Genomic DNA, 72,089 nt, shown 5'->3' with positions numbered 1-72,089 from the left:
GTACACGTTGAGCCACAAGGAGTCATTGCTTAATCTGTCAGCATTACTACTTGTCAGTAATCAGTTTCACCCGTTTGTACTGCGATGCGAGTATCCCTTGTGTGCTAGCTTCATTAAGCGTTAGGCTAAACCAGAACTGAGATAACGTCAACAGGAAGTATCGAGTGTCATGGCGACACCCAATAAGACTCGCAGGAAAGTTGTGAAACGGTGGTGTAACGTCATGATTGACACCTGTGATTGGCAGGTTCTCTGAGTGAAGTAGTCACTGAAGCACCAACAGACTTTTTTTCGGGATCTTCGGAGGACTAAGGAAATTGTATTTACTTTATTTCAACAAGCCTCTTGTCATACTGCAATCAACAAACATCAAAATTGGAGCAGAACGGAGGAACAGAGCAGACATAGGACGCTTAAAAAAAGTGCAGGGAGAGAGGACGGGAGTGAGGGCGGGGATTGATTTTGCGGCTTTACTTCCTGCTCACTACTGCGCAGGTCTGGTCCCGAGATTGCTATTGCGCAGACTGAAGTCCCAAGATGTCAGCGCCATATTCGGGACACTGGCGGCTTGGCGCCGTCCATCTTTTTTTACAGTCTATGGTATATACAATTACTTTTGTAAATTATAGTTGGCAACCAGTGTTAGGATTGTCTAGGCAACCAGTGGAGAAATTTAAGCTGAGCAAAAATCAACATTGATTCAATGTTTGTCTTTTCAACACTGAAAAACATTGAATTATCAACAATGATTTAATATTATTTTAACATTGAATTTTCAACATTGTTCCAATATTATTTTAGCATTGATTTTTCAACATTGATCCAATATTATTTAGCATCGAAATTCCTCAACCTCAACCAAAATGATGATTCTGATGGAATTTCAACATTTAATCAATGTCACCTTGCTATCTGGGACCCTATACAAATCCCACAGCTGAACAATTTTCACACCCTATACTAAATTTACCCTATACAATACTCATCTCGATTGAAGCAGCAAACATTCAGTGTAAGAGTTAAAAAATGACATAACATTATTTAATATTTGAATCACAGCTTGACATCAACAACCCAACTGCATTTTACCTCAAACTTGCGACTAGTTAACTTTCTAAAGAAGGTGCAATCGCTTCTCGGGTCGACATTAACACACTGACAAAATTGTATTCAGAATTTAAAATATTTTTTACACCACTTTTTAATGTGTGATTGTGTAAAGGTGTTCACGAGATACCAACCTTTTGCGAACTTGCTTTCAACGAACACTCGTTTTCATGGAGACGCGGTGTGCACGGAGCAGTGTTGCCAACTATTTTCAAAGAAAGTAGCTAACGCCTCCCCTAAAAGTCGCTAAATGTCGCTAGATGACGTCATACGTCAATTAGCATATTCATGATGTCATCGCGGCGTACTTGCGTTCTGCCTGCCTAATGTTTTTTCTCATTAAAATCATGCTCACATACTGTATTTTAATATAATATAATATTATAATATAATATAGCCGAATGTCCAATAAAGCTGTTCTCATTTACTATATTTTTTTGTCATACAATAGAACGAGTAGCTATTGAATGACTATTTTTTTATATGTGTAAAATTATCTGAATTGAGAGAGTTCGGGAACTGGGTGAACTAAAGCACTGTGATAGTGAGTATTACAAGTGATCAACACAAGAAAATAAAATAAAATGGTCAAACTAAATTCTTTAAATATAAAACAAAGTGATAAGTCCGTGGAAACAACACTGCTCATTCACGTCTGTCAGCTGCCGTGCTGCTGCTCCTCTCTCAGCCATTCATTGAACAGGGTATGCAGAGAGAGGTGTGTGACGGCAAGGAGAAAGCAAACCTCACGCTCGCAGGACTGTGCTGGCAACATTTGGAGGTTACTGAGGTTTGTCCAAAAAGTAGCTAGATTTGTCGCTAGTCGCTTTTTTGAAAAAAATGTCGCTAAAGGGGTCTGAAAAGTCACTAAAAATAGCGACAAAGGCGCTAAGTTGGCAACACTGGCACAGAGGGGAGGGGCTGTGTGTGTGTGTGTGTGTGTGTGTGTGCGCGTGTATGTGAGAGAGACGCTAACCCAGGTTAAGCCAACATTAAATAAATATTGATTTTCCCTCTGAATCGTCATGGTTGATATTGAAATTTCAATGCAAAATAAATGTTGAATCACGATTACCACATCGATGAAACCTGACGTTATTAATGTTGATGGCAACAACATTGGAACAACATTGATCTATAGTTATATTTATGATTGATTAAGCATTGATATTTGCAGGGTTCGCAAGTCTCACGCATTGGCCGTGAGACACATGCAATTCAACCAGTTCACACGCTCACACGCCACACTTTGTATTTCCCAAATAAAAAAGGCAATGCCAAACAAGTTGTCCTGCAAGCTTTATATATAACGTTGTATACGAGGCGCAGGCACACAAAGTGAAGTTTCCTGCCGGCAGCACGTATCTCGGCCAGATTGCGTTCGTTACTAGGCAACATAGATGCGCGAACACACGGAAGTTGACAGAACATTCTCGGCCACCGTACGTTCGTTACTAGGTAACCAACAACATTATGCGAACACACGTCGTGATGGAGAAGGTAAGTTGGAAGAAAGCTTGTCTAACATTTTTAGGCTAGAATATTTAATATAGCCCATCGTATAGATTATTATTGATGCAGTCAAAAACTCTACAACTACTTTGCAACCAGGCCAGAAGCTTTGGCTCAGTTTGGCTAGCTTACGTTATCTGAAACTAAGGGAAATGTTAGTGGGTATGGGAAGGAATGAAGATGTATTTCTTCATTTTATTTTAAATTATATATTATACTGTATTAATAGTCTTTCTAGTTACATTAAGGCTACATGTATTAAAGCAGAGTGCTCTGGGTAAAAGATCCATGCCAATGTTCTCTGTTGGCCCTCTTGTGGCCCCCTGCGCACCTGGGCCCCACCCATTCACCTGAGTATAAATGTTGTGGCCCCACTGTGTGATATGTTGACCAGTTTGATACAGTATCCCTGGGAAAGCATTGAAAAATGTCTAAAAAAACTGCATGGCCTCCAGTCCTCCCCAAACGAGACCAGGAACAGAGGGAGAAGCTTCGCCAGAGGTTGGAAAGAGACTTTGCGACCACGGTCTTGCGTGTCAGCAAGGCAGAAGTCTTAAAGACAAAGGTAAAGTTCTCCAGACCTCACTGGCCTCCATTAATTTCGTCAGAGGAAAAAGAGAGGAGGAGGCTGTTCCGGGAGAGCCTGGAGAAAAGGTCATCTCCTCCAGCCACCCCATCCACAAGCTAGCGGTGGCCCCCAGTAATGAAAACCGTGAAAGTGTCAGGTAAGATCTTTAAACTAAAAATCAAGTGGTACCAAGGGCCACAGCCTGGAGAAGGAAGAAGAGGGCAAGAGAAGATTTAAAGGCCTTAAAGCAGGGCAAAGCCACCGCTCGGAGAAGGGATCCAAGAGGGTATCCCTGCAGTCTGTGTGGGAAGCCCAAGCGACTGGAGTGTGGGCACAGCTTCTTTCGCGGAAAAGGCTTTTGTGCCACTTCTGCTGGCAAGACAGTCTCGCAATGGCTGTCTGAGCAGAAAAGAATTGCAGCTGCGGACGATGTGGCCGATGTGCCCAGGACAATGGCCTGGAGGAGGAAGAAAAAAGAAGAGGCCATTTCCCTAGGCCTGCCCCAGAAAAGGCCAAAAAAGTGCACGCCGATTACTAGCAGTCTGTGCCAGCAACCTAAAACGAAGGAGTTTGGGCACTCGAGGTATGGCGGAAAAGCCTTTTGTAGCTCCCACGAAGGTAAAAGTGTGGATCTTTGGCTGGCAGAGCAACGGGCATTTGCTCCTACTTAGTTAATGTCTTTAATTTATCTTTTATCATCTTTGCTTTGTTTTTGTTAACTATTTGTTCTGTTTAAGATTTATTTTAATATTTGTATTTGGTATTTTGTTTGCATTTATATAATTTTTATCCTTTACTTATCTATTTAATAAATATTTTATTACCTTTGTTAACTTTTTTGTACTCTTTCTACTGTTAATTTGTTTTGTTTTAATATTTGCATTTTGTTTACAGTTATATATATATTTTTATAGTTCTAGTGTGAACTATTTAATAAATAAAAAACAAACGAAAAAAACCAGACTGTGTTTGACTCTGAGATGTATTTAGGGAAACATGAGAATGCTAATGAATAAATTAAATAAATAAAAATCTTCACAAATAAAAGAAATGGGTAAGGCAATTAACATGACCTTAATGAAGGCAAAAAAAAAAATGTTCTAAAATAAAGAAAAGTCATTTAGGACTGTTAACATGGCCTTTGTGAAGGCAGATTAACATTCTAAAATAAAGAAGTCTTTTATGACTGTTTAATGACCATTATGAGAGCAAATAAGTGTTCTAAAATAAAGAAGGACTGTTTCATGGTTTTTATGAGGGCAAATAAATGTGCAAAAGTAAAAAACAATAATTTAGGGAAATTTACATGACTCATGAAGGCAGATAAACCTTAAATAAGGTTTTGATATATTAACATGGCCTTTATGAGGGCAAATAAATGTTCTCAAATAGAAGAACAGTCATTAAATGTTCTAAAATAAATAATAATTAAGGACAATTTATATGACCGTTATGTAGGCAGATAAACCTTTTGAAATAAAGAACAATCATATTGGATTAATTACATGTTTTTTATTAAATGCGAATAAATATTACTTAATTGAAATAAATAAAGGACATTTACAATATTTACAAATAAAGTTATTTACAACAAAGGATATTTACAAATAAATAGTTATTTACAACAAAGGATATTTACAAATAAATAGTTATTTACAACAAAGGATATTTACAAATAAATAGTTATTTACAATGAAGGATTTTCTTCATTTGTCTTCTCCTGCAGCCAATCTTCCACAGTCTTTCCCTCTGCTGTGGCACAAAAGAAGAAGCTGCCCACCCTGGTGTGCCCAAACTCTCTTTTTCTCGGCTGCCCACATCGACTGCATGTGTAATGTTTTCGTACATGTTGCTGTGGAGGGGGCAGCCCTTGCTTCTGAGCTAAAAACTCTTCTGCCTTCCTCTTCCTCCACAAAGTTGTTCTGCTCAAGGATGTTCCTGCCGGTGGAGGAGAGAAGGCAGATGATGATGAAGCAGAGAGGGATGCTGGCGGTGGAGCAGATAGTGATGCTAGCAGTGGAGCAGAGAGAGCGGGTGCTGATGCGGGGGGAGGATGGCGCTGCCCACGTCGTATGGCCTGACCTCACAGGTCAGGGTTTACGGTAAAGGGCAAAGGGCAAAGGTGGAAGTGCTGATTGAGGTGCAGCAGGCACTGACATCTTCTGCTTGGCTACAGGAAGCAGGGTGTGAGACACCATGCTGATCTGAGGTAAGAGCACACTCAGAGCCAGCACGTCTGCTTCCAGCTTCTTCCTGTAGTTGTTGTACCCGTTTAAAATGGCACAATTAACAGGATGAACAGAATATGATGATTGTAAAATTCCTTTTAGCTGGCTTTAAAAAGAAACTACTTACCAGACAGAAAGTGTCCGCTGATTGACCTCAAACAGCTGAATCCTTGCCCGTCCCCTCAGTGCTGGGCAGTTCCCCATCAGCCTCCGTATGGCCTGGTAGCCATGTAGAATGGCAGCCCAGCGGTTCAATGAAACGCCCCACTTCACCTTCCCCGCTGGATGAATGGAGCAAAGCTCCAGACATACTGCCTCTACAATTCGACTAATATTGGGCCATTGCGCAGGACCCGACCCCTGCCCCAGCACACACCTGTAAAATAAAATAGGGAATTATTAAAGCTTATATTCAATTATATTATTAAAGTTCTGTGTGCAAAATATTTAACTTACCGCTTCAGGCTCTCCTTTCCATGGCAGGTGGAGGTTTTGGAGTGGTTGGCCTTGAACCTGCCTTGTAAGAGTCTCTCCTTGTGTCTCAGCGGATAGGAAACACCCTTTTTGTCACTGTCCTGCAGTCTGTCCCACAGCCGAACAATGTCAGTGGCTTCCCTATCTGAGACACAAGGCTTTTCTCTGAGCTCGACAAGGTACCTGGCCAGGTCCACCACTCTATCAAAACCTGGTGTCCCGTCTGGTCCTCTTCCTTGGTGGACACTAAAGAAAGAGGGGAGATAGTGTGGTCCTGCTCATCCCCAAATCCCTCATCTTCTGCATCCCCCAAGTCATTCTGTCTGGGGCATCTGGGTCCCGCCCAAAGTTCTCCCTGAACTCCCAGGACTGCTGCTAGCACAGGTACTCCACCCCGCTGAGCTCGCCTGACAAAACAAAAGTAAATAGAAAACAAGGTTTCAAAACAGACACCTGTGCATTACAAAGAAAACAACAAAGCATGGCATTATAGACAGATACCTGTGTACTGTCCTGGCTTTGAATAGTCTTGTACAAGACTACAGCCAAGAAGACGCTGACTGAGCTCATTGAGGCTGTGCTGGAGCGAGGCACTGTAGCAGCGCAGCGACGACGGGGCCTCATCCATGACGGTAGCAGCAGCAGCACGGTCCTCGTTCCACCGCTCCAAACCCTCAAGCAGATAAGTCTGGAAATTTTCCAGGTTAGCGCTTGTTCCTGATTAAAAAATAATAATATTAACACTAATTTATAATTTCAAAAGAGATTAAACAGACCATCACAAAAAAAAACCACATTGAGGTGATTGTAATCTTACCGGGTATGAAGCGGTTGAGGTGGTTGTGGAAGGACTCTAGGGAAGTGGAACCCCAAGCGCAGCGGTAGACAGGAAGTATGAGCCCTGCCTTTGTCATACTTCCTATCTGGGTGTACAGCTGCACACCAGGGGGGTCCTGGATGCAGGGAAGATGGCGTCTTTGAGTGTGCCAGATGACGTCCATCCTCTCCTGGTCCACCAAGGGGATGCCCATGGTTTCCCTGGCGTCCTTGAAGGCCTCCAGCAACTCACCGATCAGCTGCTCTGTCTCCTCCATGCCACGTGTGCAGCGTCGACAACTGTCTGGAGGTTAGCTGGTCATCAGTGAAGCCTCTGATGCCCTGCTGTTGCTCCAGCTCCCTCATTTTCGCCTTTCTCAGCAGAGACACATCTCCCTTGTCCCAGACGAAAATGCAGGCGGAGAGCTTCGCCATGAACAGACCATAGAGCGGGTGGCTGTCAGTGTGCAGACCGAAGCGCCGCATGAAGTGCCACACATCGAGACGTACCACCACACCGCTCCAGACGCTGAACATGGCACCTGCCCTGGAGGTGCCCACAGAAGAGCAGCAGTCTCTGTCCACATAAAGGAGTGGGGGGGAGCGACTCCAGCCTCCTCGTACCTTTTCACCAGACCGGTGGTCATGGGCAGCAGTCCCTGACCCTCATGTGAGGTGAGCACAGACATGAGGACCTGTCCGTGCTCATTGCCCACATTGGTGACCCAGGCTGCGGTTCCAGCTGTAGCTCCCGCCAGTTTTTTGGCCACCTATTGTTGAAAACCAGAAAATTCAGTACAGATAATCTAAAAAATATTTATATACACCTGTACATACACATTTGGGTATATCTAATATTTGATTAATATGTTATCTTTTTTGTGGAGTCCATCTTCAGGATGGACCCAAAGACAGAGGTGACCCTGGCTTTGAGCTCACCATACCGGGACCAAATATATCCTCTGCGTGGACAGAGAGGAGCCACTTGGCGGTTGGTATAGGCGGTTTGGGTGGTGGAGGTGAGATGGGCTGTGTGGTGTTGCCCTGGATCCGGTCACACAGAGAGAGGTATTGCAGGGACCTCTCCATCCATTCCTCACTATGCTGTTCACATAGCTTGTGATATAGCATAGAGAGCTGTTGCAGAGAGAGCGCTCCCTCATCAACTTTGCCACATGTATATCACAAGAGGACCTGTTAAAACACACAGACAAAGGCAAAGTTTATTAAAGTTTCTTTAAAGTGTTATTTTTTCCAGAGCAGAGGAAAGGTGCGTTGTTTCCCATAGAAAAAGATAAAAAACTGTACAGACTTTGATAGTGTTTTAAGTGACATCTATCGAAGGTCAAGCAAGGCTCAATGGGAGGCCGTTAACACATCTTGAATAGAACCTCAGCTGTCAGGCTAGGTGTTGGAATGTTATTTATCTTATTGACACCTTTGAAAGGTCAAGCAAAGATCAATGGTAGTGAGTCGTTCACACATTCTGTATAGAACCTCAACTGGCAGACACAGTGTCTTATGAAAAAACGACAAAAGCAAGATAATGCTTGTTTTGTGTACAACTTACGTGTAATTAATTTTAAAAGTACTAACATAAATGTTATTTTTAAGTCACTTAATTTACATTATTACCATGACAGCATAGTTAACGGTGTAACATTTTAGTAGTTTATTGCAACTGCGATAAGAATAGTTTTTTCATGACTCACTGGTAAGTGAGGATGGCTGGGAACATCCTGCGGTGAGCCGGATCCAGCTGGTCCAGGATATCATAGGACCACGCGGCCAGCTTCTTGAGGCAGCACTGACACTCCAGGTATTCTGTTGCCAGAAAATACCAGCCGTGTAAATTCAGCACCCGCCTCACTGTCTTGTAAAGCCCACATGATGTCAGTCGGTGACCAGACCTTCTGCAGTCTGGCGAGCTGCAAATCAGCTTGTAGGACCACATCCTGTAAGGCATCCACAAACACATCGGCCAGGTGAAGAACACGTCCGGCGACGCTGGAGGCTGATGATACTGCAGACATGGCTGTGGAGGGTACCACCACATCTGCAGGTTCTCTGTCAGCGCTGCCCTTCCACCCTGGCGTCGGAAGAGGGAGCGGCCGATCCACTCGTGTTGTTCTTTTGGAAGGGAGTGCTTCCAGGCCTCAGGGAGAACAACCTATACACACACAAAAATATGTTATATATGAATAAAAACAAAATGAGTATAATACAAACTGTATGCATATATATATATATATATATATATATATATATATATATATATATATATATATATATATATATATATATATATGTATGTATGCATGTATTATTATTAATATATATATAATATAATGTATATTATATATATGTAAGCTTCTTGTGTGAAAACTGTACCTCAGAAGCCGCTGACACCAGCCCAGCCTTTGAGCGACTCTTTGCTCCAAGCGAGGTGAGCGGATCGGCATTGAAGGTGGTGGTGGTGGTAGTGGTGGAAGTACTGTGAAGAACACATCATTTTAATTTTGTAATTAGTACTAATGATTTAATAATTTGAATACATTTGTGGTTACATAACAATGCTATATGATGTTAGTAAATGTATTAGTGATCACATATGATCAGGTGAGTATAATTTTTTTTTACACAAAAAAGAAAACAAAACACTCACCCTGTGGCTCCACCTCCATGGCTGAAGCCAGCAGATCTTCATCTGTTGGCTCTGAGGGCAGAAAAATTGCATTGTTATTCATAATTCCATTAGAATGTGCATAGAATTACACCACTTATAGATCTAAAAACTCACCGTGTGCTGTGGCTGGCTGGGAATGGGAGCTTTGGGTGGGAGGAGGAGAAGCCAAACGTGAAGGATGCGGGACAGCAGGCTGGGATGCAGAAGATGACTTTTTTTACCTCTGCTGGTCCCTCAGCAAAATGTATTTTCTCAAGGCATCCATCTTGCTGCCTGTACTGGTGCCGGATGAACTCCACACAGCTCCTTGTAGGTGCTCTTCTTGTGGACCCCAAAGCCCACCAGACAGTCACCCTCACAGCCAGGTAACGTGCCCTCTCTCTGCCTGCGCACTTTGATGGCTTCTGCAAGGCATCCTTGTTAGCCATGAGGGCACTTCTGTCCAATCTGCCAGCCTCGCGCTCCCGCTGATGCCCAGACAGGACCATGAGGGAGTAGCCAAGGTCATTCACTAGCATCCATTTGAAGGGTTTCCCTCTGTATTGACCAAACTGGATGGCACTTTGACTTGCCACCAGCAGGTCATCAAAGGGATTCCCTCCACCTTAGATGACCCTGACTATGGCCTCCCCCAGCACAGCCTCAGGGTACTTTGGGACAAAGGGCACCCCTTTAGCCACTTGAGAAAGGTGAACTTTCTCCACAGTGGCTGCCCTCTTAGAAGGCCTAAGCACCAGCTCTCCAGCCTCCACACGCAGGTTGGGTGTGCTTTCCATTCTGCAACAGTAAAGCAATGATCTTATGACAAACAATTCACTGAAAACCCCATGCACAAAATAAATATTCATGGAAAAATTTACATTATCTACATCAATCGGTGGCATTAGTGCACATTTTTTTCTTTTTAGTTATATATTTTGTATAATTTTTAACGAATTTCGTTTTCTTTTTTCATAGTTGTTAATTATTCGGATCATAAAACTGACATAAAGTGAGTAAAGAGTCAAACAAACGCTCATCAGAAGAATTCTGCATGCATTATATTTTTTTTAAAAGAAGTGAATTTACTGGGTGTCGATAAAAATCATGAATGAAACTGTACATTTTATACCGAATTATAAGTTTTAGGCGGCCAAACGTCATCGCAAGTTTATGAACTGCATTTTTTTCCCTCCCGCCTCTTAAAAAAAGAAAAAGCGAAAAAAAGCAAAAAGGCAACAAAAAAAGACAGAAAAAAGGCAAAAAATAATCAGTGTACAGAAAATTGTGGTTTTTAAAAAAAAACGTTTGTTTAATGTTGTTAAATCGAGTAAAACAGCAAGGGAGCGTTATTTCGGGGTAATTCGTGATTCTGACAAGAGTGAATGACGTCCGAGGCGACGGCTGCGCGGGCGCCCAGGCCTCGGCCAATGGGAGCCGAGGCGGGCTCTCGGCCAATGGGAGCAACGAGCACCTCTGAAACAATTCGTCGGCCGGCCAATGAGGCAAGGGGAGCAGAGGCGGGGCGCGGTGAAACAATTCGTCCGTGAGCAGAGGCGGGAGAAACAAATTGCACCAATTCACCCGAAGATCCGTTTCGCCATAGCGCAATGTTTTATATCCTGTCAAAACATACATTAATCATTGCCATTGCATTTGTATTTTTCAAAGATGTCCCCCTACCCCTATTATCAAGGCATCAAAATGTGCAACAAACACTTAAAACACAACACAAAACACATTTCATAAGCTGGAGTGTGTACTCTTGTGTACACACACACACACACACACACCTTAATACTCTAATATGTCATTTGTTCAGAATGTCTCACCACACAATAAATCATTATACCATTTCGACTAGACACATTCAAAATGCAAAAAGATTTGTTTTTCCAAACTGTTTGTAGCGATTTATTATATTTTTGTAATTTTTGTATATTTGTAATTTTGAAATATAACATTAAAGAGTATATTTGATGTGATGAATTGCTCTGTCATTTATGAGATTTACCAACTGTTATAATTTCAATTTGTGCTGGTTAATTATGAACAATGGGTAAAATTGGGGGGCAGGGACGGGGGCGGGGCTCCATTAGGGCTCCTCCCCTAACCGCATGTGATCTCACTCCAAGCTTTTGATAAAACTTGAGAACCCTTTTGGTTTACCGGACGATTGCCAATGTGTAGAAAAGTCATTCATTTAGAGTTGACCGGGAAACGACCTGTTGTTGAAAAGTCATCGACATATAGTTAACCAGGAAATATGATTGAAAATCCATCGATTTTTGGTTGTTCGGGAGATCAACGGGTGGTAGACCAACATATTGCACCGGACCATTCGATCAGGTAAGTTTGCTTAATGTTCTATATGAATGAATTGAACCAAATCAAATTCTGTTACTCGTTAACATGATGGTTAGTGTAGTAACCGACGCAGTGCTGCAGTCATTGAAATAGATTTTGTTAAACCAATGTCAAAATCTGCCAAAGGTAATATAACTTCATGCTGATGGCTATTGTGGTTCGCTTCCAACAGGTTACAAAGTTAGCAAAACCTCCGAGTCCAGTCTATTTTTGTGATAGCTAGCTCAAAATACATGTCTGTACCATTTGCTAAGTAGGCAGACACATTAGGGGAGGACGTATGTCGTGAAATCTATTAACACAACGTAAGATGCACACAAACGCACCAGGGTTTGATAGAATTAAGTTGAGTGTGAAACCAGACAAGGGGCGCCGGGAACAATCACACTCAGGCTCGGACCGCAGCAAAGGATTCCAGTGTGAAAGCACCCTTAGATGTCATTGAAGGCAAACAAGACTAGATTTTTTTTCTGTGCATTTCTGTTTTACATGTTTTTAGTTATCTCCTTCAGACTAAAATGGATCAGTGAAATTATTTTACTGTCAATACTGGTAAATCCATTTGTAAGAAAAGCACAATAAACCACTTAGTGATTTTGTACCATACAACTAGAATCTAAATACACAGTAATGGCAAACAAATCGTAAAATACGAATAGGAAATAGATGTGCACATACAGTAGTATCACATACAGTGTGCTTTTAGACAGATTAGTTTGAATATGAACCAAAACCGAAAACTTTTAAAAATTACTGCACCAAAGCTCTTTCACCAAATGATACGTGCACACATTTATTTACATAGCTAATGCTGACAAAAACAACTCAAGATTTAGCAATTGCAAAATGATTAATTTCGTAACTGTCTTAAGGAGTTCCCTTGGCACTTTTCCATTTGGCTGCTCATGTTTTAAATTTATGTAGAGAAAATGTATTTTCTCTTCTTTAGATTTTCTTCTCTGTGTTCTGTAAAGCTGTGCAACAATGTGCATATAAATTAATTTGGGTTAAAGCATCAGCAAACTGTGTAAATGTAAAATTGGTTGCACTCTGACAGAACCTATGAGTAAGTAATAATTAACAAAGATAAAAACACAGCTCACATTATGGTACTATAAAACAAGTCAATGTCAATGTTATCATTAGTGCATAACCCACTTTCCTAAAATCTAGGGCATTCTTTTACATGAAAAGTTGTAAATCAGGTTAATAATAACATTTAATGTTTTTAAAACATTTAAATGAATTTTGTGGATTCAACAAGTTAAACTCCATCAGCAACATTTGTGGCATGATATCAATCACAACAGAAATAACTGTCAACTCGTCCTTTAGTTAAAACATTTTTTAGGCACATACAATCGATGTAAATGGGCCAAGATTAAAATAAACACTGTTTCAATAGTATAGCCACAAGGCTTAAACATTATCTATGTGAACATCACTTCCTAATTTTGTCTGTGTAAATTTATATCCAATGTTTCCTCTTTTTATGTCATAACATAAAGCTGGTAAACCTGGTAACTGTTGTAAGATATGCACATGGATACCAGAGAGTCACATGACCATCTATATCAGAGGTCAGAAATAAATCAGAGGTCGAGATAAACACTGGCACGTGACAATAGGTGATGTATTTAATTTAAATAAAGTCACTAAAACTTGCATATGGACATTCATTATGAGGTAATTATTCCATACAGTCACACAGCCTTTTTATGTTAGGTGCTAATAAATACAATTAAAGTGTGAGATGTTAACCATGACAATCCATTCATTGCACATGATTATCCCTCCACGTCCCATAAGGATGCCGACCACTGATCTATCTATCTACAAAATAATAAAAGAACAAAAACATTTTTGAGTCAAAGTTATTTTCTGTTGTGATCAACATAGTGTCACAAATGTTGTGAATAGAGATAAACATCTACTGAACCCGGAACATACCTTTAACATTAACATTAACTACTTTTTTATCTGAAGCAATGTAAATCATGTACAAAAGACAGTAAATCAGGACACTATAAAAGGAACATGGGAGTCTGTGAGGATGACAGAACAAGAGCTGGAAACAAACATCAGTGAAGAATGAAGGGTTTAGTATGTTTACTGCTGCTGTTGGAAACCTTTGTGTGTGTCGTACAGCATCAGGTAGATGGAGGACTCAATGAGAATGAGATCAGTCAACAGCTCAGATCTGAGGACGGAAGACAGAATCCACCTCAAACAAACACTTTGAGAGATGAAGCTTCAACTGACAGCCAACAAAACTGCCATCTGTTCTTCACTGACATCCATGCAGCGCTGAGAGAACTGACCGCCACCGTTACAGAGCAGAAAGCAAACATCAGAGCTTTAGAGATGCAACAGACGTTTATCCTGGAAGAGCTGAACAAGAAAAATGATGGTACCTCAACAAAACATTCACTCTTTTATCAATGACCCTCCAAGTAAAACATCAATTAAATACACTGCATATTGTTGCATATGTGTAAATGTTAGTATAAAATTGAATGTATACTGTGTAAATTGTGTTATCTATTACAATAAACAGTGTAAATGTAATTTAACAGAATCATTATTCATTCACAGAAATATCAAAGCTTACTCTGGGTCAAGTGGAGTTGAGAAAGGAAAATAGAGGTGAAAGTATGCTTGAATGATGTTTGATTCAATGTATACATTCTCAGTGTAATAGAGTAATATATCAAAATATTTCTAATGTTTTTCAACAGACAGAGAGATTGCTTTTTCAGCTTCACTGATGCAATCTGGCAGTGGAAATATTGGTCCTTTTACCACTGAAATCACACTAACCTACAGGAATGTCTTCACAAACATAGGGAATGCTTACAACCCAATTACAGGTAATGATCAATGAAATGAGTCATAAAACTCAGTTTATAATGAAAACCCTTCTGCTCCATTCAGACCTCTCTGCAGTTGTGTAATGTGTATAAGAGAATTAAATGATCTGCGATCTTTCAAAACTTACACAGTGTGCTTGTTAATTAAGCTATCATACAGGAAACATCCGATCTGTATCTGTATCAACATCTGTATCTCTTGTTATTTGATTTAGGTGTTTTCACAGCCCCACTGAAAGGAGCGTACATGTTTAGAGTCTCTATATTTGGTAACGGTGGAACTACAGCAACTGCATCCATTGTTAAGAATGGAGAGCGTGTGGTTGTTGCATATGATTTTCAGCCTCAGCATTGGTTAAACTCCTCTAATGGAGTTGTGTTGATCCTGGAGGTTGGAGATGTTGTCTATGTGAGACTTTGGTCTGGCGCGAGGATATATGATAGCTACAATAACCACAACACTTTCAGTGGTTTCTTACTGTTTCCCTTAAGATAACAGGAGCTTTGCAGAATGTGATTCCAATAAAACTGAACATTCAGCGTATGATTTAAGATGGAAATTATTTAGAATCATTAACATGATTAAGCAATATTAATAAGGATTAATGTGTGTTTTAAGTTTGCAATAGATTAAATGTATAAAAGTCTGAGATGTCTATACATTTAACTTTGTATAAATAGTTTTAGCACTGAGACAGACGGGACCTATGAATATCACATGTGACTCAAAAGTGTTTTATTAAAGCAGTAAATCCAATACTGTTAAATAATATTTTTTTAAGTATTGTTTTATTTTTACTGATCCTTGATCTGTACCGCTTCATCTTACATAAATAAGAGAATAAAGAGACATTGTGGCATTTTATTTTCCTTATATTTTCATGAATATTTCCCCAAGAATGCTTGCTTTGCAACACTCATGATATCATGCTTATCAATCAAAATAACTGATTATGTGGTGGCATCATTTTTTATTTATAATTAGGACAGCACATTTACAAGATAAAGTGTTATGTTAGATGCACAATAGTAATACATTACACAAAGAACAAACAAAATGCATAAATCCTGATTTATGGTCTCTTACCAAAATTATGATAGCCTACATTTTTTCATTCACAAATGCAGTGAAGTTCACAGACCGCAAGCAGTTTGTAAATCAAGATATATTTGTGTGTATCAGAAATACATTTCTGAATCTTGTGTGCATTTGTAAATTTTGTTTGCATTTCTGAATTGTGTGTATTTATGAATTTTGTGTGCATTTATGAATTTTGTATGCATTTGTGAATCTTCTGTGCTTTTAAAATTTTCTGTGTGCATTTGTGAATTTTGTGCGCATTTGTGTATCCTGTTTGTGTATTTATGAATCATGTGTGTGCATGTATGAATTCAGTGTGTGCATGTGAATGTAGTGTGTGCATTTATCTTTATTGAGAATCTTTTAGCTCCATATACTTCACTCCCATCACAGATACATGAACAATACTTGACAAGTGACGAGGCAAACATGAGGGCTTAAACACACAAGGCTAATGACAAGAAAAGGGACACCTGTGAACATTTAAACAATCAACCAATGAGAACAAGACTCATGACCAGGGGAGATCACATGACAGGATCACATGACAAGACACTGAAACATGACAATAGGCTTGTTCGACTTCATGCTGCTCTGTGCAGACCGATCGGCGGCTGACTTAAAGCAGTGCATGCCGGTTAGAAATTTTGTTCGACGCCACATGACTGTGACGTATGCCATCAAAGTACTGCGAGAAAGATTCGAGAGTAGCTGGAGAACTCAGCCAGCACAGCTTCTCAAGAGCAGCTGCACTGGGCTGATGACGACACAGCTGTTCCACGATTGGCCGGATTCACCGCATTCATCCATAGGTGTCATAATCTTCAAGATTAGGGAAAGAAACTATACATACTATTGTAACGGATGACAGACAGGATGTATATGCAACAACGCTCTTTATTGAAAACACACAGATGGTCAGAAAACTCAGCACACAGATGAACGCCAACACAGCGGGACAGGTGGGCGGACACAAGCGCTGGTGGTGTGGTGACGCAGGGACCTCGGTGGGCAACTGGTGCTGGTGCTGTAATCCAGTGGTGATCCCTCGTGAAGTGCTCGATGATTCCGTGAAGAGTGCAGAAATCAAGACGAAGACAGGAAGATCCAAAACGGCACAGGGAACACAGGAACAGGCACGGGAAACACACCAGGAAAACCACAACGATCTGACAACATGAGACACCAGTTACTGAGCTTATAAAGGGACACACAATTGAAACCAGCTGGTGCTACTGATCACTGATGATCAGTGACCACGCCCACAGACACACACACACACACACACACACACACACACAACAGCACGTTAGACGAGAGAGAGACCGTGAATTCATGAACCGTGACAACTATATGATCTGCCCTGCTGTTTTGTTTTTGTCTCTCTTTTGTTTTGCAGACCTGAATGCTTGAAGGTCCCATTCCTTTCACTACAACCTCCTCTCCATCATCTGGATATGAAGTTTTTTCACAGACATCCTTGAAAGATCATCACAAGAATACACCTGACGAAAGACTGCACAGACGTTCCTTCTTCACGGCTGAAATCTGCACCTGGGATCCTTTACCATGTGCAAGTTAATCACACCAATGACTACTATAAGTATCGCGGAAGCGTTGGACTCCAAAAGCAACATCTTCGTGGCATTAATGAATATGTCTAGAAATGCCTTGATTTCTGGGAGAGATGTTTGTATGCCACATCCACCTTCTGTAGGAGCAGGGATTCCATGGGTAGCACACCCCATTTCTGATTGCGGCACCTGTACATTATTTGGCATTCACACTAATTGTATTTTTAACCAGAGCACATGTCACACCATGTTGTATCACCTGTAATGACTGATCTACTCTTACCAACAACTTTTCACTGGTGTGTGGAAAAATTCCCCATGCTGCTTGTGGCTTTGTAATTAAGATGGAAACACCACTAAAGACAGAAATTTCATCACCAACAGGGCAGAACCATGAGGATATAGAAATATGTATTAGGCAAACTGCCTTATTAACTAAGCTGTTTAATGTAAATCAGTGGTGTAGGATTCCTGCTCCAAAAGACACATTTTGGCTATGTGGTACCTCAAGTGTGCTACCAGTTAGATTTAATGGAAGATGCACCTTAGTTTACACTCTACCAGCCATCAGAGAAAACATGGTGATATACACCAAACTTGGTGTGGTCAAGAACACTTGGAGCATTAATTCTGAGTTATGGTGTTATGCAGGCCCTAGATCAAGTGAGAAGTTTATCTAATGCAGTGCAGAAGCTAGCTAATGATACGGCTTTTGCAATTGGCAACATCTCTTATGCATTAGCCTCACACAAAATCATGATACTGCAGAACAGAGTGGGACTAGATTATGTTCTTGTTACAAAAGGGGGAGCATGCACTGTTATTGGTCCTGAATGTTGTACAGGCCTGGTTGACCCCACTGATGACTTAGATAAAATGCAAAAGGATATTAGTGAGTTATCAATGAAGTTGCATAATATGACTGTGGAAATATGACTCAAGGTTTTAAAACCTCTTGGGCAAGTCAGGGTTATGGGTTAGAGCAATAGTAGTATTGTTACTATCACTTTTACTATTTTGCTACATATTTTTCGGTTTTATAAAGTGTTTCATTCAACGAGTGACTGACCTCTTTCGAAAAGAAGTAATTGCGGCTTCAGTAACAAAAAAAGATTATTACCCATAGATTATTAGTTTACCTTATTCTATTCTATTCTATTCTATTCTATTCTATTCTATTCTATTCTATTCTATTCTTCTATTCTTAATTGTTTTATTATTATTTTGTATTTTGTGAGAGTTATTTGAACTCTCAAAGGGGGAATTGTGGGCCCCCTTATAAGACACTGTATTAACAATTAACTATTTGTGTTCTTTCTCTTCTAATCAAGTTCTCTCCTCTTCTATACAAGTCAGCTTTAAGTCAGCTGTCTAAATATTGTAATAGTCAGGGGTAACTGCCTGTTTAAGGACTGTCAGTACCTTTAAGGACTGCCCACTGAATGTGTACTGTCTTTGGATGATTTAAGGAAAGCCCACTGAATATCTATAAGATACCATGTAAAGTTCCCTTAGTCAGACTTGATGACTGCAGCTATGGACAGCTTGTGTTCTCAATAAAGAATCCTAATGAAGAAACAACCAAGTTTCCTGGTCTTCGCTTCTGAGTTTCCTACACCAGTGTGACAGCCTGTTAGATAACTTTTTTTCTTCAATTATCTACAGTCTTCTGCAATGCCCTCCAAATCTCGTGAAGCCTGACAGTGCACTTGGAGAACCAAATAACAGACACAGAGACCAGATTGCTGCTCAGTTGAGTCTCAGTTTAATACAGTTGGACAGAGGATACATGTGTCAATACATGTGTTAGCCTGTTTTCTGCTTGCCTCAAAGTTGCAGGCAGGAAAGCCACAGACAGGAAGCGTAGACAGCGCACAGAATGCAAACTCAAACAAGGTGACAGAGAGCCAAAACATATTTTACACTGGCACAAATATCACATCACGGTAAGTCTTCAGGAATTAATCTTCAGGATTACAATGATATCGAGCTCTAGGGATTCTGCTTTTAGTTTAGATTAATTTACAGACTCTTTACAATCTGAAATATACAGAGGTGGAAAGTAAACATGTAAATGTTCAACACTTTCGCTCTTCTGTAGGCCAGGCGTTAATTCACAGACGATCAGCTTTAGTGAGAAGATCGATTACGACAAACAGATGTATTTTTGATGGCTACAGAAAATCTATACTCTCCAATTAAAGTGTCTGGATTGTGATATTTACAGGAAGAAGCCAGAGTAAATAATCTGATAAATTATTTAATGTTTTTATTTCACCTATGTGAAAATGCTCAATAATAATAATACTAATACACCAGATTAAAAAGTTCTTGGAGACAAACTTTAAGTTGGCTTGAGAAAGTTTGAACCAGAAAGTTTGAAGAACTTTTAATAACTACTACTGCATTGGGGAAAAACTACTAAAACCTTAGTTAAGCAAAAATATATTGCATACTCTAATATACTTAAAGTATCAAGAGTAAAACTAGAGGTATGTATTCTGCAGGGGAAAAAAACTCCTTGTCAGGGTTTTTATGGGTATGTTGCATTTTACTTCTGAATATTTTCAAGGTTGTTACATTTAAACTATATACTTTTGTGTAGTTTAATGTAAAATCATATGTGAGGGGAAAAAAGTACTTCAGTAGGTTACTTCACATTTGTACGTGAATACTTAACGAAATATGCAGTTACGAAAATTAAAGTAACAAAATGTAGGTCTATTGTCATTATATTAACAAATTGTTGCTAACTACAACTGCGTCCCATATCAAAAGGCGCATCTGAAGCGCTCGGACCGGTCTAGCCTACGGACTGAGGATTGTTCTTGTCGCCTGGCAACTGTGACCACTGCCGATGATGAGCGGGAGAAATACTGGACTGTTTTATTTTTCAAACAGGGCTAAACCGAAAATACATGACCTGGCAGCGCCTGGCAGGGGCTGAAACATCCTCACCATGTCCTCCATTAAAATATAAAACATAAAAATGACAATTGCCAATTCTGGCTCCATAGCTGTTTACTCAATTATATCAAATGAATTATGAGGATGGCAGCTGTCCTCTCCCACCGTTGCTTGGCGCCAGGAGTGGTGATCAAAAACACCTGGTTGCGCAATTAGGAAATCCTACGAAGGCTACATGGTGCGTCCTTTGAAGGATGCAGCCTTCACATTGGGACACAGCTAATGACTCGAACACAGTCCGAAAAGCACAAAAAAACCTGGCCTGCACATAACCGGACAACACACTTAATTCACTCACATTAAATCATGACAACCTTGAAATTATTTTTGATTCAATATCGTTCACTTAACAACTCAACAGATCACAAAATCAGTTGTTAACGTCATACATGTGATATTACGAACATATATCATGTACAAAACAAAATACATTTATTAGTCTATCTTCAAACAAACAAACATTATTCATTATTATTTGAATATTGAACTCACCAATTCCCTTGTAAACAACTCAGTTAATGTTGTTTCCTCCGTGTGACGCAGCTGATATAAAGTTGATTGAGTCTATCTCAGTCTATAACTTGTTACAAAACTCACTCAAATCAGCAAATCTCATTATATATATATTCCTAAACAATTCAGATCTAGGTTAACTAATAACTTCTCTAATATTCTTCTCTTTTCAGGGTTTCTCTGCAGAACAAATCTTTTTTCAAGTTAAACCAAATCGTCTCCGTCTTCTCAGTCTAACTTGTGGGCGGAGTTCCCCTCACTGAATCAACCTAATTGGTATATCTACCGCTACAGTGCGATTTCATCATTTCCATTGGGTAAGTTTTTTTTCTGTAGTATCCCATATGAAAAAAACCTGCATGCTTCATATACAGCAACCATATATCTTCCTTACTTAAATCGGCCAGAATTACCTTCTGTGTTTCATGTAAGGCCAATACATGTCCCATACAAAATCAGACCGATTATGGCCCATTTCATACTAAATAGCACACATAGAACTTGTAGGGGATTTTTGCATTATATATGAATACTGTAAAATGTCTTATATGATTTTTACTTGACAAAAGTATGCAAATGTGTATGGTATTAGTAGAAAATAACTGATATTCATATACAAGTTCTTATATTGAATCATATGCTAGTCAAATTAAAGTCATATAGAATTTATACACATTTTGTGTCATTTGTTTATGTGTTTCATACAGATTTCATGTTTTGATGACCAACATCTGATTCACTTATATGCAGTTGGCAAATTTTTAAATTGTACAGTGCAGAAGCCGGTTCGAGGATTACTGTCAGAATATCACTGACCTTTATGAGGACTGTTCATTTTCCTACAGAATTTGAAAGAGCAGTTGAAAAGCAATGACATTGTAAGACTGTGTATTTACATTAATTGTGAACTGTCTGAGCCTGTTGTTTATGAACAAATCATAACATATTATTGCAAATGAACAAAGTTGAGTCAAATATGTTTCTAGAACAGTGATTAAAATGTTGAAAATTGGCTGGAATATATATGAACTCTGGTGGTGATGCACTCTAAAAACTTTTAATATGATTTACTAAATTTTTTTGGTGAAACATTTTTACACTTAGAATATTGATAAAATTTTTAAGCAGTGAAATCAATTACATACACTGTATTAACTGAGTAAATGTAAGTAAAACAAATTAAATAGATCTGAGTAACTGCATTTGGTACATTAACAAATAAACCATTTAAAAACAAATATTTATGAGTAATATTAACTGTGTTTATATGCGAGTAATATTAACTCTTATTTCCTCTAAACCTTTGTAAAAATATTCCATACAACCACCAGTATAACTACATGACATTGGCCTTTATTGTCGATGAGTAGCCTACAGCAATACAGCATATTTTATACTATTTTTAACACGTATACAATATTGCCTACATTTAAACTCATGTAACAAACATTTTCGAAGTAAAAATTAAACATTTAGGCTTAAACATTCAAGTAATTCAAGTGTAATGGTCTGTTATCCAACATCCACCGGATCAGCGCTGGTTCCCGTGCCGGAGACAGACTCGCCTCTGCGGGTGAACCTCTAACTTTACACCGCCACCCTGGATGCTGCGACGCGACTGACTCCATAACCTGCCAATAAACAAACAGTGCACAGTTCTGAGGACATTTTATCATCCAAATTAGTTATATTCATTATCTTTAGGAACATAGTCGTGTGTTTTTTATGCAAGGCGTTACAATCACGCGAAAAGACAGGCGCGAGTCGACACTTGTTTAACTCGTTTAAAGGATAATTCCGGTATTTAACACTTTGAGTCTATTTTGTAGTTTGTTTTGGATAGAGTGGTGAACACAGAAATTTTGACAATGGTTCCTGTCTCGACTTTTTGACTATTTTAGAATCGCCTTTGACCGCTTCAGAATGGAAGTCTATGGGCATGCACGAACATGTCCTTAAAACAACTCTAAACATTAGTTTTCAAAACTGTACAACTCACCGAGTAGTTAGTGGTGTTCGTTGATGTTCCAAAACAAATAGCGTAGCGAAATACAGTTTCTGTCGTGTTTTATTTGGCATTTTGTAAAATCCCATTGATTTCTGTTGGAGGACTCATTGCTCGTTGATATTACTGCACTACCGGAAATGGAAAGGGGGCTGTTTACATTTGGTTGTAGTCTTTTCGCTCGGTTCTCCGTCTTTTTTTACTGTCTATGTGCTAGACACCGAGTTCCGTACAGCGTCCTTGTACGGCAAAGTGGTTGTCGCCATCAAGTGGTCGGGAGTGTGCTAATGCTTCAGACTCAAATATCGAGCAGAAGTTTATACGCGGTTGTGAGGTATCTGAAAAAATAGTTCCACTATAGCAAAATAAACAGATTGGAATCATACATTGAGACGATATATTTGTTTTTAATCATCAACGAACACCACTAACCACTCGGTGAGTTGCACAGTTTTGAAAACGAACGTTAAGGGTTGTTTTAAGGACGTTCGTGCATGCCCATAGACTTCCATTCTGAAGCGGTCAAAGGCGATTCTAAAATAGTCAAAAAGTCGAGACAGGAACCATTGTCAAAATTTCTGTGTCCACCACTCTAGTTCATCCAAAACAAACTACAAAATAGACTCAAAGTGTTAAATACCGGAATTATCCTTTAAGGTGAGTAACATTACGTCTCCGTATGTTCTTTCGCATTAAATAAAATGATTTAAAGCACATTAATGATTATACAAATAAAATAAAACATACACACACCTGAATTTCACAGAGGAAATGCACCAATTCTGCGACGCTGAGAAGAGAAGAGGAGGACTGTTCTGGAGACTGAAGAGAATTCAAACAAGAACTCACTCAACCGCTGAGTGTCAGAGGGTGGGGGAGGGGTGCATTGTTTTAATTGAGTAAACTTAATTTCTTATGAGTGTTAAATATTAATAATAATGATTTTATTTAAGTAATATTTGTGGTTCTTGAAACAGATTAGTTTAATTATCCATTCTCAAATATTGTGATGGAAATTTCACAAATATTTTAGCTAAGTGTATTTTAAATAAATAATTGGTTAGTCAAATACTAAATTATTTTAGTGAAAAACTTAAAACTTAGATACAACTGTAAATTTCAGACAAAATTAATTGTTGGAGTTTTAGTCAATTATTCCTGTATGTTCAACTCAATCAAGTAAATGATATTCAGAGATTTTATTAAGTTAATAAAGTTCATTATTACTGTGATATTTACTAAGCCACTTAATCATTTTTTAGAGTGATAAGGATAAGAATCACTTCGACATTTAGTAAAGTTTTATGTTTGTAGGTTAAGAATAGAACTGTTGTATACCATAGTAGTACTGTGATAAAGTTTAGAGAAATTGTCACAAATGAAAATGAAATCTGGTGATGCAGGATTTAAAATGAAAACTGTTGATATGTGAAATTTGCAACTGTATCTTGTAGAATACACTCTAATAAATCATTTTGTAATTAAAATGTGTGCTTGTGTGTGTAGTTTAAATGTTGTGTTTCATCTAAGGCTGATTATACAGTATGTAACCATGATTGACTACAGGCATAGGGCTCGACTTAGGACAAGATAAGAACAAGCATGAGTGAAGTGCAGCCTTATACTGATTGGTAAATTGCACTGTGTTTTATACACGTCCATGCTGGACATTCATATTAAATTAGCATTATTTTCCTATGTTTTTACATCATGAAAATCTATATGGCTTTAGTTGTATGTAGGACATATATGACATAATATGATTAAAAATACATTAATATTATGCAATTTATATATGTGGTTTTTGCAGCATATATGTCCCTTACAATAATCTGTTGGAACATATAAGAATCACAGGTGTTTTTAGCAAACCTTTTCCATATGGGATGCCTTATATTCCATTTAATATAATTTCAATATTAATGCATTTCATAAAATCAAAACAATTTATTTGATCATTTAAGGGATTTTTTTCATTCCTTATTTTTTCTTGGAACTGTAGCTGTTAATTTGGTCCTATTTTGGCCCTGGGTTACACACATCATCAAGGTTTTTAGTTTTGCCACGAAAGACAGGTTTCCAGATGCTAAATGTAGCGTCACATCTAGAATTAGTTCCAGAAGATCGCCGCTTCTCTGATACCGCGTCCTTTAATCACTGAGTGCTGTAGGTTTCTCCATTTAACATAGCAAGTTCTGTGGACTCTGTTGCTTATCATAGATCCTGAGCCATGATACCTTAGACATCTTGTATCATCTCTATGGCCTAGAGCACTCTAGGAACCCAAAGCAAATATTCTGGAAAGTGCTTCCCTTAGGAGTCTACATCTCCTTCAACATGTGTGTAACCTTTGTTGCTAACTTTCTGACAATCATCTCCCTTTCAATGTCCGTTCATTTGTCTGGCCATAGATCTGGGTCATCAACCAGGATGTAGATTACTATAGTAATTATAGTAGTATTATATATATATATATATAATACTATAGTAATTATAGTAGTAATATAGTATATTACTAATTTACTGAAGAACTTGGTTCTGTAACAAATTATACAACAGAAATAAATGTATTAATGTATACATACATATATTCCACAAACATAAACAAAGAGTATTCAGTCTACAGGCAGTATGACACCAAAAGCTTAATACAATGTCAATTATGACACTAAACCGACTACGCCACCCTGGATATTGGCCGGGGACGCACGGGTACATCAAGTGCAAAGCACACAGATACGCAGTGGCAGAGACAGATATCAAACGATGATAAAGCGTTTCACAATTTTATTCCACATACAATAAAATACCAAACTAGTATCTTTTAATATACAAACATTAAAATGAATACATCAACCATAGAACATGTTTCACACACAGTTTCACCATTTCAGAATTGGGGGATTTGTCTTGCCTATCCAATAAACACTGCAACTACTCGTGCTCTCTCACCATATAAACCACCCGCTGTGAACACTGCAGACCGATAGCCGAACCACCACCACACACAGAGGACTCTGGCTAGTACTGTGACCCCAATTCTGAATGGAAAGGAAAACAATATGAGACACAAGCAAACACACACATACACATTCCACGTAATGGTCTGTTGATTAAACACTTATCACATGCTGCCAGAAGGAATCAGTTTGTCGCACAATGATGGCAACCGCTCACTGGCTGATACTCGTTAACTGTTGTCAGCCCAGAGCCATCCTATAAAGTTTAGATTAGATTAGATTACAAAAGAACATTCAAAACACACAAAAACAACTTTGAAAAACAAACAAAATTCAAAGAGACATAATATTCACAATGAAACACAATAGTAGTGACAAAACACATAGCTTCTCGCCACTGTACTCCTCAAGTCCTAAGGTCAGTACTGGAAACAACTCAATTTAAATGGCTTGTTTAACTAATTGGACACATTGTATTTTTAGTCAGAATGCAACCGAATGCATATTACATTTATTTACCTCAATCAGGGTTTGTATGAACACTATATTGGTGTTGAAAATAACTCTCTTGGTGTTAATCTATTGACACACCTAGTGTAGTTTCAACACACCTGGTGTAAATGGAGCTTGTGAGGGGGAAAAAACACACTTTTGCTGTTAATGGTCCAAAACCCAAGGCGCACAGCACAAAGCAGTGTGCCCCAATCACACAGAACGAGCAGTGCGTAGAGCAGTGCGCACTGCGTTTTTTGTGTTGCTAGGCAACCACCGAAACAGCTGTCCTGTCAGTCAAGTAAACGTCAAATCAGCCTTTTATTATCGTTATTTACTTTCTGTTAACATTGTGGTAGTTACTGTTCGTGAAGTCGTTAAGCTTTATCCTCCATCATCGCACTCTCCAGGCGTTCAAAGCAACTGTAGCTTTCATCACTAAAACGGAAGGCCCACCTCTCCATTCATTCGATTGGACAGTGGAAAAAAACGCAATGACATCGAGCGCTTTTTCCGCTCTGAGTTGCTTTTTCTTCAACTGCAAAAACACGAGGGGTCGCATAAACAGCATGCAGAACACTCACTACCATAGGAAAACAATTAAAAAATGGCGCCTATCACTGCAAAAAACGCATAAGGTGTGATCAGGGCCTAACAGTGTTTTTTTTTTTATCTCTATCAAGTGTAAAAAAAAGTAACACTACTTAAAGTGTAATTTAACTCGATTTAGTGTGTACCTATAAACACGCGATGTTGTCAGTATGTGTCTCCAAGATTGACAGATGAACGAGCTATACATACCCGCATCAACCTGCTGAAAACGAAAGTAAAGAGCGAGAGAACAAACTCCAAAACACAAGTCACACTTATCACATGGGATGTAACAGCCACCTACGGATCATGAGGTGTTTGGATATCAACAGTATTGCAGGATGACTCAAAATGCATTAAGAACAAAAATATGTGTTCAAACTAATCAGATGCATATGTCATATCACCACAAAATTGGTTTTGGTTAAAAATTATTTAATGTTTTACTGTTTATGAACAATAAATAAAGCGATCGGGTTGAAGTGCGCAGTTTCTCTCGATCGATTAGAAAAGGAATAAACCTCCCCTTTCAATCCGATCGAAATTTCATTTGGATCGAGCTCAGTCTGATCGATTAAGGTGCGTATATGAAGGCTTTTCAGTCAGATTGAGCCGTCAATCCCATTACTAACGGATTATTTGGTTGCATGTAAACGTAGCTGGAAGGATTTATGCCTTAATGTGTTTTTAAATTTTGAAAGACGGAATTAGATTGCATTTTAAGGAACGTTAAAACAATTAGTAAACTAATGAAATTAGTAACAAGTAAAAATAATTTTTAGAATGATAAATTAGTCATTATTAATCTTCAAATGTATAAATATCCCGATTGTTCATTGATATTTCCTGCAGCCATGGGATCACAGACCATTGAAGTGGCAGCTCTAGGAAGACCTCTGTATCCTGGTATGCTTTATGACTGCCGCAAGGATACCTTCATTCCAGGTGGTGTACAGTACCTACTAAAATGCTTTTTACTCTCTTTTTCACCCAAATGTGAATCAACAATGTGGTAATTTAGAGATTTAAGAGAAAGGACACAACTATTAAATTAGTAGTCTTATAGATACAAAATCGGTATATTGACATTGCGTCCTCACGTTAATATTCAACAATATTATTGATCTGCCTGCATTGACATTATTATATGAGAACTGAACTGAGCTGGACGATGACGTCACGTTTTTTTCAGAGCGGCTATATATATATATATATATATACAGGGTGGGCCATTTATATGGATACACCGTAATAACATGGGAATGGTTGGTGATAAAGTCCTGTTTGTCCGACTTCTAAATGGCCACCATGGTCACCACCCATCTTGAGGAATTTGCCCCCTCACATATACTAATGTGCCACAAACAGGATTTAATATCACCAACCATTCCCATGTTATTACGGTGTATCCATATAAATGGCCCACCCTGTATGTATATATATATATATATATATATATATATATATATATATATATATATATATATATATATATACACAGTACTGTGCAAAAGTACAGTATATATAATATATATAAATGAATTAAATGAACACCGTTTTTTTTTAAAAATGAACCATCACTGAACTTAAGCTGGACGTTGGTGCTATTTTCTTCTAGAAACAAACTTTGTTGCATTATTTTCCTGTTATCACTGTAAAGCTGCTTTGAAACAATCTGTATTGTAAAAAGTGCTATATAAATAAAGGTGATAAAGGTAACTGCCATTTAAAATCCATTTCTCATTTCAGGTGTCACTCTGTGGGATAAGAAGTCACTGAATGAAGATTTGGAGACCCGTCCAAAGCCCATGACAGATTTGAAGTTCAGTAGCTCCGACTCTCTCTCTAGTAAGTCCAGTCTCCTGGATGTGAGTACTTCCCTGAAGGCCAGCTTCTTGGGAGGGCTGGTGGAAGTGGGAGGATCTGCCAAGTTCCTGCGTGACACCAAATCCTCAAACCAACAGTCCAGAGTTACAATGAATTACAGTGAAGCCACAAGATTTGACCAGCTCACTATGAGCCATCTGGGACAGATCACTTACCCTCAGGTCTTTGACCAGAAAACTGCAACTCATGTGGTCACGGCTGTACTGTACGGAGCTCAGGCCGTCATGGTGTTTGAACGGACATTTTCAGAAGACGAAGAAAAGCAGGAGATTGAAGGAGAACTGAATATCATGGTCAAGGACATCCCTAGATTTTCTATTGAGGGGCAAGGAGCTTTACAAATGACAGATGGTCAGAAGAATAGGGCTGAGAGCATCGCCTGCACATTTTATGGTGACGTCCGCCTTGATCAGAACCCCACCACTTACATGGAGGCCCTAGATGTGTACAAGAAGCTCCCCAATATACTGAAGGAGAATCCACAGAATGCAGTTCCAATAAAAGTCTGGCTCTATCCTCTTTCTCTACTGGATACAAAAGCTGCTCAGTTGGAAAGAGAAATCACCACACGTCTGGTTTCCAACACTGAAGATACAATAGAGGGGCTGGGAGAAGTAGAGAGGACATGCAACGACTTCTCCAGAAAAACTCTGGTAAATGTTTTCAAAGACATCAAAGAGAGGCTCTGTTTATTTCAGGGCTCTCTTAACATTTACAAAATGGTATTCCTAAAAGCAGTGGCCAAGGTCTTGCCTGCTATACGAGGAGGAGAGATGGAGCAAAATTCATTGGAAGACATCCTGAAAATCCACTACAGCTCCCCCTTTAATGCTGACATGCTTAACCAGTGGTTAGATCATGCAACGGCTGAACTTAAAATCTTGAGTTCTCACACCGAGATACTGAAGGGAATCAAAACTGAAGACTCAAACTGTCTCAACGCCATCCTCCTTGATCCTAATATTGATGTTGTGGTGTGCTTGACCTTCACATCTCTGAAGTATGAAGACCCGTATCTTTCAACCCTGAAGAAGTTTCTGGGATCTGACGAGTTTAAAGAGCTAGATGTAGGAATGAAACACAATTCTAGCACGTTAGTATCAGAAGAGTGGCTCAACAATCCTGGTGTCATGTCAAAGATGAGAGAGAACTTAACTCTTTTCAGAAATTTTTCAGAGGCTAATAAAGATGAAAAGAGATATCGATTCATTATTTCTGCCATCTCCGATCCCTCCAGTCCAGGCTCCTCTATCTGTCTGTATGAAACAGGGAATCTGACAGACACACAGTTCCAGCCTGTGTCGAAGCCTCCCCCACCAGAAGTGAAACAAGTCCTGGAGGACAGTGTGTCCCTGAAACTGCAGAAGTCCCCAACTGGAGAAACTGTGCAGTTCAGAGTGGAATACCAGCAGGTGAAAGCAGATTCTGGCTCTGAGGAACAGTGGATTATCATAAACACCGCTGATGAAGTCATTAATCTGACTGGATTGGAGTTTGGAAAGCAGTACTTGATCCGCTACAGGATAGTGGGTAAAGTGGGAGTGAGTGAAGCCAGTGACACTATCGGCCCCATACAGTCTCCAGGTAAGTGTCATATGCACATTTCTTTGCATTAATCTTTATCTTAAAAAATATATATATATATCTATATATATATATATGTGTGTGTGTATATACAGTGGGGAGAACAAGTATTTGATACACTGCCGATTTTGCATGTTTTCCCACTTACAAAGCATGTAGAAGTCTGCAATTTTTATCATAGGTACTCTTCAACTGTGAGTGACGGAATCTAAAACAAAAATCCAGAAAATCACATTGTATGATTTTTAAGTAATTAATTTGCATTTTATTGCATGACATAAGTATTTGATACATCAGAAAAGCAGAACTTAATATTTGGTACATAAACCTTTGTTTGCAATTACAGAGATCATATGTTTCCTGTAGTTCTTGACCAGGTTTGCACACACTGCAGGAGGGATTTTGGCCCACTCCTCCATACAGACCTTCTCCAGATCCTTCAGGTTTTGGGGCTGTCGCTGGGCAATACGGACTTTCAGCTCCCTCCAAAGATTTTCTATTGGGTTCAGGTCTGGAGACTGGCTAGGCAACTCCAGGACCTTGAGATGCTTCTTACGGAGCCACTCCTTAGTTGCCCTGGCTGTGTGTTTCGGGTTGTTGTCATGCTGGAAGACCCAGCCACGACCTATCTTCAATGCTCTTACTGAGGGAAGGAGGTTGTTGGACAAGATCTTGCGATACATGGCCCCATCCATCCATCCTCCCCTCAATACAGTGCAGTCGTCCTGTCCCCTATGCAGAAAAGCTTCCCCAAAGAATGATGTTTCCACCTCCATATAATTAATTATTTAAAAATCATACATTGTGATTTTCTAGATTTTTGTTTTAGATTCCGTCACTCACAGTTGAAGAGTACCTATGATAAAAATTACAGACTTCTACATGCTTTGTAAGTAGGAAAACCTGCAAAATCGGCAGTGTATCAAATACTTGTTCTCCCCACCGTATAATGGGCAGTTTTTTTCCAACAGCAACAACGTTTAATTTAGGTTTCATTTAAATACACGTAATACTAGCAACAAATTCAAATACACACTGATGTCTATGGAAGCGGCATTTAAAACTTCTAATTTGACACCGTGTTTTATTCACGTCAGAAATACATTGTGTAGGTAACGAAATAGTTTTTATTCTTCTCCCAGTTCACTGGCCACTTACTTTCCTGTATTTCAGGAGAAGTGAATGAAGCAAACTATTACCGATTACCTGTTATCATCTAACATAATCATTATAAAAGTGTTTAAAAGACTAAATACAATCACTAAGACATATTTGAGAATCGGAATATCAGATTTCACAATAAGAAGACAATTGTTCAAGCTGAAAAGCAAGTAGGGTCTACCAAAGTGTAGACAATTTTTGTTAAACATCTCACTTAATTCTATTTAATATTACTGTAGTGCAATTCAGAGTAAAATGTTATGCAATGTTGGGGTGTGTGTGTGGATCCTGACTTTGCTTGGGCCCAAAATGGTGAACCCACCCTGATGATAATCACTCTTCATGTCTGTTGATTTCCACAGTCACTGTTCCCAAGACCAGGAACGACTTCCTACAATGTAAGTTAAGAAAACAAGCAGAGAAACTCACTGAGTGTGTTCATGTTCTTCCTGTAGAAGCTGAAAGAAAACATGACAGAAGAGTTCTAGAGTTGATCATGTAATTGATGATTAAACTGTACTAAGTTTAACTGACACTGATGATTTATTGAACATGAAGAGTTCAGCTACATTACACTCTCTCTCTCTCTCTCTCTCTCTCTCTCACACACACACACACACACACACACACACACACTCTATATAAACAGTGAACAGGATTACTGTGTGATTGTGTGTGTGTTGAACACATGCTGGAATATTTGAGGAAACTTCAGATGATCTGTTGTGATATTAGTATGAAGAGTTTTGAAAATGTAATTCTTCCTTATGAAAATTGTGACATCAAGATGTTAGGTCTGGCAACTCACCATAGACACGGCTCAATCAGAGGGGCGGGATAAACAGCTGTCTTTCAAATTCACTCTGCACGCAATAGGACAGCGCTTCAACCAACCAGAGCGTTTTCCCAACAGTGGAGCTAACATTAGTTGATAGATTCAACTTTTGAATCTGGCTGGCAAAACTACGAACACACCTTCCTTTCTTCTTTGCTCTTTTCTCAAAGAAAAACTTAACTCCAAGTCCTCCAGAGTCGCGGCCAAAGCCGATTCGAAAGACTGTTCGCCAGCAGCAGCAGCCATTCTTTGTTTTCAAGTAGCAGGGAACCGTCGCAACTCTGTCGTCATTATGTTAAGCCCGCCCCACCTACTCTATACACGATGTGATTGGCCTGATCCAATTTAGGTTTTTACAGCTCCGAAAGTCAACGGAGAGTTGCTAGATTACCCTGGCTGCAAAATAAATTTTGCTGCCGCTAGGGTGCGTCTAGATTTCTAGGCTAGACTCAATGTAGAAAGTTTCTGTAATTCACTGTTTTCTCTCTCCATCAGATTCTCATCAGTTAACTCTGGATCTGAACACAGTGAGTAAACTCCTCCGTCTGTCTGAGGAGAACAGAGTGATTACTGTCACTAACACAGAGCTTCAGCCGTATCCTGATCATCCAGACAGATTTGATGTGTATTCTCAGGTGTTGTGTAGAGAGAGTGTGTGTGGACGCTGTTACTGGGAGATTGAGTGGAGTGGTGATGTGTTTATATCAGTGTCATATAAGACCATCAGCAGGAAGGGATCGAGTGATGAGTGTGAGTTTGGATATAATGATCAGTCCTGGAGTTTGTCCTGCTCTTCCTCCAGTTACTCATTCAGACACAATAGCATAGTGACTGAAATCCCTGTAAAGTCCATCAGCAGGAGAACAGGAGTGTGTAGAACAGGAGTGTGTGTGGATCACAGTGCAGGAACTTTGTCCTTCTACAGCGTCTCTGACACAATGAGCCTCATCCACACAGTCCAGACCACATTCACTCAACCGCTCTATCCTGGGTTTGGGGTTTATTATGGATCATCAGTGAAACTGTGTTGTTGAATCAGAATAGACTGATGAGAGATTCTACCCATAATGCTTTGAGCTGCATGATAAATCAGTGACAGTGAGATGTTATAGAGTCTCTTATTGTCTCTTCATTACATTAATTCTACAGCTGAACTTCTGTCAGTGAAATAAAGAGAAACAGACAATGATACACAGAGAAGAGAGAGGAAATATGAGACACGATGATACAAGCAAAACTAGATTTTCAACTCTAAACTCAGTTTAAGACATTCAGAGATGTTTTATCTGAACTTCTCGGATCTGTTCAAAACATGATTCCTCTGCTTTGGGTTATGTCTGTATTATTAAAGACGCTTCTGCTGTAATATATTGTATACTGTACTAAACCTGTTAGTGGGGGTTTCTGGATTGATGTTTATCTTTCATTATTTGTTTTATATTTGATGTGTGATTGTTTATTTATTTTACTTTTCTGATTGTTTGTCTCTGTTGCTGTGAAAATTAGATGTTAAAGTTAGAAGCAACAATGAAAGAAATACAGGAACAGAAAGTTAAAGTCGAGGGAATTAAGACACATATTCAAGAGAATGAATCAATATCACAGTTTGTTGATCAATTCCTGTGTAAATGAAGGATCTAATGAGTCTCTATAGAAACGTGTGTGTGTGTGTGTGTGTGTGTGTGTGTGTGTATTTCAGTCATGTATGTGTGTATTTCAGTCATGTATGTAGTTATAATTTGATTTACAGCATTATTCAAGTTATTATAATAGTTGTTGTCAGGGTTGTGTTTAGTTTTGCTGTGTTTTGTTCATATTTGAGTTTCCTCTTGATCTTAATCTTGTGAAATGTGTTGTTTTTCTTCATTAATGTTGGTCAAAATACTGTAAAAGTGAATCAACATGCACCAATGCTATATTTCGAAATCTCATAATCATTTGTTAACCGAAAAGTATTCAATACTTCAATAAAATCATTGTTTCTGCCTTAAAATATTAGATTGTTTAAATTAATAAATTTTTAGCTAACTGTGATTTTGTATATGTACATTTCTTAAATACATAACTTAGACAGTTTCCTCTGATAACAGATCACTGTAGATTGAAATATCTCATGTATTTTCTGCAAAGCTGCTTTGAAACAATGTGTATTGTGAAAAGCACTATACAAATAAAAGTGAATTGAATTAAAAGATTTTTATCTTCTTAATCTGTTACTTCTTCCACATACAGTTTCACATATCTTGAATCATAAACCACATTTTTAAGGTGTAATTTCAACAATATTGTGTTCGATATCTGTATCTGAAAATACAACAGTGAGGAAAACATTGTGAATAAAAGTCTTATCGTGCTTATATTCAGGATTCACCATTAGCTTTTCTTTTACGTTGTTTACTTTTGATATTATTATTGCAACTACTATTATTAATATTTTATGTATTATTATTATTAGTATTAGTAGTAATAGTGGCATAAGTATATATTTCTTCCATTTCATATAAACGCATTTTGAGAAACGCCCTGAAATGAAGAGTTAAATTAACTCTTAAATTAGTAATTTGTAACATAAACTATAAACTGATGGTCGTGTCAGGTGTTGCGGAAATGACGTAGTCCAGGCGGAAGAGCCGTTGCTATGGGCCGCTGCTGCTGTTGTGATGCTCCTCTTATGAAGAAAAGCTCATTTAACATGAATTAAAAATGAACAGTTCTTCTACAGCATTCATTAATCTTAGTGCATGTTTATATCCAGAGAACTGTGTTTTTAGCTCCAGACAAATAAAACTGATTGACTTTGGACTCCTGCAGGCCAGGCGGTTAATATCTCTGTACTGGAAGAAAATGGATGCACCCTCAAATCATGTATGGGTGAAGGAGATGGCATCATGTATTGTACTAGAACGACTCACTTATATTGTTAGAGGAAAGGGAGGAAATTTTGAAGAAATATGGTCACCATTAACTGAGTTTCTGAGACATTATGAAGGAAATTAAGAAAGTAAAGCTGACTGCCAAGTTGTTTTGAGGTCTTTTTGTTCTTTATTATCATTGTCTTTGTTACTCTGTTATGTGTTTTTTTTTTGTTTTTTGTTTTTTTCTATTTACTTTGGGGATTAGGTTGTGAAATATTAAGTTTATGTCAAATGTATCACTTGCTTGTTTTGTTAAAAATTCAATAAATATAATGTTCAAAATCTTAGTGCATGTTATGTTTAACATTTACTAATACATTTTAAATCAACAGTTGCATCTGTTAACATTATTTATTCATTATTGGACCTGAGCTGACACGAACCTAACAGTTTTTTTAGTTACTAAAAGTGATGTTATCTAATGGGATCTTATTATTATTTTTTTTCCAGCCGAATACCATTAATAATCTCACAGTGATTGAGCTGCTCCTCTTTCATGAGTGTTTTGAGCTGTCGTGGTTCAGTGTCTCTGAGACCGAAGTGACGTGTGTTTCTCAGGAGTGTGTGTGCGATGGCTGGGAAGGTGAAGTGGGTGACGGACATCGAGAAATCGGTGCTGATCAATAACTTTGAGAAGAGAGGATGGATCCAGGTGATGGACAGCGACGACTGGAACTTCTGCTGGCAAGACCTCAGACACACACACACACACACACTCTCTCTCTCTCTCTCTCACACACAAACACAAACACAATAAAACTAGTGATGGGTCGTTCGCGAATGAGCCGGATCTAAGAGCCGGCTCTTGTAGGTGAACGACGGGAGCCGGCTCGCATATCTGAAGAGCCGACTCTATTTTTAAAAATATAGCCTATAGAATTTAAATCATTATGTTGGCTAATAATGAAATAATGAATGATTTTAAATGCATTTAAAATAATTGACTAATTCAAAAACCAACAAAAACATAATTATATAGGCCTAAAGGCGCACACACATTTGTTTCGACTGTCTGATCAGCCTCACATTCTGTTCCTGTCAATCATACACGCGATGTCAACCAATTAAACTGCATGAGGGAGGGCCGAGCAAACTTACACACACACTAGAGATGCGGATAAACCGCGGATCAGGCGGATGACGTGACGAAAAATAATATTTTAATTAAATTCGGGCGGGTGGCGGTTGAACCAATCAAATGAAAAAAGTTTTTTCATGCAAGCAAACCTGCAAGCAAACCTGCAAGCTATGCCCAGCTGTCAGTACTATTGGAGGAGGCCTAAACTTATCTTAGATGAGTCCTAGGTTATTTTGTTATTTTGTTTCGATATTAATTATATTTTAAAACAGCCAATCGTAGCCTACTACCACTGTGGAATATGCATTTAAAATATAGTCTGATATGACTCAGAAATGACATCGGGCAATTGCAGTGCAAGATGTTCAGAAGAACGCAAGAGCTAAACTTCTACAAGCTCAATAATATCCACATTAAAAAGTAAAAAAAGAAGGTAAGAAAAATAGTCAGTCATAACTTTGCCCATTAATTAGATGTGCAAGGCAAGCAGGCTAGTTTTTGGGTTGTTATGGACAATTAAAAATGTGAATATTCACGTTGCACAGTTGTGTGGAGGTCTTTCAGCGAATTAAAACATATATTTTTTAAAGAGCCGTTTGTGAGTCAAAAAGAGCCGGCTCTTTTCCGTGAGCCGAGTAAAATGAGCCGGCTCACGAAAAAGAGCCGGACTGCCCATCACTAAATAAAACCCCTGAAAGAGGACTGTTTTGCAGAGCTTCTTTCTCATGCTCCCTTTCTGTAGTTCAAGAGAGGCGAGTCTGGCAAAATGGTGGAGCCTTCTCTTTGTAGCGTTTATACGCCCACATATAAATATAATTTATTATTCATAACGGATTATGATCAATAATTAATATTTTAATTATTTTCAGAATTTACCGTAGCATAATCAATAGTATGATCATTTTATCAGTTTATCCAATGAACAGAAAGCATAAACAATTATTAACTCTAGGAAATATAATATCTTCCTGGCCAAGAAAGAATTAATCCCCAGCTAACAATAAATTAAGAAATAATCACGGGTAAAAGCATAGGTAATTTAGATCGAAGTTTAAGACAATAAATTTGATAAGCACACACACAAGCAATATCTTTTCAAATACGAACAATACTTTATTGATTATATACTAACACACAAAGCTAATTATCTAAAATATCTAACACAAACCCACGCACACGCATACACACACATTCATAAAGAAGTTACAGAAAGAAAGAAAGAAAGAAAGAAAAGAAATACACAATAAAGAAATACAAAAAAGAAGAATGAGTTTGGGAAGAATGAGTTTAAGGGTAAGAGGAAGGAAATTCCAAATTCCTATATGCACTTGTAAGACATGACCTGAACGAACCATCAATCATTAATTTGACCCTTCTATCGTTTCTTAGACAGGTTATTACATTTATCAAAACACCAGTTAAGATTTTAGTCTGGAGGTAGTCTACTTACGTCTTTGCTTTTGCGTTCCTTTTGGGAATTCCTTTGGTCAGCGTCAGGGTTCGTTCGTTGGTTATGGTCTCCTCGTGCCTGGATAGATGGGGCGAGAACCTGTCACGTGGTGGCTGGCGGTTGCTGATGGTTGATGCGTCTTTGAAGTTGGAAGCGTGCGTTGCAGCCGTGAATCGTGGAACGAAACTTTGCAGCAAAACTTAACTTAAAACCGAGACTTTCAATCGGAAAAGAAGAATAACACAAAAGAAAGAAAGAAAATAAGATACGGAAAGCAGCTAGATGACTGGAATTGAATCTAACCCATCTGATCTTAATTTGGGTTGATCTGCTCGTCTGTTAACGTTACATGGTTACTAAAACCATCGTCTGCCGTCTCCGTCTTTGTTCTGCACTCGTTGAGAGCTCTTCTGTATCAGAACATTTTGAACGAACTTAGAGAGCGAACTCCAACCCCCCCCCAACGCTCTGCGCTGGTTTTTAAAGGGATTTTAAAACAAAAAAGGTTTGTTACCCTACCAATGAAGTCCTGATTGTTGCTTTGTTTGCAAAGTCATAAATCATGTCTTCCCTGGGGGGTTTCTCTAATGAAACTAAAAGACCAGATGCACAGTTTAGGCATGATTTCTAATTATCAGAATATGAAACATTTTACACAGATTTAATTCCAGCCATCTTTTGAATCAAAAGCATACGATCATACTGATATGAAACACAACACACTTTCATTCACACCTCTAATAATTATAACAATTGCATGAATTATATGGGATTAAAGCATATTAAAACACACACAGGTGAAACCACACACGTAAACCAACATAGAATTCTGTAATTGCGTGATGTCTGATCATAAGTCCATTGAAAATTGTTCTTGAATGATTTTATGTATAGTTATTGGTAAAAAATCAGTTCTCTGGTTTGAAGAGACAGAACTCTGTTTGTTCGTTCAGAGGTCTTAAGGAGGAGGGGTTCAGGAATGTTGTGGGGGTTCAGTATCTGCTGGTATCGATCCGTCTTACAAAACTATCAAACGTTGACCAGTTCTTCCTTCAGTTAACCAATAAAAGTCTTTGGTTAGCAGACTTTCTGGAGACTGTGAATGATTCATGGTTGGGTAATTTGAATCTGGAATGTGAGGACTCTTGTGTGAGACCTTGGTCTCTGTCTTTCTCTTAACCAATCAGTAATTTGGCAACAAAGCTAGCTTTGACCAGTTATGTGTTAGTGCTGGGGCTGTAATTAGTCAGCCTGGTCGGTGCCTGGATCCCGTGACAAGATGGATGAGGATGGAAGTCCTGACCAAATCTTGAATTAATATTCTGTTTGAATTAATATTCTGGAAGAAGATTATTTTGTGGTTGGTTTTCTACGCATTGTCGCTACATCTTTAAAAACACAGACACAACCAATGACAACAAGTCAGACTGATGGTTGTCGATGCCAAACTGGGTCTCCTCAATGTGCTCCCCAAGAAGGAAAACATCCTCTGTTCCAATCTCCTTCCTCACAACGTGCGTGACTGTTGACACCTTAGGAGCTTGTATTGTTGAAGCTTGGCGGATCACCCTCTCTGCAGCTCTCAGCACCTTATAATAATAATAAAAATAATACATATTTATATAGCGCTTTACACAGTACTCAAATACACTTCACAGAACAGAGAAAATAAGAACAAAGTAACCTTAATATACAAAGATTGAAAGATTAAAAAAAACAAGATAATAGAATCAAACCTTCACTGTGCCCTATGATGGAATCACTAGGCCGCCGTTGTTTTTCAGGGCTAGAAGGTGGTAGCTCTTGTCAAATGAAGCTGGTCTAGCATCTCTGACCAAGCTTGCACGGCACACATCACAGGACAGCTTTCGAAGAATCTGCCGGACTACAAACGCTGCTATGTAGACCAGAGCATTTTCCACCAGACCACCAAACCGAGTGGAGAGATAACTGTGGTCACACACAAGGGCCGAAATGTTGGCGAATGGAGATGGGTGCTCTTCAGCAGTTTCAGCAGAGGACATCTCCACAGCAGACAGGGACACAGTGTGATCTTATGCTGCCACATTGCCTGTCTCACCAGGTGAGACACCACACCGAACCATCGGACGGCGGAAGATTGCCTGGAACTGGCATGCCGATGGATTGTTATTCTAGCCGCCTTGTAAGGAAAACAGGCACACAATACATACATTACTCACAAGACAAAGATATTCATTAGGTATATTTTCAGAATTTACTGTAATTAAAAGAACACCAACCCTACCTGACGCTCTGATTGAATTAAATAGGGGCTCCAAGTGATCCTGGCTGAACCTGTAGGTGAGCACATACCTCTGAGCAGTTCAGGAATCATCAGCATCAACGTGTCGATATTGATGACAAATCCAATGATCGACAAGTACCTGCAAAAGAAAAAAGCTGTATTACTCTGATCATGGCGAAAGAAGACACCCCAAGAAAGCACCATGTGAAACAGCTACCAGGGCGGATATATTAGGAATGGGATCAGTTTCTTGTTTAACTATTGTTGTATAATATCAAGGAAATGCAATTACCTGCCTCCTTGTTTATTGTAGATGCCTTTTTGTTACACATATTTAGCCAGTGTATTGGATTGCATTCAATGTTATTATTTATTTTGTTTGTAAAAGATGGCTTATATTGTTTTGGCATAGATGTACAGTAATTGGTTATGTATGTATATGTGACTGTGCCAACCCATGTTAAGAGGAGCAGAAAAGTGTGCTTATGTGTGTGCGCTAGACTCCTAGAACTGTAAATGAACTCAGCCATCTTAGTTGAGTTTACTGGAGTTCAAGGACATGAAATGGTGGACCGCTTGCACCTGCCTGGAGAAGGATCTGGGAAACTTTGAAGGAGTACCAACCTAACGCCTGTTGTAAACAACAGAAGTATAAAAGACTGACGAACTGTTTGCCTCTTGGGATACTGATACGCCAGTGCCCCCGACGCCTAGAAGCCCAGAGCTGAGGACAAGAAACCCCAAGCAGAAGATAAGAAGCCCAGAGCTTACTACACCTTTGATTTAAAACGTGATTATTGTATTTTATACTTAAACAATGAAGTTCTATTTGCCTTTATACTTTTGTTTATTATAAAAAGAAATTTAATTGATTACAAAATCTGCCTTCTGAGATTTATGATGCTGGAAGACTTTTAATGAGAGCATACCACAGAGGAGTCTTCTGACCAAATTTTAAGTACCTTTTGAATGCTTACGGTTTAGGTCAGATTTGACTTTCTTTACCTTACCTAAGAATAATAAATAAATAGGTAAAAGGTGTTAAGAGTAAAGTACACACCGTAAAACACTATATAGTATACTTGTAGACAATGGAACAATATCTTGGAACAATGTAATTGTAGAACTGGGAGAACTTAAGAACACCACATGCAATACCTACCATTTTGTCCTACCCTACATGTACTTGATGTTGTGTAATACATACCATTTAGAAACATCTAGATCCTGAAACACACTGAATACAAGATAATTCCAACAGAAACAAAGCTGCATTAAAAAAAAACATTTAAACAAAAGAACAACATATCAACATACAAACCATCTTTCTGACACCTGCATAAAGTTGATGTGTAATACATACAGAATCGGAGCGGCTCTTCTGTCGGACAACATCTCCAAGGCGTTACACACCATATGACTAGTAAGTCAAAGTCCAAATCACAGTGTTTGCTGTCCCAAATTAATTGATATAAGTACCAATGTAGAACATTATATAGAAACTTTGTCTATTCCTCGTTTAGTGAGGTCAAACATTAAATCTACTGTAGGATCTAGGAAAAATCTAATTGTGATTAAACCAGAAAATCTCAATATTAGTGAACAAAAACACTTTCTAAAGCTAGGTCTTCTAAACATTAAATCGCTCACACCTAAGGCAGTTATTGTAAATAAAATGGTCACAGGTAATAGTTTCGATGTACTTTGCCTTACTGAAACCTGGCTTAGACCGAATGATTATTTCGGTCTTAATGAGTCTACTCCACCAGGATACTGTTATAAGCATGAGCCCCATCTGATTGGTCGTGGCGGCGGTGTTGCAACAATCTATAGAGATTTTCGTAATGTTACTCAGAAAACAGGTCACAGGTTTAATTCATTTGAAGTACTTGTGCTAAATATTACGCTCCTAGATGAAAAAAAGAAATCCCTATTATCTCTAGCCTTGGCTACTGTATATAGACCTCCAGGGCCCTATGCTTATGATTTCCTAAAAGAGTTTGCAGACTTTCTCTCAGATCTATTGGTCAATGTCGATAAAGAATTAATTGATTTATTAAACTCCTTTGGGGTCAAGCAAAACGTCACTGGTCCCACTCATCATCTTAATCATACACTAGATTTAATTATATAACATGAAACCAATCCAACCGATATAGATATTATACCGCAAAGTGATAATGTCACTGATCATTACATGGTAACTTGCATACTATGTACTGCTGAAATTTGTTATGTTGCGCCACATTATCGATCAGGCAGAACAATCCTTCCAACCACTATAGATAGATTCTCAAATAGCTTACCTGATCTATCTCAGCTGCTCAGTGAACCCAAACAAACAGATGAATTAGAGGAAATGACTAGCACTATGAACACCATTTTCTCTAGTACATTAGACATTGTTGCACCAATTAGATTAAAAAAGGTTAGAGAGAAAACTAAAGCACCATGGTACAACAGTGCTACGCATGTTATCAAGAGAGAAACTCATAATTTAGAGCGTAAATGGAAACAAACTAATTTAGAGGTCTTTAAAATCACGTGGAAAGACAGTATGTCACATTATAAAAAGGCCCTAAAAGCAGCCAGGGCTGAGCATCTCCGCAAACTAATAGAAAATAACCAAAATAATCCAAGGTTTTTATCTAACACCGTGGCTAGACTAACAAATAAACAGACATCACCTGAGAAAAATATTCCGTTACAGTGTAGTAGTAATGATTTTATGAATTTCTTCACTGAGAAAATAGAAAGCATCAGAAACACAATTGTAAATGTACAATCGTTAATGGTGTCTTATGATTCAGCCTCAATTATCGCCCCTCAAGAACAACTACACCGCTTTACAACTATAGGACAGGAAGAGCTAAATAAACTTATCATTGCATCTAAACCAACAACATGTTTATTAGATCCAATACCCACTAAACTACTGAAAGAAGTGTTACCTGTAGTGGAAGAGCCTCTTCTCAATATTATTAACTCATCTTTATCTTTAGGTCATGTTCCAAGAATATTCAAGTTGGCAGTTATAAAACCTCTCATTAAGAAACCACAATTAGATCATAATAACCTAGCAAATTACAGACCCATTTTTTAAATCTTCCATTTATGTCTAAAATACTAGAAAAAGTTGTGTCCGCTCTATCTTGCAAGAAAATGATATCTATGAAAAATTTAAGTCAGGATTCAGGCCGCATTATAGCACAGAAACTGCGCTCGTTAAAATTACAAATGATTTACTTCTAGCTTCTGACCAAGGCTGTATCTCAATACTAGTTTTACTCGATCTTAGCGCTGCATTTGACACTATAGATCACAAAATACTCTTAGATCGACTACAAAACTACACTGGTGTGCATGGACAGGCATTAAGCTGGTTTAGATCATACTTATCAGACCGCTACCATTTTGTCTGTTTAAATGGGGAAAAGTGCCGCAAGGATCTGTGTTAGGCCCTCTGCTATTCTCAATATTTCTAAACGTTATGCTCAATGAGTAAACATGCAAGTATTAATATTTACTTGACTTCCTTTCCATAGGTATGCTTTGTACTATAGCAAATTTCACAGAGCTTTACCACTCTGATGAATTATAAAAAAATAAAAATAAAAACATGTACTTGGTTCTATAATCACTAATTGTATTACCTCAATGAATTGTGCTGTTGCCTCACAGTCCTTAAACTGAGAGTACCCAAGATGCCTCATTGTGTGGAGAGCCACTGACACGGAGCAACTCAGTGTCTGTGCAGCCCAGAACACCCTCATCTTGTGGTTTTCAAAGTAGACATGTTTGTCTGTAATTTTATTGGCAGCATGCAGTCCATCTTTTTTTTGCCCATCATTGAGATGATTGATGTACCTCCAATTGATCTGTCCGGTGGTCGTTGCAATTGGACTGTATGCCTGCAGAGTAAGAATCAGTCACTGCTAGGGTTGGGTACCGAAACTCGGTTCCAATAGGGAACCGGTTCCGACGTAAACGGTAGTAACCAGACCGAATAAGAACGAAACTTTCGGTGCCTGATTTCGGTGCCTGACGTTTTTTAACGCCCCCTATAAAACATCTCGCGGCACGAATGATCCAATAATAAAACATCTCCAGTTAACCAGCAGAGCATTCATTTAGTTCGTTTGTTAAATAAGAGATCTAGCGCTGAAATGTGTTTTTTAAATCAAGTGATCAAAGTGCTCGTTGCAGCTGCGATCAGTGGCGCGGATACAGTGTTTTCTCTTGGCTCGCGCACACACTTGGCTTCACTCGGACGCGCGCTTCAATACGTTGCGGAGATCGATCTATTTATGAGGCGCCGTCTATATGATTATGTGGGCGGAGAGTTTGTGTGTGCGTGCTCGCGTCTCAGATGAGTATGTGCGCGGAGAGTTTGTGTGTGTGTGTGTGTGTGTGTGTGTGCTCCCGTCTCAGATGAGTATGTGCGCGGAGAGTTCCGCGCGTCTCGTGTGTGTAGTTTGCGTGTGTGTGCGTGAGCGACTTTAGAAGTTGTGCATTTCATATGTATTAGTTTGAGCATTCAGTAGCTATGTATGTGTGACTACCTAGTACATGTGTATGCAAGGGTTTCATATGTGCGTGAATGAAGTTTGATTTAAGCCCTAGACGGCGCCTCATATCTATTCGTTCTGGTGAAATCTCAAAATATGGACACAAAGTGTCCCTGCTTGATATACAACCACTGAGGAGCATAATCGGTTTAAATAAATAAATAAATAAATAAATAAACTATGAATGCGGATTAGAACCCAAAACCTCTGACACGCTTGAGTAAAGTTCAAGTTCAGCTGCCACCAGTGTTCCTCTTCGGGTAAGTCTAGTATTTTAATGCCAACTGCAAATCTTGAATATCAAGTATGAAGTATATCAATATCAAGTATATTTATATGGCTATACTGTGTGTTAAATATTTCTGCTCAGTGTCAGATATTTCTCTGTTTTGTAAAAGTCATAATATGAGAAGACAAAATTTTGATCTTAACTCAAGTGTTTTGTGCTACATCAGTAGCCTTTTAAAGGGCACAATTTTTCATTTAATCAGATGACACACACACACACACACACACACACACACACACACACACACACACACACAGAGGTATTATTTTTTGATAAAGTGTGTGCGGTTTAGTTTTCTTAAGTACCGTTTCAAGAACCGTTTAAGCACCGGAACCGTTTGAAAAATACCGAGTAGGTACTGGTATCGGATAAAACCTAACCAATACCCAACCCTAGTCACTGCTCAAACAAGTACAAACAGCAAAATGTTGATCATCACGTCCAGCCATAACTGTGCAAATGGACAGACAACAATATTTAGATATAACTTTTAGCAGCAGAGGCATAACTTGTACAAATAGGTCTATAACAATCATTATTTACCTGCAACATATTACGTGCCAACTTGAGCATGTGGCAAGCGTCCATCATTACAAATACTTTCTCACCAGTCACCGGATGCGAGAAACTGGTTTGAAGCGGCTCTCGTGGGTCTCCCTTCAGCTCACACCCAAGTTGGTTGTACATGCTGACATTGGAGGCATGACCATCCATTGATACACATACCACCCTAATGCCCCGTGCTTGCAGCTCCTCCAAAGCATGACTGAGAAAGACCCTTTGTGTTTCTGGAGGGAGAGACTTGGTCAGGAAGTAAGCAATGGGAGCCTTCCAATGTCCTTGTAGGCCAACCACCATGAACACAAGAGCCTCAGTATGTCACGATCGCACACACGAAGACAAAAGTAGATCCAATAATGCAGCTTTTATTTAAGGGTAATCCGTATTCGTACATCCAGTCCAGGCAATAGGTCAAAATCCATAGAAGTAATCCAAAAACAAGAAACAAACAGGAACACACAAGACTGACCTCAGGAAGTGGTGTGAACTAAACAAGGACTAACACTAACACAGACAGGGTTTTATACACACAGAAACTAACACTGATAATGGGGAACAGCTGGGTGCAATGAACAGTGATGAGTACAGACGGGATTGTGGGAATTGCAGTTCATGAGTGAGTGACACCGTGAGGGAAGGGGACCTCTAGTGTTTACCCAGGGAACACAAACCAGACACTGTGACACAGTAGCAACATCAGTCTCACTGTATGTGAGACATTGACTGTGTATGTGGATTATATTGCACATGTTTTCTGATGGACATGGCAACCAACATGAGTGAAACACATCCATATTTAGCCTGGTCTCCCTGGCATCTTCTCTCCAGCATATCCAGCATCATCTTGTTCAGGCCAGATTTGGCATCCACCGAACGCAGCCACCTGTAAAAAAAATTGAGTAGAAGCTTTTTAACGTGTTTGCATCAGTAATTTCCAAAAATTCAATTCGGACAACATTAAGCCTACCTTTGTATTGTATGTGGATGTGGGAGGAGAAAATGTCGAGTCTCTCTGAGGTATTTGTATGCCTTTGGACCATGTAGATGGAGCATGAGCGCAAACTCAAAAATAAAAATAAAAAAATATATTAATTTTTATCTTATATGCTTGTGTTGTACATCAATCGATCCTGTTTAGTGTGTATTTTTTTTGTGTATACTCATAATAAAAACAAAGTGTTGTGCTTTTCGCCAAATAAAGAAAAATACACATGATGCGAGTTCTGCCTACTCTCCGTCAGTGAAGTCCATTCTGAAACGCGTCCGAAAATGAACTGTAACTCAGCGAATACTCAGTCAAACAGACATACAGACACACAGGCATGAAGCTTGAATTCTCTTCTTTTAAATGAATTTATTGTTGTAATTGTAATTATTTTTTATAAAAAACAAATATTCACAGTTTATGTAATATATATGTAAAGAGAGAGATGTTAGTCGTTCTCATCTCAGCTAATTAAGTTTTAATGTGACTCCGCCCACGGAGACAGCGCGCTATTCAAACGCAAATGTGAGGCGATCCATACAAACCTGTGAAACGCCCACATCAGCTGGATAAGGCCGGTGACACACTGGACACACTCTCCACGCCGCTTCGCTAAATATAGGCGCCTAGTCTATTTCTGATGGACGCGCGTCCAAGTCGCACCGGAAATACAAAATAAAAGTAAAAAAAAACATTGTCAAATTCAAAATAAACACCCTGTGCAAACTCCCTAACGTATTACACACCAATATCCTTGGTAGAAACCATAGACTGAATGGTAGAAACCCAAAAATCAAGAAAAACTACGTCGGACAGGCAAATCACATGGTCTCGCGCATCCAGTCACTCCGCTTCTGAAATGCTCCTGGTGTGAGTTGGCACCACGTGGAGGACGGAATAAAACCTTGTCGCAGACGTAATGCACCGCACACGTGTGCAGTGTAAAGCGTCTCAGCTGCGTGGCGTGTCCGTTTTTATTTCAGCTCCCATGTTAACAGTTTAGAGCTTGCACACTGCCTGCGTGGGACGCGTGTCTCAGGCGCGGCATACGCGTGCATGCTAGAAATAGAACCGACGCCTATTTTTCACGCGACACGCAAGCGTCTTGGAAGCGTTTCCATGCAAAATTGAATAGGAAAATCTGTTTATATGTCATTTTGACACGAATACATATTAATAAATGTCATTTTGATGTTTAAAAGTGTCTAGGTTTTGACATAAATGCAAATATAAATGTAATTTTACAAAATATTATCGATTTTCAAATACTGCTGTATTGAATGAACAGCTTTTAGCAAACTCTATTGCTATACTGAGATGAGGAATATATACTGTAGCCTATGTGTTTTGTCAAAAATAAAGTCATCAACTAACTAATGAATCCTTTACTTTGAAATACGTATGATAAAATGTATACTTTAGTTTTGAAAGACGTTGACTAGTTTTAAATAGATTCTAAAGTTTTTACTGTACAATAGAGAATTAACTGCACAATTACTAGACATGTTTACCTTGGATATTATACAATTTGCAAGCACAATTTGTGGAAAAATAAAAAAAATTGTGATGCTTCCAACTGTGAACCAATTTGGTAGTGTGTTTATATATATATATATATACAGGCCCTTCTCAATAAATTAGCATATTGTGATAAAGTTCATTATTTTCCATAATGTAATGATAAAAATTAAACTTTCATATATTTTAGATTCATTGCACACCAACTGAAATATTTCAGGTCTTTTATTGTTTTAATACTGATGATTTTGGCATACAGCTCATGAAAACCCAAAATTCCTATCTCAATAAATTAGCATATTTCATCCGACCAATAAAAGAAAAGTGTTTTTAATACAAAAAAAGTCAACCTTCAAATAATTATGTTCAGTTATGCACTCAATACTTGGTCGGGAATCCTTTTGCAGAAATGACTGCTTCAATGCGGCGTGGCATGGAGGCAATCAGCCTGTGGCACTGCTGAGGTGTTATGGAGGCCCAGGATGCTTCGATAGCGGCCTTAAGCTCATCCAGAGTGTTGGGTCTTGCGTCTCTCAACTTTCTCTTCACAATATCCCACAGATTCTCTATGGGGTTCAGGTCAGGAGAGTTGGCAGGCCAATTGAGCACAGTAATACCATGGTCAATTACAATTACAATTACAACAATAATTACAATTTCAACAATATTTCAAGTGTACTCTTTCTTTGTAAAAAAAAAATAAAAATGATTATAGGCCTACATTTTATCATATGTATTCATTAGTTTGAATATAGCCAACATTGGAACATATAACATCTTAGTTGATGACTTTATTTTTGACAAAAATAGTATATATATATATATATATATATATATATATATATATATATATATATATATATATATATATATATATATATATATATATATATTGATGTGGCAGTATATTCTACAGTAAAAACTGTACCCAAATCTAGTCAACAAAATGTTGTCTTTCATATTTCGCCTGACTATAACGTTGTTTTTATGAAATATTAGGGCATATAAATGTTAATTTGCAGTTTAATATGTTGCTTATACAGACATTTTATTTCAACATATTTCAGTCGATTTTTACTCATCTCAGTATAGCCAAGCATTTTAGTTGATTAAAGCGGTTTATTCTTTCACACACAGACACGCGATTCATATTTAGGTCAAACAGGCAAACATTCTGTTTCAAACAGGCAAACATTCATTCGCGGTATTCAAACGCAAATTCTGAGAACCTGAAGGGTACATATCTTTACAAATATGTACCCTTCATTCATTTACAGAACGCGATTCATCTTTTTGCGATTTACATAGGCCTACACTAACGTTATTCCGATTATAATCCTGTTCATGGTAGAGAAAGCTGATGACATGTAGGCTACACAGGGAGAGTAACAATGAAGTTATTGAATGAAACATAAACACAGCTTTTGTGTGTTTATCATCTTTTCCGCACAGATAATCTGACACAGATAATCATTTTCATTTTATGAATGAATGTCTTCGCCAACAACAAGCGTTTTTGCACCATCTGATGGTGAGGTTGACTAACAGCAGATGGAGAGTATGCTCGGCAATCTACTGCTTTTCCTGCAGTTCCTGGACGTCAATGTTGAATTTACTATCGAATTTGAACCACTGAATTTGTGGAAGCGAATTTGCAAAGCGAAATAAAATGGACTGAAAATTGCCTGTTGAATATTATAGGTTGTATTTTTAAACAGTTTGAATATTTTAGAAGTGAAATATGAATGGTGAATATGGATTATTTAATTTTTAATAATGATAAGGTGTTTGAAATGTTTTTAATTGAAATATTCACAGCTTAAATATTCAACCATGTTGAATTTCAGCCCATAAAAATGTAAGTCCTAAAAATACAATGCATTAAAATGCAAGCATGGTTAATGCAATGCCTATTTTTTTCAAGTAGTGCAATTCAACAGGCTTTTTATTTCAAAAACATTTGACATTATTTTACTTCCATAGTGGCAGCAAACAAGTGAGATTTTAATATGTCCAGGAACATTATGATATGATGTTTAAAGTAGAAATATTCACATCATTAGGCTGAGGTTGTGGGTGTGAGGTTGCCGTTTCTTGGGAATCCTGAGGCCTTGGACAGGCTTTCTTCAGCTCTAATGGAGGTAGACGTAGCCCTGTCCTTTTCCAACTAAAATGAAGAAGCATAATAGTCTAGATGGAAATAGGGCTCCACGCGCACCCCCCGGCTTTTTTTATGCCACCTGATTTTTTTAAATCCTTAAAGTGTCTATTTTCAGAATCTGCCAGGTACCAAGCTGAAATACTGTCCCAAAGGCTTCATTTTTAACCCTTTGCTGCACCCGACCGGAACCCGTAAAATCAAAAAATTATATAGAAAGTGGCATAACATTTTAAGTAAACAACATACAGAGACAAATTAACACATTTTCCCATACAATTCTGACCCCAGGAATTTAATGGAATGGTTATTTTTGACATTTGACAACATATTGACCCTATTTCTGGACAAAAATAGCAAAAAATGGCCAAAGATGTGTAGAGGATCAACTATATTTTAGTTTTCTCAAGTGCATAGGGTGATTTTTTTTTCACAACCTGTTATTTCTTTATCTTTCAAGTGTCTATTTTAAGATTAAATTGGGTACCAAGCTGAAATAATGTCCAAAATGCTTTATTTTTAACCCTTTGCACCAAACCCAAAAAATCTAATGTGATATAAAGTGCCATAACTTTTGATGTAAACAACTCACAAAGACAAATGGACACATTTTTCCATACGATTATGACCCAGGGAAATTGTTATTTGTTATATTTTACAACATCTTGACCATCTATGGTCAAAAACAGCAAAAAAAGCTCGTTTGACAATGTTTTTATTATACTAATAGCAGTCTGAAATGGGGTTTATTTGAACCTTTTACTGCACTTATCCTGAACCTGAAGAAATTTAAAATAGCTTTACATTTGAAGTAAACAAAACAAAGCAATTTAACTAAAAAAAAAAAAAAATACATAAAAAATTCCAAAAAGGTCCAAAAAGTTGACTAACTCCCAGTTTGGGAATGTTGGGGCTTTGCAGTTGGTGGGCGTTGGTTGGTACCTGCAGATGGCCATCTTCCACTGCTCTCTCTTTTGGAACAATTTCAGTAAGTATTTGAAACTATAATTAAGATATACTTTTGTAGTCATAATTTAAAGTAATTTTTCAACAGTTTTTACTATAATCACAGGCTTTCGGAAAGCGAGAAGCTATCATATGATATGGATATGTTTTCTCAGGATGCCTAACAGCCCATTTAGATGGCATTGTGGTATTTGGCTGTCTATTGCCCAACCTCTGAGCTCCTCCCCAAGACACTCTGCAGACTCAACAAATTCATCATCACTTGAGTCAGTTTCTGTCAGAGCATCTGACCAAAATCCATCAATCAGGTTATCATCAACATTAAACTCAGTCTCTAACTCGTCTGATTCATAGGACATGGGCCAATCAGATGCAGCATCTGACCACACATCATCAGCAGGGACGTTTTTTTCCAGGCATATGTTTAAGCCCTTTGCTTTGCCTGACATTTAAGTGTTCTGTCTGAATAAATGTTGTTTGCAGACATAGTTAGTATGCTGCCAAACAAATAACTAACGTTAATTACAGTTACTTAAGCTGATTTCGATTCTGTTTAATCTAGACTACGAAAGCTACAATGCTTGCTAGCTATATTAACTGTTAGAATCTAGCAGGCTAACGGTAGATGCTAGCTGTCGTTACATTGTTACATTGAATGTAAATTATGCTGGCTAAATTATAAGGTTACATTTACATCAGATTGCTAACGTGAAGCCATAACAATGCCTTACTAGATAACAGAGTGATTATATATTAAAACAATATATTGAATCGAGCAGATTACCTTGGACTGGCTGGGTTAACGACTGAAGTGAAGTCTAGAAGAAGGCTGACGGTTAGAAAATAACGGTAATTCCAAATCACGCAAGAATGAGCTCGCGCCTCAGCTCTTCTGACGTGAGTGTGCGCACGCGGCCGGCGCTCTCTGCACGTATGCGCCCTGTCAAGCGCACTAGCGCAGCAGTCATTCTATTCTACATCACAGTAGCGATGGATACTCTATTTTTTCATAACATAGCCTATTTATGTTAGCCCATTTCCATTACGTGGATGACGTAAAGTACATGCATCTAATGAGTTTTATCGAGTTGATGTCAATAGCGCGCGCTCTCTGTAGGCATATTCGTATTTTGCCGCTATGTGGAAAAAATCCAGCAAAATGCGCCAGTGCGTTTGTCGACCCCAGAGGATTAACTTTACCTTAACCATAAATTGTGATTATATATATTATCACTCACTCACATCAAGATGCCGCTGCGGTGGTGGAGTCCATACAGGAGGAGCAGCGTTTGGCACTGCGTCGCTTTTCAGCGCGAGCTGTGTGGAGAAGCCCATGTCCACCTCTACTGCGTTGCAGAAGCAATCCCGCGTAAAATGCAGGTTGCACACTTGAGCTCCACTGGCGTCTAATTTCCAAGTCTGAAAGCTATGCCGTCCAGCAGTGCTGTTGCAACCAGCAAACCTACACCTACGTACCCTCAAATACAGATAAAACTTGACGCTAACTTAAAGCTATCCTAACTGATGCAATACTAAGCGTGGTAGCTCGTAGCCTCATACCAAGGGAGGGCGTGGTAAGCTGGAACCTGCTTACGTCACGCAGCACCGTGTACAAAAACGTAAATTATAGTTTGCCTCAAAGTTTTTTATTTGTGTATTTATTTAATTTGTATTATTTCTTCCCCAAGCTCATAAAATAAATTTGGGTCGCACATAAATTGACAGGGTCGGTCGGAAACCGGAACCAAACAAAAAAAATGTGTATGCCTAAGGGAAAATTGATTTAAGACCAGATGTAACATTTACAGCAGACTGTGTGTCACAGCACTTTATGAAAGATCGTGGACTTTACACATTCAATGCATATATTATATTTTGCACATTATGCAATGGTTTGCACATATTTTGTTTTGGTTTTGTATGTTATTACTTATACTGTATTTATACAGTAAACTTGTTTAGCATAAACTTTAATAATAAATAAAGTACTTTTTAAAAAAGGAGAGATTGAACCTAACTCATTGTACCCACTTATGCTACATATTCAGTTTAACACAAAATATGAATGTAGAGGTAACGTTATCCATTTTTACTGTTTTTATTTTATGTAACCATCTTTTGTCATATGTCCTGTCATTTCTTTGTAATCTTTAATAAATACATTGTTCTGATTTCACACATTTGATGCATTGTATTGCTTAGAAACAACGTCATAAAAAGGAGCCAGACACTCTTTTACCCATGTTTACTGGGAAGAATGGTAAAACATGAAATGCTGCATGCATATATTTGAGGGAAGTGGTGGGCCATTGCAGCTGACCATGCCAACGTTGGCCCAACGTTGTATTTCTGTCAGATAGGTTGGGCCAACATAACCAACCAATATTGAATTTGGCCCAACGTCGGTTTGCTACCTGGGTAATGTTTAAAGCAGATGTCTTAACAAATGTCAGTAGACCGGGAAGATTTTAAAACGACCCGTTCATTCATATATATGCAAGATCGCTGTGAACATACAGACCGTAAGACAAAAGACAACGAGCTCAGTGCTCAAAAGGGGCGGGGCTACATAAGGTCTATAGGTGTATTTGAGTTGTTTATTAAAAAAATTATAATAATTAATATATCATAGAGTTGTTTGTGGTGGGGTCAATTAAACGCAATATATGTTGACGTCACAATCGTGTTGCATTGTGGTATATGGAGCTGCCTGCTTTGTACATATGAAGTAGACTGTCAAAAATGAGGGAGCGAAGGTCTGTCCATGTAAACGTCCCTTGTACACTTCACGAAGTTTAGAATTATAGATTAAAAAGTTCGTCGAGACAAACTTTAAGTTGGCTTGAGAAAGTTTGGACCAGAAAGTTTGAAGAAGATTGAAATAGTTTGAAGTTTAAAGTAGTTTATAATTTAATCAAGTTTAAAGTTTAAATTAGTAAACAATGCTGTTTAAAAACATAATGTAATATAGGCTACACAAAAAATAACCAACTTCTGTACATAATGTATTATAACAAGTGCCTGCAGAGGGCGCCAACAGCCTGGTGATTGTTGTTACTACAACTAGTGTTGTCACACTTACTACAGTGTGATCAAATGTTTAATATTGGCCAAACAACTTTTAAATCCTATTATATTTAATATTTGGACACTTGTTTACAGCCACTGCAAAAAAGTTCCACCGCTCTCAGTGACATGCGCAGTAGGCGGGGTCAGGCCACAAACTTAAATTTCAGTCATTAATCCAAGTAAATTCACTATCAGTACATGTACAACCTAGGCAATTTACATTTCTTCAAAAAAACAAAAATACATTGTTTATACAAATGCATCCAATGATACAAATGCATCCAATGAATGCCCATGAGCACTTTTTTGAGTGTAGGTCTTCAGAAAATGCCTTTTCCAGTCTTTGTCTTGCAAGGTCCCTCACACTTTCTGCCTCTTATTTTAGTTGTGCTTCTTTCTTTCTTAGTCTTTTTTTCTTTTTTTTCCTTTTCCTACCCCTTTCTTTGAAATTTTCATTATTCCTCTTCTTCTCTCTGAATTGTCTTTCAGTATTAGTTTTTACCATTGCGCTGTAGGATGAAATGTATATAGTATTATTACATTTTATAATTGTTTCTTTATTTGTTATTGTATTTAGTAGTTATTAATGGTTGTTGTTGACAGGGCCGTTTCAAGATATTTGGGGGCCCTAGGCAAAAGAGTGAAGTGAGGTCCCAAGTCCTCCCTCAGGAAATTTTTTAAAATTCAGATGGGATTTCTTGTATTCTGGTGTATTTTAAGAGTCATGAATTATCAATTGGCACAGACAGAAATTTAAGCAAAGCACCTAATAAAGCAAAAAAAAAAAAAAAAAAAAAAACATTTGGTGAATAGCCATACGTTTATTGTTATTCTCATAGCATATCATGAAAGTGAAGTTTGGAGGATTCGATATTTACTTTACAGGAAAAGAACTTCACTTCCCATAATGCCACAGGCGTAACGTCATACCCAAAACTACCTGTTTCGTATGGTACAAAGTGATGTGTTGATGGAGAAGAATAGAATTATAAACGCGAAGGAAAAAGGGCATTTTTCTCCAGATGGAATAGAAACATCTGCAACGGAAATTGATAGCCTGCGTAACGTTACACCTAAAATGTAACCGGACTTGATGGATTATTTTGTTTGGACCTAACTGCATGGGAGTCATAGGACCAGCTCATTTTGTTTGGAATTGACAAAGTTTTTACCGTGACCGACCGCAGCCGCGGGCAGACAGCCGTCAAGAGTAGACAACACTTCGTTAGCTTTTGCCTTTATACATGGCAAAAAATATCATGCGATCGTAATCTGGGCTCGTGCATCAAGAGGATTTACCTCAAAGGAAGTTTTCGAACGCTGTAACGTTAGCTACAACAGTGAAGGGGCGAGAAGTTGTCTAGTGTGTATTTTATGCTTAAATTCTGCAAACAGAACAAAGTTGTGTATGACTATTAACGTGAGTTGAACTTTTTCACCCTCTAACAACGCTCACATCTACCGTTGTGTTTGGTCACTGATGTTTGGTTTATGTTCGCAGAGATGTGAAAACACGTCAAGACAGTTGTATTTGGAGATAATAATGGTTTATTTACCGCTGTGTCTTTGGCGTTTTTCCTCTTCTTCTTTCTTTCTGTCTTTTGGAAAATCCTGAAGGGTATGAGCGCTTCATGATGACATTTTTCAATTTAAATGCCCGCGTAGCGCTGAGTGTGGGAACGACAGTTTCTCTTCCACTGACAGCTAGTGGGGGACCTGATGGGGGGTGCGCGACGGTGGATGTCACTTCAATATTACAGTGATTAGGGCACTCATAGTGTTTGTCGTTGCATAGGGGGAATCCCTCTAGTTTGGGGGGCCCCTCTCACGGAGCAGTACTGGAGAGTGATAGCGCTGTCTCACTGTGGTGGTTTGTTTACAGTGGTTGATACTGTTTGACGAGGGCAGATACACAACCTAAACTCCGTGCGGCCTTCGGGGGCCCCCTTCAGCTGGGGGCCCTAGGCAGCTGCCTACCTTGCCTACCCCATTGCGACGGCTCTGGTTGTTGATTAATTACTATTACTCACATTGATATTTTGTAATAAAAAATTGTTAAAACTCTCTAAGATGATTATTTCATTAGCCACAGTGTGTTCACGATAACATATATATGTCAATATATGTGTCAAATCTCTGTCAAATCACATTTCTTCCCCTGCGGCGTGTTTTTGCCAGGTTGAATCCAGCTTCATCCAAAAAGATAAAAGTATGTGGAGTTCGCCTGGCTTCCCTCTTCATCACCCTCTAAATTATAGAGTTTTACAGTCATTTACATTATCATAACCCTGTTTGGTTTCTGAATAGACTCTTACCTGGACAAACTGATACCAGAGTTCATCACACGTTCACTGTTTCTCTCAAAGGGTTCAGTGCACAACTGTCTGCCAGCTCTCTGTCCCGAATTTCCCAGTTTTATTGCATTTTTTATTGCAATTACCATGTCAACAATGGCAACTTCCAGCACATCTGAAAAGATTCAGGGCGGTTTAATTGTCTTGTCTGCTTCTCTGTAAGGTTTTGGCCGGTGACACACTGGCTGCGTGGCGTGAGCGTGGCGTTTCTGTTGCGTGTCAGCTGCGTGGCGTTTGCGAGGCGTTTTCCATGTCTTTGCACACCAGAAGCGTGTCTGACGCGGCGCTGCTGCTGCTAGGTGACATATGATAAGCCTCATCGGTGATATATTCGACATATGGGGAGAGAGTTGTGGAAGGCCTATACTTCATATTAAACATAAACATAAGACATTGCAGCAAAGACATTGTCGGCAGTGTTGACGTCAAAATAGGCTATAGAATATTTCATTCTGTATTGACAGGTGCAGTATTTGAAAATCGATCATATTTTTTTACATTACATTTATATTTGCATTTGTCAAAACACTTTCAAACATCAAAATGACATGTATTAATATGTATTCGTGTCAAAATGACATATAAACATCTTTTCCTATTAAATTTTGCATGGAAACGCTTCCAAGACGCTTGCATGTCGCGTGAAAAATAGGCGTCGGTTCTATTTCTAGCATGCACGCGTTTTCCGCGTGTCACGCAGGCAGTGTGCGAGCTCTAACCTGTTAACATGGGAGCCGAAATAAAAACGGACACGCCACGCAGCTGAGACGCATACGCCACGCATCCAGTGTGTCACCGGCCTTATTCTTTGAGTGTCTGTTTGAGACTGACATCTAGTGGACGTTTTATTATCTTTTGCACACGACACTCAAACACTAAACCAGGAAACAATAGGTTACTGTCGTAACCCCGGTTCTCTGAAACATCGAGTGGAGAGATCCACCTATGGGAAGAGCATCCGTACCTGACCTCTGCAGAAGCATCCAATTGCACCAAGTCTGGCTAGACAGACAGAAGCGCGCAGCCAATGCCAGGTAAGGCCACACCCCCTTACCTAGGCATATAACTTCTCCGCGTGCTGCTATTCCTCAGTAAGTATATTCGCTTCTCGTGCGGCAAGCGGGGCAAAGCTGGTGGATCTCTCCACTCGATGTTTCAGAGAACCGGGGTTACGACAGTAACCTATTGTTCTCTTTCATCATCTCGTGTTCGAGATCCACCTATGGGAGAGACATTGACAGCTCCCCGATTGCCCAATACACTCACAGTGAGGTTCTGAAGCCAGAGAAGGACGGTCGCCTCAGGAAGGCGGTGCCTGACATGTCCCATAATCATGAACCTGCAAAGGTGACGCCACACCTAACTGCTGTGGACAAACAGGACATGAAACATGCATGTGACACATACATGATAATAACCCCAGCAACACCAAGCATATAAATACACCCATAAATGAATAAAAAATACTTGGTGACAGGAATGAGCATGGCCAACCGGCCCATTTATTCCTTATTGGTTTTACCAAGGAGGTTACAGGGAAGGGTTAAGAAGACCCCACCCCTAAAACCGAATGTGCTACCGAGGTTCTGGTGACATCCAGCCGGTAGTAACGCACAAAGGTATGAGGGGAGGCCCAACTAGCAGCGGAGCAAATGTCCTGCAGTGACACTCCCTTAAACAAAGCCCAAGAGGCGGCTAAGCCCCTTGTGGAATGAGCCCTGATGCCCCTAGGGGGCTGTTATAGCGCCCACAAGCCAATGTGAGAGGTGTTGCTTCGATATGGGACTCCCTCTGTCCCTCTTCCGGAAAGCACTGGTCCTGGTCACATATGTCTGTAGAGCACGGACGGGACACAGAGCATTCAGCCTCTGATCCTCCGAGGAGGCAAAGGGTGGAGGGTGAAAAGCGGACAGCTCCAACACCTCCGAAGTGAACGCAGGGAAGCACTTCGGCATGAAGGCTGGGTTAGGCTTAAGGGAAACCTTATCTCCACTGAGGGAGAATTTAGTGCACGAGGGATGAACCGAGAGTGCATGCAGCTCACTGACACGTTTAGCAGATGCCAATGTCAAGAGCAAAGCTGTCTTGAAGGACAGCGACTTAAGGGAAATACTCCCCAGAGGCTCAAAAGGATGTTGAGACAAAGCTTCCAGCACCATGGAGAGGTCCCACTCCGGAACAGTTCTCCTGATGACTGGCAGAGAGCGGCGTGCACCCTTCATAAATCTGCGGATTAGAGGGTGCTGCCCGACAGTAGAGCCCTCAAAACCCACATGACAGGCTGAAATAGCAGCTAGGTAGACCTTAATAGTGGAAAAAGACCTCCCTTTTTCCATGAGGTCTTGAAGGAAACACAAAATATCAGGCACCGAGCACTGATAAGATGTGAGACCACGCCCATCGCACCACCCTTCGAACACCTGCCACTTACAGCCATATAAGGGCCGTGTAGAAACGGCCCTGGCATTCTGAATAGTGGCAACGACACTCAGCGAAAGCCCCAGTGCATTCAGGTTCGTCCTCTCACGGGCCAGGCCCAGAGAGCCACCCTGTCCGGGTGGGGGTGGAAAATCTCCCCGTTGGCTTGGGACAGTAGGTCCGTGCGAGGGGGGAGGCGCCACGGCTCGGCGTGTAACAGAGTTATTATCTCCGCCAGCCATGGAGCTTTGGGCCACCTGGGTGCTATCAGAATGAGAGACAGGCCCTGCTCTCTCACCCTGGCCAGTGTGGGCATTATCAGGCACAGGGGAGGAAAGGCATACAGGAGCACTCTGGGCCATGGGTGGGCCAGTGCATCTATCCCGAGGGGCGCGTCCACGTCCCTTAGCAAGAAGAACATAGGACACTGGTAGTTTTCGCGCGAGGCAAATAGATCTACGGTCGCCTGTCCGAATCTCATCCATAGCATCTCCACTATCTGCGGGTGAAGACGCCAATCTCCGTAGATTGGGTTTCCCCTCGATAGAAGATCCGCACCTCTGTTCAGAATGCCCGGAACGTGAGTTGCGCGTAACGACAGGAAAACCCGTCTGCTCCACACCAAAAACCTGTAGGCTAAAGCGTGAAGTTTCGACGAGCGCACGCCGCCCTGACGGTTGGTATAAGCCACAGCCGTGGTATTGTTGCACCGTACGAGAACGTGATGTCCCTGTAGGCGAGGCAGAAAATTATTCAGAGCTTTCCAGATGGTCAAAAGCTCTAAATAATTTATGTGCACTGAACGCAGTCTGCTTGGCCACAAACCGTTCACTATTCTGCCCTCCTGGGTAGCACCCCAGCCTGTTAAGGACGCATCCGTCGTCACAACTTTCCGCATCGTAACCGTCCCCAGAGGGGTACCCCGTGCGTAAAAGTCTTCGCTCTCCCAGTAGCGCACGGCTGCCGCGCAGGCATGTGTCACTGTTACAGAGCGGCAAAGATCGCGAATCGGGCTGAAATGAAGTGACAAAACCCATTTCATGAACGCTCTCATTCTCAGGAGTCCCAATGGCACAACTTGGTTGGATGAAGCCATGAGACCCTGCAGCCTGAGGCATGTGCGATATTGAACTTTCGCCCCTTCTCTGAGCTGCGACAGGCAGTTCATCAAAGAGCGAACGCGCTCTTGAGAAAGACGCGCTCGCATGGAGACTGAGTTCAACTCCAAGCCCAGGAAAATGACATTCTGACTGGGCGTAAGATTGCTCTTGCTCACATTCACTCTGAATCCGAGAGATGTGATGTGCGCGAGCACACGACCGGTGTCCTGCAACACCTTCTCCTTCGATTCGGCTATGATAAGCCAATCGTCTATGTACGTCAGAATTCTCAGACCTGATATTCTCAGCGGTGCCAAGCCCGCCTCCACACACAGACAGAAGGACCGGGGGCTTAGACTGAGCCCAAACGGAAGAACTGTGAATTCGTAACATATGCCTTGGTAGGTGAAACGAAGATATTTCCTGTGTGGAGGGTAAATGCTTATGTGAAAGAAAGCATCTTTCAGATCGACTGAAGTGAACCAGTCGTTCTGTTTTACGGCACGGGCGAGTGAGCCTTGTGTCAGCATTCTGAAATTGTATTTCCTCAAATGTTTGTTCAACACTCGAAGGTCCATGATAGGGCGGAGTGAGCCGCATTTCTTTGGGACTAGGAAATAACGGGAATAAAAACCCTGATTCACCAGATTGGGGGGCACCACCTGAATCGCTCCCTTGTTTAGGAGAGAGGATCTCCTCTTTCAGAATGTGTGAGGCGTTCTCTTCCGTGTGAGAAAAGAGAACGCCATTGAAAAGCGGGGGTTTCATTGCAAACTGCAGCCTGTAACCCTTGGTTACGGTACGCATCACCCACTCGGGAGCTGAGACGGTTTGCCAAGCCGCTTCGTGACTCGCGAGTGCTCGGGCCGGAGCGGAGCTGTGTGAGCCTAGCTGGTTTATTAGTGATGCCATGGCGCCATCTAGTGGACACACTAGGGGCGACATGCAGGGGTTCGGAGAGGTTTCCGCTCTCTGCAATGAGATGAGATCGCTTTGTGGAGAGAGGACTTCTCTCCGAAACGAATTCATTTGATTCGTATTTTTTTTCATATTTTTCGTTTTGTGTTTTTGTGAGAATACTGGGGCCGAAGCCTTTATAGACAGAGTGAGGGGGAACAGAGTGAGAGCGGTGTGGTGCCACTGTACTTAAACATTCCCTCACAACAGGCCCCCTGAACATGGGGGGAAAACACACATTTCTTGAACACATAAACTGGGCCGTCTCGAGAAGCGGTGAGCTGACCCAGCCGCGGGAGCCCCTGAGTCTCTTGGACGGGGGTCCTGGGCGAGGAAGGGAGTCCGAGGGGCTCGTGGCCCGTGAACATGGACTCAATGCCCCCATCGGCTGAACATCAGGCAGACCGCTTACGTTTCACGTCGGTGGGGGTGGGATTAGCTGGTCTCGCGGCCGCGGTGGGAGTGGATTTCCCCCAGTGCTTGTTAGTAGGCGCTGGGTTGTTGTGCCGTGGGGGGGGTTTGTTGCGGGGCCTTTCTTTGCCCTGGCGAAACTGTCGTCCCATGGCAGGTGGGTTAGGCAAACGCGCAGGGGGTGCCTGGCGTGGGGCCTCCTTCCTAGGAAGGCACAGCTTGAAAGCCTCATCCTCCTTTTTCTTGTTGTCACACCTTTGTTGCTTCAGTGCGACGGCGGGGCCAAAGAGAGCCCGGCCGGGCTCTACCGGTGCGTCCGCGATGCGCCGCTTCTCACTGTCAGGGAGTCCCGACAGGTTAAGCCAAAGCGCGCGTTCTCCCACTACGGAAAGCGCCATAGAGTGCCCGCAAGCTTGGACGGCCTGCCGGGCGTTGCGGAGGACGAGGTCGTTCACCGTGAGGATCTCCTTCCACAGTATTTCGAAAGGATTTCCCTTCTCTAGCTGTTGCCCTAATTCGTCCAGGATCTCCGCCTGGCGGAGAGAAGAGAAGAGACGTTTAGGGCCCTGACGGCCAAAGCCGAGGACTTGTACGCTGCCTGGTGAACGGAGGCAGCAAAACGGTCCATTATGTTAGGCAAGACCGGCTTCGGGGGAGCGAGCAGCCCACCCTGAGCGGGGTTAAGGTGCCTGGCGATGGAACGCTCAACAGCGGGGGGGCCAGGCAGGCCCGTGATAGGTTGTCCCCTGGAGAGGCGGTAGGTTTAGACAGCGACATACCGGAGAAGAAGTCGGAGAAATCCGTGGCGGGCAGTTTCCGTGAGAGGAGGAACGGTGAAAAAGCGAGAGCGTGGGCGGCTCCGATGCAAAACAGCAGTGGTTGAAAAAGACGACTGTCACGTCTGGCGGAGGCTGATCTGGCTGATATTTCCTCCTGAAGACACGAGGTGAGCAGTGAAAAAAAAAAAAAACAACCGAGCTGTAAGACGCAGAGATCGCAAGAAGCGAATGTCAACTGAGGAATAGCAGCGCGCGGAGAAGTTATATGCCTAGGTAAGGGGGTGTGGCCTTACCTGGCATTGGCTGCGCGCTTCTGTCTGTCTAGCCAGACTTGGTGCAATTGGATGCTTCTGCAGAGGTCAGGTACGGATGCCCTTCCCATAGGTGGATCTCGAACACGAGATGATGAAAGAGAACGGGAATCACATGAGTTCAGGGAAAGTGAAACTGAAGTGTAGTTGAGCTGTTGTGTGTTTTTGTCTCTGTATTCATGCAGTAAAATGGCAGATTTTCTGAGGATGAGTTTATGTGTTCAGTGTGTCTGGATCTCCTGAAGAATCCAGTGACTATCCACTGTGGACACAGTTACTGTAAGAGCTGTATTACAGACTTCTGGGATCAGGAGGATGAGAAGAGAGTCTACAGCTGTCCTCAGTGCAGAAAGACCTTCAGGCCAAGACCTGCTTTAGCTAAAAACACCATTCTGGCTGAAATGGTGGAGAAACTGAAGAAGACTAAACTTGCTGCTGACTGTTACGCTGGAGCTGGAGATGTGCAGTGTGACGTCTGTACTGGAAGAAAACACAAAGCCGTCAAGTCCTGTCTGGTGTGTCTGAACTCTTACTGTCAGAATCACCTTGAACAACATGAGAGTTGGTTTAAAGGAAAGAGACACAATCTGACTGATGCCACTGGACGACTGCAGGAGATGATCTGCCAGAAACACGACAAGCTCCTCGAGGTTTTCTGCCGCACTGATCAGAAGTGTATATGTGTGCTGTGTGTGATGGATGAACATAAAAACCACAACACTGTTTCGGCAGCAGCGCAGAGAACAGAGAAACAGGTATGAACTTACAACTACTGATGGAATAATGTAGACATACATGTGTAGTTTTAATTTAATTAATGAAATCTATGATGAAAAGACCTTTATTTCCATGACTAAGTGTATGTTTAAACGACACCATTTTCAACTGAAAAAATGTATCCGTTTTGGTTGTTCATTTACACAACAATGGCATTTTTGGTGGCTGAAGACACAAGCTTTTGAAAATGGGTTTCAAAGTACAAGGTTTAGAAAATGATGCCTTTACCGTCTCCATGTAAACAAGTAAAACGAGGAACATATTAGGCTACTAATGTTAACTCGTGACGGTAAAGAGAGAGGGAGGGCACTTCGGCATACATGAGTCATTTGGATTGAAACGAAATATTATGTCCAAGTGATAACATGAACTGTTACATGATTTATGTATAATGAGTGGTTCCCTACAATATTACAGGAAGGCGGTACAATAATCACATGACATTATCTGAGCGCAAACATCCGAAGCGCGTATCCAGAAAGCTGCCTCAGACAGAGCATGAATAGCCTAATGAATTAAGTTTTATGTCTTTTTGTGCTTGAACGGACAAATTCACACAGAATTATGTCAAAATGGCCATATCTGCGAGTACCCTTGTGAAATATAGTTGGTTATGTCTTAAGTGAACGTAAATAGTTGAAAAAGAAAATGTGCAGCTCTTAAAGTGACAGCAGCCCAAAAAAACTACTGAAAAAAAAAGAGAAAAATACTAGAAGAAAATCCTTAGCATTCATCCCTGCTTAATACTTACGGTGCTCTTAATGAAAGATAAAATATACAAGCAATAAAATGAACAGTGAAAGTAACAGAAGCTCCTACAATACATTTTAACAGGTATAATTAGGTGTGAAAATAACTGGAGGAAGTATTTGGTTAATGAATTAAGGAAACTAATTTGATTCATGTTCTTTTGGTTTCTCAACACAATATTTTTTTTAAATGACAAATGCAATGAATATACAGCTATCTGTACTCGGCATCGGCAAGTACCAAAAATTAAAGTATCGGTATCAGACTCGTTCTGGAAAAAGTGCTATCGCTGCATCCCTAGTTTGACTTCCTTACTAGATCTCATCATCAGATATTTGCTTCATATCAGCTGTTCACATGATGATTTTGTGGTAGTATTACTGTCACTGTCATTGGTTTGTCCTTTAGCACCAGCTGAAGGAGACGCAGAGGGCGTTCCAGCAGAGAGAGAAAGATCTTCAGCAGCTGAGAGAGGCTGTGGCGTCTCATAAAGTGAGTCTGGAGAAGAAGAGAAGTTTGAGACGTCTCAGTCAGGACTCACTGAAGTCACTGTGTGATTGTGATGTGTGTCCTAACAGCGCTCTGCACAGACAGCAGTGGAGGACAGTGAGAGGATCTTCACTGAGCTCATCCGCTCCATTGAGAGAAGCCGCTCTGAGGCGACACAGCGGATCAGAGATCAGGAAAAGACTGCAGTGAGTCGAGCTGAAGGACGACTGGAACGACTGGAGCAGGAGATCAATGATCTGAGGAGGAGAGACACTGAGCTGGAGCAGCTTTCACACACACAGGATCACATCCATTTCCTGCAGGTAACAGAGATCTAGAATAACAGGGTCATAGTGGACTTGAGCAAGAGACTCACAGAGAAACATTTCATGAGAGCAGAATGAGCCGTTGACTGAAGTGTTGATCTGTGTGTTCGGTTATTATATCATCATCAGTCAGACTCTCATCTGATCTTCTTCTATTGCAAGAGATGCACTTACAAATGCAGTTCAGCTCTGGAAATCTCTTTTTTTCTGGAAGATGTTTTGAGCTTCCAGACAACAAAAGTTCAAAACTTAACTAATATTTAAACTTTTTTTTTATTTTTTTTTTTTTTTTACAAACATAGGTTTTAAAAATATATATATTTAAAAACCACACCTAAAAAAAAAAAATAAAAAAAAAAAAAAGTTTAATAGGTACTCAAAAAAAAAAAAAAACCTGGAAAACAAAACCAGACCAAAACATTCATGGGACATTTTATGTAAGGGATAATGTACATCCAGCCGGTTATCATCTCAGAATAAACCCCCGACAGGGTGATGAGGACCCCGATGCGAAGCGGAGGTAAATTATCCCACTTATTACTACTTGCCACAAGTAAATAATTAGACACGAAATATTGACTTGAGTTGAAATATTTTATTAGCTCTTCCTTAAAGCATCCGTGAAGAAAAACAGTTAGCAACAAATGGCTTTGAGTTTAGACAAGACAGACAATTAAGGCATAATGTACAGTTGTATCACTAAAAACAATAAGCAATTGGACACGAAATATTGATGCAAAAGATTTTATTAGCTCATTTGTAACAAATTAATTATTATAAATATAAATTATAATCTGTCTGGTTTCCAGTCCGGCGCATGAAAGGAGTTGCACAGCTGTGCTTCTCAAACTGTGGTTCAACGGACAGAGCCCTAGGTATTTTTTTTAACTTGCAACGGGGCACTGTGGGTTGTTGAGTTCAGTAAAGACGCAATCCCTGTAATTTTCCTTACATGGATCTTCCGGGTCTTTATGGTTCTTGGTCTCTGCATAATGTGACAGAGTAATGTACTTTGTATCGTTGTCGGCGCATTTTATGATAAACGAGTCCCTTCTTAGGTGTCGATTTCCTTCTCTGCCTCGTCTTGCCAGATGTAGTTGTACATCAAACTAAACTTTCCGAACAAGACCAATGGGTGTGTGTGGTGACAGCACGTCCAAATGTTTTATTAGGTGCATGTCTGCTGTCGAGATCGGGGGATGATTCTGACTAATGTCCTTACCAATCCTGCAAATTTGTTTAATGGTAGATTTAAAAACTGCATTGCTAGAGTTAAAGGTAGCACTCTTCAGGATGTCAAACTTTTTTAAATATCTGGCGACACCAGTCCTGATGGCCATATAGCTGGCTACCGAATAAGTCTGGCCATTTGCATTCTGAACAGACGCATAAAAGGAGCGTAGGTAGCACCTTATTGAGCTCTTCTGCCTCATACCTATCATAATCCGTCGCATTTTTTCTCAATTAGCCAATCTTTGAGAATTTTCATTGCCCATAAAATTCTTTTGTGTTAGTTTCGTAGCAGTCATCTTTTATTTTGTCAAGTTCAGATTCATTCAGCTCTTTGTGTCTCGTGGTTGTTTGTTTTTTCGGAGTGAAGTTTTTTTAATTTATTTTTTTAACTGTGGAGTCAGTGGAGTCGTCTGATTCTATCCATTGCTGAAAATAATTGTTTTTACCATATATGTTGAAATTAATTGTAACTCGTGGTGTTTGCCAGACAGTCAAAGACAGCGGACTGACACATTAAGCATTTAAGTAGTCCCGGTCAAGATGACTCGTAGTAACCCGGATGAACGGTGTGTTATATATTTTGGTGGTTGTTATCGGGGAATAACACACCTTGGAATGTCGTGACTGACCAATCAGGATCAAGTATTCCACAGAGCTGTGTAATAATTAGTTGTTAAATAATGGAATTGAAATAAGACGTTGTTCTTAATAAAACGTTGACCCCCAGTTTAAGAACCGCTGCTCTAATCTGATAACATTGATGGCAGAAAAAATATGTGCTCTTGCTTGTCCAGTGTGAAACAGGCGTCAGACTTGAACTTAAACTCAGATTATAATTAATTAATTAATTAATTAATTATGTAGCCGCACTGGGTATTGAACATTAGCTCAAATGATCTATAGGGAATTTTAATAATTAATCATGAATATGATTAATATATTGCATATTACAGTTACATTAAATTATCGAAGTTGAAAATAGATCGATTGTATATATGAATAATCAGTCATAACGAATTATAATTCCTCATTCATATATCAATAATCTTATTTCAGATCGATTATATGAGATAACCCTTAATGGAAATTAATGTAATTATCAAACAGTTGTTTGTCCAGCAAACGGCCGTAAGATTAACTTATCAACTTCTCAATAAAGTTATCGCTTCTTATAATTTCAGGAAAAATTGTTTCTGGCCATGAAACTATTCTCCTGTCCTTATCAAATTTAGGTTACTGAAAAGTAACAAATCGTAAAGCTTGTAGCTAAGATCAAACATTTCATTGACTTTGTAATATGAGCATTTTAGACAGAAGCAATCAAGAATATAATGGTTTTAATAATTGAACTAATAATACATCGAACTACAATTCACACAGAATATATCTATGTATATACACCCGAAACAAACAAAACGAAAAACATTACGGACACGAATTAACAGAGGATGAGAGAATTACAGAGATCAGACGATGAGAGAGGTGAGAGAGAAGGAGAGAGGATGAGCGAGCGAAAGTGAAAGCAAAATAGGGAGAGATCGCAGTATGGCAAAAATCACAGACAATGTAACCTTTGAGAGAGACAACAAAAAATCACAATAATCAAATCAAAAATCAATACTTGCATATGGTTCTCTTTGTATTTGCTGAGGAAAGAAAGCGCGTGTGTCCTTTCAGAGCTGGGCGTGCTCTCTCGTGTCTTCTGGGGCGAGCAGACTTGCGGGAAGATTTAAAGGTTCACCGAACGTGAAGTTACCAAAGAAACAATTCAGAGTTCATCTCCCTCGTGGAAGGAGAGGCGAATATGAAAATAAAACTTAGTAAAGAAAAGAAAAGAAAGGTCGGGAGTGACGTGGAGGTGCGCGTCCGAAGACGGTGGCCGAAGCCTGTCTGAAGTTGGTGTTTTCCCGAAGTTTGACCGAAGAAGAATCCCGTCCACGCCCCTTTTTGCGGGGAGGGCAAATCATCTCCCGAGATTTTCGAGCGGGAATAAGTTCCTTTGTCCTGTAGGCGACGCCCACTGGAATGAGTCATGAGGAGATGGGATTGAGCCATTCGGCTCCAGAAATATGAAATGTGTAAAACAATGCACATTACTGCATTCTGCTATCGGAATTCGACTCCGTTAGATTGAGAGAATTACAGACATATCAAACACGTCATATGAAGATTATAGGAATACAAAGTTACATAAGATATGCATATTATAAACATTTAAAGTTTGATTAGCACATGATAAAATTGCAGATACTCCAATTTGATATGGGAAGACATCTAAGCACAAAAAGGAAATACAGTTAATTAGAGTTGAGCCGGATACTCGGCTGAAACGACTGAAATATATATATTTTTATATATATATTTTTTTTAAATGCGATATGGAATTAGACCATATCGCATATATCGATATAGTTCAAATTTGCGCTGTGATCCTTGCTCCAAGCAAGCTGACCCGGAGCTCTCTGCACTGCTCCCCGCGCCCCCGCCCCTCCTTTTCCACTTTGCGTGCGTGTTTAGAGCATGTTATGTTATAACATGAAATAAAGTCTTTCACCTCAGAAAAATGGACTTTCTTGTCTTGTCAGCCGTTATACTGTAGTCGTAGCGCACAATCAATTGCACGCGCAAATGCGGCGGCGCGCGCTGTGTACCGCCTCACTGTATATAAAGTGCAAAAGAAACTACGAGCATGCAACGCCGTTACGTTGTAAATTACACAAAATAAAAGTAATGCAGGGATGATTTTCATTCTATTCACCAGGAGCAGTTTCCATGTTTCATTAACAGTTTTGTTAGTATTGTGTATTCACCATGGTAACTGTCGTTTCCATATTAACCCCAAAATGCCACTTTATTTTTCTTTGTGTTATTTTTTATATTTTTAAATGACTGTGGTGGCTCATACCAACATTGTATTTGTCACGGATCGCACCTCTGTGGCTCTCTCTACTCATCAGCGAACACCTTCACCGGAATATTGAACTCCACTTCCCATAAGCCCCGTACCTAGGTCTGATTACCTGCACAGGTGTTTCCCATTCACCTCTCCATATAAACTGTTGCCTGACTCTCCCTCATTGCGAAGTCTTGTTCTGCCCCGGCTAACATTTCCAAGCGTTATTCTCTGTTACTGATTCTCCGTGTATTGACCCGTGACTGTTTATCGACTCTCGTTTCCTTGTCTGCTGCCTGCCCTGACCTTCTGCCTGTTACTGTTTCTGATTCTGGATTGCCGCCTGCCTCAACCTCTGCCTGGTATTGTTTATGTTTCTGGATTACCTCTGCTATTGTCTACGCTGTACTCTGACCCCTGCCTGTTTGACTACCCTTAATAAATACTGCAAATGGATCCGAACGTCTCTGACTCTGCATCACAGAAGACTTCGCCACCACAGGATCCAGCAGCCATGTATCGCTTGTCGACCGAAGTAACATCTCAAGCATCGGTGCTGGCCGCCCACCAGCAACAACTTGTCAAATTAACTGCACTTACCGAAGACCTCGTACGATCCATGCAAACGCTAACCACCCAGGCAGCTGCTTCACCTCCGGCAGCGATCGCTCCGGTTCAGCCTACCCCGCCTATGAGTGTTCCATTCGGTAATCCTCGTCTGTCCCTTCCTGATAAGTTTGATGGTTCATCGGCCCTGTGTAAGGGATTCCTGTTGCAGTGCTCTATATTCATCAATCAACAACCGCAACTGTACCAAACTGATGACAGCCGGGTTTCATTCATCTGCTCTCTACTGACTGGAAGGGCGCTGGAATGGGCAACAGCGCTGTGGCACGGCGGTCAACTATCTTTCCCTTCATATGACAGCTTTCTTCAGCAATTCAGAGAGGTGTTCGAACATCCCGCTGGAGGAAAGGAACCGGGCGAGCTACTATTGTCTCTACGCCAGGGCGGATCATCTGCGGCAGATTACACCCTTTCGTTCCGCACTCTAGCTGCGCAGACGGGCTGGACAGATGACCCACTCAAGTTGCTATATCGCAAGGGTCTCAGTGCTAACCTGCAGGGGGAGCTGGCGTGTCGAGATGAGGGTAAGACGCTGAATCAACTCATGGATCTGGCCATTCGTCTGGACAACCTGATGCGAGCTCGGCGAGTGCCCCAAATGCACCGAGTCAATGAACCGCTATCCACCGTCCAAGAATCTGAACCCATGCAAGTTGGCTACACTCGTCTTACCCCAGAGGAGAGAGAGAGAAGATTGCGCAATCGTCTCTGTTTGTATTGTGGACAATCCGGCCACATGAGGGCGACCTGTCCTAATCGACCAATCGCCCGAGATTCTGCTGCGGTGAGTTCGCATCTCTGCTCTTCTAGATCCTTTGAACTGGCTATTACTCTGCGTTTTGACAATGAAATAGTTCATACCACAGCTTTAATTGACTCTGGAGCTGCTGGAAATTTCATTGACTTAACCTTCGCTAAAACTCATTGCCTTTCTCTTCTTCCATGTGAATCCCGGATGGCAGTGGCAGCGTTAGACGGACGCCCTTTGGGTTCCGGCAAAGTCCATTACATCACTCCAGAAATCACTTTATGCACTAGCACTCTTCACTCTGAGCTCATTCAACTGTTCACCATCGAATCCCCACGACATCCCATCATTCTTGGTTTCCCCTGGCTGGAGAAGCACAACCCCACGATTTCATGGTCAGAGAAACAGATAACCCAGTGGTCCAGGACCTGTCAAAGAAACTGTTTGCAACCTCTCACCAAGCTTACTTCCAGCACCATTCACTCTGAGGGGACCGATCTCCAGGGGATTCCGGCTCAGTATCACGATCTCTCCCTAGCGTTCAGTGAGAACCGGGCCAACCAACTGCCTCCTCATCGATCCAGCGACTGTGCCATTGATCTTATCCCAGGAACCATACCCACACGAGGAAGAATTTTCCCTCTTTCCCAACCAGAATCCGAGGCCATGAAATCATACATAGAGGAGCAGCTTTCGAGAGGTTTCATAAAGCCATCCACATCTCCCGCTTCAGCTGGGTTCTTCTTCGTTAAGAAGAAGGATGGAGGACTTCGTCCCTGTATCGATTACCGCAGCCTTAATGAGATCACGGTAAAGTTTCGTTATCCCCTGCCTCTGGTTCCAGCAGCCCTCGAACAGCTCCGTACCGCTAGGTACTTCACAAAGTTGGATTTACGAAACGCTTACAATCTCATTCGGATCAGAGAGGGCGACGAGTGGAAAACAGCGTTCTCAACCACTACGGGGCACTACGAATATCACGTGATGCCGTTCGGGCTCGCCAATAGTCCTTCTGTATTCCAGTCCTTTGTCAACGAGGTCTTCCGAGATATGCTCAACCAGAACGTCATTGTCTACAGATGGTGCCCAACCAGAATGCCTATTACCGCCGCGCCAGCCGCCGCGGCGAAATCACCGCGGCGAAAATAAACCAGCCGCATTTCAAAGTCGTTCCCGAAATGACCGCCAGGTGGCGCAAAGGGACATTGTGCAAATCAGCAGCAATTGCCGTATTTTAAAATGTAAGTGGGTTGAATATAAAACCCTAAGCCTAATAGGCATATTTTTCATATAAATAGGCCTATAAGGCTAGAACAGAATAGAACCAAAGATAGAATCAATTTTAGAACTGAAAAAATAGAATCAAAAGTTAAAAATAGAGACGATATTAGGAGCAATGACGCTGAATATTTTTACTATTCTATTGAGGAATTAGATAAATGAAGAGCTCTCGTGAGCGATACAATCGGATAGTAATTTATAGTGATTTCAAAAGCAGTCCTTAAAAAAAAAAAATACATGGAGTAGTGTGGCATAATACGCGGAACGCGTTTTAGTTAAGATCCTGGTTTCAATGCCCTTAATCTATATTGGCTAGGCTACTGCTTTAAAAAAAATGTCACAACGCGTTTTGAGATTGTTTTGAATTAAACATTGAAGTTTAAAATGTAGTGTTTTGGCACACCAGGCCGAGTGGCGTTACACATTGTTCAAAAATCAGGTTTTATTCTGGCATGTTGAATTGGCGTTAGATTTTTTTTTTAGATTTATTAGATTTAGATTTTAGATTTCGTTAGATTTATTTTTCTCATAACAGCTAAAATAACTTAATATATG

At 40.0% G+C, this 72,089-nt stretch overlaps 1 protein-coding gene across 3 annotated transcripts; it reads left to right on the top strand.

The window, feature by feature from the left end:
• The first annotated feature begins 19,071 nt into the window (after window positions 1-19,071).
• LOC311081511 (stonustoxin subunit beta-like) lies at window positions 19,072-34,445 on the top strand. 3 transcript variants are annotated; one of them, XM_084112062.1, is made up of 6 exons: window positions 19,072-19,208; window positions 20,916-21,059; window positions 27,643-27,735; window positions 28,540-30,261; window positions 31,785-31,820; window positions 32,753-34,445. In XM_084112062.1, the coding sequence occupies exons 3-6, from the start codon at window positions 27,645-27,647 to the stop codon at window positions 33,289-33,291; spliced, it is 2,388 nt and encodes a 795-aa protein (XP_083968188.1). In that variant the 5' UTR covers window positions 19,072-19,208; window positions 20,916-21,059; window positions 27,643-27,644; the 3' UTR covers window positions 33,292-34,445. The 3 variants fall into 3 exon arrangements, 2 of the variants coding, with proteins under 2 accessions (XP_083968188.1, XP_083968189.1); XM_084112063.1 differs by lacking the exon at window positions 20,916-21,059 and having other exon boundaries at window positions 19,134-19,208; window positions 32,753-34,439; XR_014605899.1 differs by lacking the exons at window positions 27,643-27,735; window positions 28,540-30,261; window positions 31,785-31,820; window positions 32,753-34,445 and adding an exon at window positions 21,450-22,553.
• The last annotated feature ends 37,644 nt before the right edge of the window (window positions 34,446-72,089 follow it).

Source organism: Abramis brama (assembly GCF_963993115.1).
Source record: "Abramis brama genome assembly, chromosome: 4".
Lineage (NCBI taxonomy): Eukaryota > Metazoa > Chordata > Actinopteri > Cypriniformes > Leuciscidae > Abramis > Abramis brama.
The sequence above is the reverse complement of the archived record's forward strand: the minus strand, read 5'-3'. Positions and strand labels throughout refer to the sequence as shown.

What these genes read in the sequence shown, in the direction of transcription:
- LOC311081511 (XM_084112062.1), top strand. Translation starts at nt 27,645, where the DNA reads ATGGGATCACAGACCATTGAAGTGGCAGCTCTAGGAAGACCTCTGTAT. An exon ending in CAAGGATACCTTCATTCCAG is followed by an intron (nt 27,736 to 28,539) that starts GTGGTGTACAGT and finishes TTCTCATTTCAG; the next exon opens with GTGTCACTCTGTGGGATAAG. An exon ending in CAGGAACGACTTCCTACAAT is followed by an intron (nt 31,821 to 32,752) that starts GTAAGTTAAGAA and finishes TCTCTCCATCAG; the next exon opens with ATTCTCATCAGTTAACTCTG.